Source organism: Triticum urartu, chromosome 7 (assembly GCF_003073215.2).
Source record: "Triticum urartu cultivar G1812 chromosome 7, Tu2.1, whole genome shotgun sequence".
Taxonomy (NCBI): domain Eukaryota; kingdom Viridiplantae; phylum Streptophyta; class Magnoliopsida; order Poales; family Poaceae; genus Triticum; species Triticum urartu.
In genome coordinates, this window is record NC_053028.1 from 457973175 (window position 1) to 458045263 (window position 72089).

Below are 72089 nucleotides of genomic sequence, written 5' to 3' on the forward strand. Positions count from 1 at the left end.
GAAAACTTTGGCACTATTTTCAAGAGTGTTCGATCACGGTGGCATCCGAAGTACCACTCAATGACATTATAAACAACAGGGATGCCACCAGCCGCATAGCTAAATGGGCCATTGAGCTCTTGCCATTTGAAACAACATACAAGCCGCACTGAGCTATTAAACCTCAGGTGTTGGCCGATTTCGTCGCTGAGTGGATGGAAGTCGATCTCCCTAAAGAGTACAGTTCATACTCCAACTGGATCATGTACTTCGACGGCTCTAAAATGCTAGCCGGACTGGGGGTTGTTGTCATCTTGAAATCCCCTATGGGGGACACGGTCTGCTATGTGCTGCAAATCATGTATACTGACTCCAATAATGCAGCTGAATATGAGGCACTGCTACATGGTCTCCGAATGGTTGTCTCCATGGGCATACAACGCCTAGAGGTGCGCGGTGATTCAAACCTTGCAATATCCTAGATAAATGGAGAGTTCGATGCAAAAGATCAAAAAATGGCGGTGTATCAAAACGCCATATTAAAAATATTAGCTCGATTCGAGGGGCTTGAGTTTCATCACATTGCTTGAGACAGTAACCAGGCAGCAGACATCCTTGCTCGAATGGGCGCCAAGCGCGACCCCATCCTGCCCAATACCTTTGTGGACAGGCTCTTCAAGCCATCCGTGGTGTGCAGGATGAGAGTGGAAACACTAGTCCGAACCTGACCATGCCCCCAGCAGCCGAACACAATACGGATATCATCAGGGGTTCGGTTACCGAAATAACACCCTCTGCCCATGAAATCCTGGCCGTTATTGCTCCATGGACCGAGCCCTTCCTGGCCTACCTTAATAGGCAGGCACTTCCTGATGATCAAAATGAGGCCTGTCGCATAGTTTGAAGTTCTAAAGCCTATAAAGTTCATGAAGGTGAACTGTACAAGAAAAGCACTACTGGAGTCCTTAGGTGCATCTCTGAAGAGGAAGAACGACAACTACTGGGTGAAATACATGCTGGTCTAGGCGGCCATCACGCCGCAACTCAGCCCCCCGTAAGCAAGGCCTTCTGGACAGGTTTCTTCTGGCCAAACCCTTGTGCAACGCTGCGTGGGATGCCAACTTTTCGCCAATCAAAATCGTATGCCTCCCACTGCCTTAAGAACAATCCCCATCACTTGGTCTTTCGCTGTCTGGGGGTGCTACCTCTTGAGCATGCGTTGGTTTTCCCTTGAAAAGGAAAGGGTGATGCAACAATGTGGCGTAAGTATTTCCCTCAGTTTTGAGAACCAAGGTATCAATCCAATAGGAGATAACGCACAAGTCACCTAGTACCTGCACAAACAATCAAGAACCTTGCAACCAACGTGATAAAGGGGTTGTCAATCCCTTCATGGTCACTCGCAAAAGTGAGATATAATAGAGATAGTAAAGTAAATATTTTTGGTATTTTTGTTGTATAGATTGGAAAGTAAAGATTGCAAAATAGTAAACGAGATGCGATGTAAATAAAAGAGATGCAATATAATAAGAAAGAGACCCGGGGGCCATAGGTTCACTAGTGGCTTCTCTCAAGATAGCATGTATTGCGTGAAGGAAATATGCCCTAGAGGCAATAATAAAGTTATTATTTATTTCCTTATATCATGATAAATGTTTATTATTCATGCTAGAATTGTATTAACCGGAAACTTAGTACATGTGTGAATACATAGACAAACAGAGTGTCACTAGTATGCCTCTACTTGACTAGCTCGTTGAATCAAAGATGGTTAAGTTTCCTAGCCATAGACATGAGTTATCATTTGATTAACGGGATCACATCATTAGAGAATGATGTGATTGACTTGACCCATTCCGTTAGCTTAGCACGATGATCATTTAGTTTGTTGCTATTGTTTTCTTCATAACTTATACATGTTCCTATGACTATGAGATTATGCAACTCCCGATTACCGGAGGAACACTTTGTGTGCTACCAAACGTCACAACGTAACTGGGTGATTATAAAGGTGCTCTACAAGTGTCTCCGATGGTACTTGTTGAGTTGGCATAGATCGAGATTAGGATTTGTCACTCTGATTGTCGGAGAGGTATCTCTGGGCCCTCTCGGTAATGCACATCACTATAAGCCTTGCAAGCAATGCAACTAATGAGTTAGTTGCTGGATAGTGCATTATGGAACGAGTAAAGAGACTTGCTGGTAACGAGATTGAACTAGGTATGAGGATACCAACGATCGAATCTCGGGCAAGTAACATACCGAGATAATCTAGTGCACAAAACTCACTAGCAATTGGTTCATCATAATTGGATCTCTTAAAAAGATTAGCAAGCAGATGAGGATCCATAGATCTTAGGTTCTCTGTTTAGCAATAAATAAACAATTATTCCAACCAAACGAGCAAACGAGCCAAGTAGGACACTAAAGCAAATGGAAAGGCGGACAGAAGAAGGGCGAATAAAACGGCAAGGGTGAAGTGGGGGAGAGGAAAACGAGAGGCAAATGGCAAATAATGTAATGCGAGGGATAAGAGTTTGTGATGGGTACTAGGTATGTCTTGACTTGTGCGTAGACTCCCCAGCAACGGCGCCAGAAATGACTCGTTGTCAGGAGTCAAATCTTGACTTGACTTGGCATGAATCTCCCCGGCAACGGCGCCAGAAATCCTTCTTGCTACCTCTTGAGCACTGTGTTGGTTTTCCCTTGAAGAGGAAAGGGATGCAGTAAAGTAGCGTAAGTATTTCCCTCAGTTTTTGAGAACCAAGGTATCAATCCATTAGGAGATCACGTTCAAGTCCCACGCACCTACACAAACAAATAAGAACCTCGCAACCAACGTGATAAAGGGGTTGTCAATCCCTTCACGGTCACTTACGAGAGTGAGATCTGATAGATATGATAAGATAATATTTTTGGTATTTTTATGATAAAGAGAAATAAAGATGCAAAGTAAAATAAACGGCAATAGAAATAACTAAGTATTGGAAGATTAATATGATGGAAGATAGACTCGAGGGCCATAGGTTTCACTAGTGGCTTCTCTCAAGAGCATAAGTATTACGGTGGGTAAACGAATTACTGTCGAGCAATTGATAGAATTGAGCATAGTTATGAGAATATCTAGGTATGATCATGTATATAGGCATCACGTCCATGAGAAGTAAACCGAAACAATTCTGCATCTACTACTATTACTCCACACGTCGCCCGCTATCCAGCATGCATCTAGAGTATTAAGTTCATAAGAACAGAGTAATGCTTTAAGGAAGATGACATGATGTAGAGGGATAAACTCATGCAATATGATATAAACCCCATCTTTTTATCCTCGATGGCAACAATACAATACGTGTCGTTTCCCTTTCTGTCACTGGGACCGAGCACCGCAAGATTGAACCCAAAGCTAAGCACTTCTCCCATTGCAAGAAAGATCAATCTAGTAGGCCAAAACAAACTGATAATTCGAAGAGACTTGCAAAGATAAACCAATCATACATAAAAGAATTCAGAGGAGATTCAAATATTGTTCATAGATAAACTTGATCATAAACCCACAATTCATCGGATCTCGACAAACACACCGCAAAATAAGATTACATAGAATAGATCTCCAAGAAGACCGAGGAGAACTTTATATTGAGATCCAAAGAGAGAGAAGAAGCCATCTAGCTAATAACTATGGACCCGAAGGTCTAAAGTAAACTACTCACACATCACGAGAGAGGCCATGGAGTTGATGTAGAGGCCCTCCGTGGTCAATGCCCCCTCTGGTGGAGCTCCGGAAAAGGCCCCGATATGGGATCTCTCGGGTACAGAAGGTTGCGGCAGTGGAATTAGGTTTTCGTGGTGCTCCTGGATGTTTGGGGGGTACGTGTATATATATAGGGGGGAAGAAGTACATTAGTGGAGCAACGAGGGGCCCATGAGGGTGGAGGGCGCGCCCCCTGCTTATATTAAAGTTGAAGAAAAGACTATCACTTATAATGTTGATCCTATTGTTCCTACTGCTTATATTAAGAAACCACCTTTTCCTGTTAGAATAAAGGATCATGCTAAAGCTTCAACTGTGGTTCGTAAGAGTAATACTAGAACACCTACACCCTCTGAGCAAATTAAAGTTGAACCTAGTATTGTTGTGGTTAATGATCTATTGGTCGATAATATTGATGGGCATGTTATTTACTTCTGTGATGAAGCTACTAGAATTGCTAGACCCGATACTAAAGATAAACATAGACCTATTGTTGGCATGCCTGTTGTTTCTGTTAAAATATGAGATCACTATTATCATGGCTTATGTGATATGGGAGCTAGTGCGAGTGCAATAACTCATACCTTATATAAATAAATTATGCATGATATTGCACCTACTGAGATAGAAGATATTGATGTTACTATTAAGCTTGCCAATAGAGATACTATTTCACCAGTTGGGGTTGTTAGAGATGTTGAAGTCTTGTGTGGGAAAGTTAAATATACTGCTGATTTTCTTGTTCTTGGTTCCCCACAAGATGAATTTTGTCCCATTATATTTGGTAGACCCTTCTTGAATACTGTTAATGCTAAGATAGAATGCAAAAAGGATATTGTTTTTGTTGGTTTAGGGGATATGTCTCATGATTTTAATTTTGCTAAATTTTGTAGACAACCCCATGATAAAGAATTGCCTAGCAGTAAAGATGAAATTATTGGTCTTGCTTCTATTGTCGTGCCTCCTAATGATCCTTTAGAACAATATTTGCTAGACCATGAAAATGATATGTTTATGAATGAAAGAAGGGAAATAGATGAAGTATTCTTTAAATAGGGACCTATTTTGAGACACAACTTGCCTTTTGAAATTCTAGGGGATCCTCCTCCACCCAAGGGTGATCCCGTATTTGAGCTTAAACCATTACCTGAAACTCTTAAATATGCTTAACTTGATGAAAAGAAGATATATCTGTCATTATTAGTGCTAACCTTTTAGAGCAGGAAGAAGAGAAATTATTGAAAACTCTGAAGAAGCACCATGTTGCTATTGGATATACTCTTGATGATCTTAAGGGCCTTAGTCCCACTCTATGCCAGCACAAAATAAAATTGGAGAAAGACGCTAAACCGGTTGTTGATCACCAATGACGGTTAAATCCTAAGATGAAAGAAGTGGTAAGAAATGAAATACTAAAGCTTCTGGAGGCAGGTATAATTTATCCTGTTGCCGATAGTCAGTGGGTAAGTCATGTCAATTGCCTCCCTAAGAAGGGAGGTATTACTGTTGTTCCTAATGATAAAGATGAATTGATCCCACAAAGAATTGTTACAGGTTATAGAATGGTAATTGATTTCCCAAATTAAATAAAGCTACTAGAAAGGATCATTACCCTTTACCTTTTATTGATCAAATGCTAGAAAGATTATCCAAACATACACATTTTTGCTTTCTAGATGGTTATTCTGGTTAAAGACCACTTTTACTTACCCTTTCGATACCTTTGCTTATAGACGTATGCCTTTTGGTTTATGTAATGCACCTACTACCTTTCAAAGATGTATGACTGCTATATTCTCTGACTTTTGTGAAAAGATTGTTGAGGTTTCCATGGATGATTTCGCCGTGTAAGGAACTTCTTTTGATGATTGCTTAAGCAACCTTGATCGAGTTTTGCAGAGATGTGAAGAAACTAATATTGTCTTGAATTAGGAGAAGTGCCACTTTATGGTCAATGAAGGTATTGTCTCGGGGCATAAAGTTTCTGAAAGAGGTATTGAAGTTGATAAAGCTAAAGTTGATGCTATTGAAAAGATGTCGTGTCCTAAGGACATTAAAGGTATAAGAAGTTTCCTTGGTCATGCCGGTTTTTATATGAGGTTCATTAAAGACTTCTCAAAAATTTCTAGGCATCTGACTAATATCTTACAAAAAGATGTTCCTTTTGTCTTTGATGATGATTGTGTAGAAGCGTTTGAAATACTTAAGAAAGCCTTGATTTCTGCACCTATTGTTCAGCCACCTAATTGGAATTTACCCTTTGAAATTATGAGTGATGCTAGTGATTATGCTGTAGGTGTTGTTCTAGGACAAAGAGTTAATAAGAAATTAAATGTTATCCAATATGCTAGTAAAACTCTAGACAGTGCCCAGAGAAATTATGCTACTACTGAAAAAGAATTTTTAGCAGTTGTATTTGCTTGTGATAAGTTCAGACCTTATATTGTTGATTCTAAAGTAACTATTCACACTAATCATGCTACTATTAAATACCTTATGGAAAAGAAAGATGCTAAACCTAGACTTATTAGATGGGTTCTCTTGCTACAAGAATTTGATTTACATATTATTAATAGAAAGGGAGTTGAGAACCCCGTTGCAGACAACTTGTCTAGGTTAGAAAATGTTCTTGATGACCCACTACCTATAGATGATAGCTTTCCTAATGAACAATTAGCTGTCATAAATGCTTCTCGTACTGCTCCATGGTATGTTGATTATGCTAATTATATTGTTGCTAAATTTATACCACCTAGTTTCACATACCAACAAAAGAAAAAGTTTTTCTATGATTTAAGACATTACTTCTGGGATGACCCACACCTTTATAAATAAGGAGTAGATGGTGTTATTAGACATTGTGTACCTGAGCATGAACAGGAACAAATCCTACGCAAGTTTCACTCCGGGGCTTATGGAGGACACCACACTGGAGATAGAACTGCACATAAGGTATTGCAATCCAGTTTTTATTGGCCTACTCTTTTCAAGGATGCTCGTAAGTTTGTCTTGTGATGAATGTCAAAGAATTGGTAATATTAGTAGACGTCAAGAAATGCCTATGACTTATTCACTTGTTATTGAACCATTTGATGTTTGGGGCTTTGATTATATGGGACCGTTTCCTTCCTCTAATGGGTATACACATATTTTAGTTGTTGTTGATTACGTTACTAAGTGGGTAGAAGCTATTCCAACTAGTAGTGCTGATCATAACACCTCTATTAAGATGCTTAAAGAAGTCATTTTTTCGAGGTTTGGAGTCCCTAGATACTTAATAACTCATGGTGGTTCACATTTTAGTCATGGTGCCTTTCGTAAAATGCTTGCTAAGTATGATGTTAATCATAGAATTGCATCTCCATACCACCCACAGTCTAGTGGTCAAGTAGAACTGGGTAATAGAGAGCTTAAATTAATTTTGCAAAAAGTTGTTAATAGGCCTAGAAAGAATAGGTCCAAGAAACTTGATGATGCATTATGGGCCTATAGAACCGCATATAAAAATCCTATGGGTATGTCTCCGTATAAAATGGTTTATGGAAAAGCGTGTCACTTACCTCTCGAACTAGAACATAAGGCATATTGGGCCATTAAAGAGCTCAATTATGATTTCAAACTTGCCGGTGAGAAGAGACTATTTGACATTAGCTCACTTAATGAGTGGAGAACCTAGGCCTATGAGAATGCCAAACTGTTTAAAGAAAAAGTTAAAAGATGGCATGACAAAAGGATACAAAAACGTGAGTTTAATGTAGGTGACTATGTTCTGTTATAAAACTCTCGTTTTAGATTTTTTGCGGGAAAACTTCTCTCTAAATGGGAAGGTCCTTACGTTATCGAGGAGGTCTATCGTTCCGGTGCCATAAAAATCAACAACTTCGAAGGCACAAATCCGAGGGTGGTGAACGGTCAAAGAATCAAACATTATATCTCAGGTAATCCCATAAATGTTGAAACCAATGTTATTGATACCGTAACCCCGAAGGAGTACATAACAGATACTTTCCAGAACGTTTCAGACTCCGAAAAGGAATAGGTATGTGGTACGACAAGTAAACCGACTCCAAAACAGTTCTAATCGCAATTTTTCTCCGTTTTTGAATATTTGAGAAAATAGGAAAATAAGAAGTAGTCCAGAAAGGACACAAAGCGTCCACGAGGGTGGAGGGCGCGCCCTACGCCCCTGGGCGCACCCCCTACCTCGTGGGCACCTCGTGTGCCCTTCGGACTCCGTTTTCTTGCACAAAACTTCTTTTGGTCGGTAAAAAATTCATTATATAATCTCCCGAAGGTTTTGACCATCGTACCACGCAAATATATCATGTTTTTGTTTTGAGCTATTTTCTACCAGAGTTTCAAGGCCAGGCATCATGTCGTCCCCCTCCTCCAACGACGCGGGCAACGATGCTTGGCTAATGAAGATAGAGATGAAGAGAGAAGAACTTGGGGAGATAAACAAGGGTGATAGGATCAAGAAGGCCGAGGAGGATCAAGCTCCGGCAGCAGAAGAAGAAGACATACTTCAACATCACTACAATCTTCTTACCCCTACTGAAATTGAAGATTTTAAGATGATTGAAATAGTTCGGGTGCAGAACAACTATCTAACTCGTGAAAATATTCTGTTGCAAGAGCATATCACCGCACTCAAGGGCATTATTCGTAAATTGGAGCACCTCCTACACTCGATGTTGGACGACAAGCCTACGTCATCAAAAACTCCATCATCACCACCTCCGAAGAAAGAGACATAAATACATGGGTATGGGAACTCCCCTTGGCAACTGCCAAGCTTGGGGGGAGTGCTCCGGTATCATATCACCATCACACTTCTATCTTTACCATTTTTCTTAGTTCGATCCTTTTGGTTATATCTTGATCTAGTAGAATAAAGTTTAGTATGATCTAGCTTTGAGTTTTGTGTTGATCCTTATCTATGTTGTCGACTCCGTGAGCTATATATAATAAATATTAGTTTTGAGTCAAGGGCTTGGTTATCTTGTTATGATCTTAAGAGAATAAAAGAAGAGAAAAAAAGAGGGAAAGAAAGAATAAAAAGAAATAAAGAGATCATATTGATCTTATGGAGAGTAATGACTTCACATATAAAGAGTATGATGAATAAAATTTGTTGATAGTTGACAAACAAAGTTTTGGTCATCGTTGCAATTAATATGAAGTGATAAAGAAAGAGAGGTTTTCACATATAAATATACTATCTTGGACATCTTTTATGATTGTGAGCACTCATTAAAATATGACATGCTAAAAAGTTAATGTTGGACAAGGAAGACAACGTAATGGGCTATGTTTGCTTATATTCGAAATAAATTATATTGTCATGGATCATCAAACATGTTGAGCTTGCCTTTCCCCCTCATGCTAACCAAATTCTTTGCACCAAGTAGAGATACTACTTGTGCTTCCAAATATCCTCAAACCCAGTTTTGCCATGAGAGTCCACCATATCTACCTATGGATTGAGTAAGATCCTTCAAGTAAGTTGTCATTGTTGCAAGCAATAAAAATTTCTCTCTAAATATGTATGATCTATTAGTGTGGAGAAAATAAGCTTTATACGAGCTTGTGATATGGAATAAATAAAAGCGACGGCTACATAATAAAGGTCCTTATCACAAGTGGCAATATAAAGTGATGTTCTTTTGCATTAAGATTCCGTACATCCAACCATAAAAGCACATGACAACCTCTGCTTCCCTCTGCGAAGGGCCTATCTTTTATTTTTGTCCTATATCTTATACAAGAGTCATGGTGATCTTCACCTTTCCTTTTTACATTTTGTCCTTTGGCAAGCACTGTGTGTTGGAAAGATCCTGATATATATATAGCTAATTAGATGTGGGTTTTCATAAACTATTATTGTTGACATTACCCTTGAGGTAAAGGGTTGGGAGGCAAAACAATAAGCCCCTATCTTTCTTTGTATCCGATTAAACCTTCATACCCATAAGTATTGCGTGAGTGTTAGCAATTGTGAAAGACTAAATGATAGTTGAGTATGTGGACTTGCTGAAAAGCTCTTATATCGACTCTTACTGATGTTATGATAAATTGCAATTGCTTCAATGACTGAGGTTATAGTTTGCTAGCTTTCAATGAAGTTTTTGATTCATACTTTACATTGTGAATAGATTGTTACTTTAGCATAAGAAATCATATGACAACATATATATATGTTGTTGTTCTAAGAATGATCATGATGCCCTCATGTCCGTATTTTATTTTATCGACACCTCTATCTCTAAACATGTGGACATATTTTTCGATATCGGCTTCCGCTTGAGGACAAGCGAGGTCTAAGCTTGGGGGAGTTGATACGTCCATTTTCATCATGCTTTTATATCGATATTTATTGCATTATGGGCTATTATTACACATTATGTCACAATACTTATGCCTTTTCTCTCTTATTTTACAAGGTTTACATGAAGAGGGAGAATGCCGGCAGCTGGAATTCTGGGCTGGAAAAGGAGCAAATATTAGAGACCTATTCTGCACAACTCCAAAAGTCCTGAAACTCCATGAAAGTCGGTTTTGGAATATATTGAAAATATTGGGCAAAGAAAGCACCAGAGGGGGGCCAACCACCGTCCACGGGGGTGGGGGCGAGCCCTACCCCCTGGGCACGCCCCCTACCTCGTGGGCCACTTGGCAGGCCCCCGATGCCCATCTTCTGGTATAAGGTGTTTTTTTCCCTGGAAACAATCAGAAGGAAGCTTTTGAGACGAAGCGCCGCTGTCTCGAGGCGGAACCAATCTAGGGCTCCGGCGGAGCTGTTCTGTCTGGGAAACATTACTCCGGGAGGGGGAAATCGTCACCATCAATCCTCTCATCGGGAGGGGGTCAATCTCCATCAACATCTTCACCAGCACCATCTCCTCTCAAACCCTAGTTCATCTTCTGTATCCGATCTTTGTCTCAAAACATCAGATTGGTACCTGTGGGTTGCTAGTAGTGTTGATTACTCCTTGTAGTTGATGCTAGTTGGTTTATTCGGTGGAAGATTATATGTTCAGATCCTTTATGCATATTAATACCCCTCTGATTATGAACATGAATATTATTTGTGAGTAGTTACGTTTGTTCCTGAGGACATGGGAGAAGTCTTGCTATAAGTAGTCATGTGAATTTGGCATTCGTTCGATATTTTGATGACATGTATGTTGTCTTTCCTCTAGTGGTGTTATGTGAACGTCAACTACATGACACTTCACCATTGTTTGGGCCTAGGGGAAGGCATTGGGAAGTAATAAGTAAATGATGGGTTGCTAGAGTGACAAAAGCTTAAACCCTAGTTTATGTGTTGCTTCGTTAGGGGCTGATTTGGATCCATATGTTTCATGCTATGGTTAGGTTTACCTTAATTCTTCTTTCGTACTTGCGGATGCTTGCGAGAGGGGTTAATCATAAGTGAGATGCTTGTCCAAGGAAGGGCAGTACCCAAGCACCGGTCCACCCACATATCAAATTATCAAAGTAATGAACGCGAATCATATGAGCATGATGAAAACTAGCTTGACGATAATTCCCATGTGTCCTCGGGAGCACTTTCCTTTATATAAGAGTTTGTCCAGGCTTGTCCTTTGCTAGAAAAAGGATTGGGCCACCTTGCTGCACCTTGTTTACTTTTGTTACTTGTTACCCGTTACGAATTACCTTATCACAAAACTATCTGTAACCGATAATTTCAGTGCTTGGAGAGAATACCTTACTGAAAACTGCTTGTCATTTCCTTCTGCTCCTCGTTGGGTTCGACACTCTTACTTATCGAAAGGACTACGATAGATCCCCTATACTTGTGGTTCATCACTACCTCTTGAGCATGCGTTGGTTTTCCCTTGAAGAGGAAAGGGTGATGCAACAAAGTAGCGTAAGTATTTCCCTTAGTTTTGAGAACCAAGGTATCAATCCAGTAGGCGACAACGCACAAGTCACCTAGTACCTGCACAAACAATCAAGAACCTTGCAACCAACGCAATAAAGGGGTTGTCAATCCCTTTACGGTCACTCGCAAAAGTGGGATCTAATAAAGATAGTAAAGTAAATATTTTTGGTATTTTTGTTTTATAGATTGGAAAGTAAAGATTGCAAAATACTAAACGAGATGCGATGTAAATAAAAAAGATGCAATATAATAAGAAAGAGACCCAGGGGCCATAGGTTTCACTAGTGGCTTCTCTCAAGATAGCATGTATTACGGTGGGTGAACAAATTACTGCCGAGCAATTGATAGAAAAGCGCATAGTTATGAGAATATCTAGGCATTGATCATGAATATAGGCATCATGTTCGTGTCAAGTAGATCGAAATGATTCTGCATCTACTACTATTACTCCACACATCGACCACTATCCAGCATGCATCTAGAGTATTAAGTTCATAAGAACAGAGTAACGCTTTAAGCAAGATGACATGATGTATAGGGATAAATTCAAACAATATGATATAAACCCCATCTTGTTATCCTCGATGGCAACAATACAATATGTGCCTTGCTGCCCCTACTGTCACTGGGAAAGGACACCGCAAGATTGAACCCAAAGCTAAGCACTTCTCCCATTGCAAGAAAGATCGATCTAGTAGGCCAAACTAAACCGATAATTCAAAGAGACTTGCAAAGATATCAAATCATGCATATAAGAATTAAGAGAAGAACCAAATAATATTCATATATAATCTTGTTCATAAACCCACAATTCATCGAATCTCGGCAAACACACCGCAAAAGAGTATTACATCGAATAGGTCTCCAAGAACATGGAGGAGAACTTTGTATTGAGAATCAAAGAGAGAGAAGAAGCCATCTAACTAATAACTATGGACCCGAAGGTCTGTGGTAAACTACTCACGCTTCATCGGGGAGGCTATGGTGTTTATGTAGAATCCCTCCGTGATTGATTCTCCCTCTGATAGATCTCCGGAAAAGGCCCCAAGATGGGATCTCACGGGTACAGAAGGTTGCGGCGGTGGAAAAGTGGTTTCGTGGCTCTCTGCGATCGATCTAGGGTATAAGAGTATATATAGGCAGAAGAAGTACATCGGTGGAGGTACGAGGGGCCCACGAGGGTGGGGGCGCGCCCTCCTGCCTCGTGGCCGCCTCGTGGCGTTCCAGACTTCAACTCCAAGTCATCTGGTTTGCTTTCGGTCCAAGAAAGATCATCGTGAAGGTTTCATTCCGTTTGGTATTCCTTTTCTGCGAAACTCTAAAATAGGAAAAAAAACTGGCACTGGGCCTCCGGTTAATAGGTTAGTCTCAAAAATAATATAAAAGAGCATATTAAAGCCCATTAAACATCCAAAACAGATAATATAATAGCATGGAACAATAAAAAATTATAGATACGTTGGAGACGTATCATGGGGCTAGATATGGTCGTACCCCTTAAAGAGTGAAGCCACAAGAAGAAATATTTACTGGTTATGGTGGATAAATTCAGTAAGTGGATAGAGGCCAAACCAGTAAAAACGGCTGAAGCAGGGCCAGTGATTGACTTTATATCTGGTGTGGTACATCATTGTGGTTTCCCGCACAGCATCATCACTGATAATGGCTCCAATTTCATAGCCGATGAGGTGAAAAGCTGGTGCGCCAACTTGGGCATTAAACTCAACTATGCATCCGTCTACCACCCTCAAACAAATGGTCAGGTTGAACGGGCTAATCGCCTAATAATGAGCGGCATCAAACCCAGACTAATGCGCTCCCTACAGGAGTCAGATAAGCACTGGGTTGAGGAACTTGATTCCGTACTCTCGGGGCCGTGGACTACACCTAATCGAATGATCGGATACAAACCTTTTTTCATGGTGTACAACGCAGAAGCTGACTTGCCCTGCGACATTAATCATGACTCGCCTCGAGTGTGCATGTACGAAGAGAGAGAAGTCGAGCTCGATCGGCAGCACAACCTAGACGGCCTTGAAGAGGAGCGTGACATTGCATGAGCCCGTTCCGCATTTTATCAACAACAGGCTAGGTGATACCAAAATAGAGAAGTGCGAGCCAAGACTTATAATGTCGGCGAACTCGTTTTCCGCCTCCCAGAGAAGAAGAAGAATGATAAGCTCAAACCAAAATGGTAGGGCCCCTTCATCATAGATGAAGTTCTCATGGGAGGATCCTATCACCTTCATAATGCATCGGATAATCGCCTTGAGCCAAATCCATGGAACGCTGCTCGGCTCTGACGATTCTACGAATAGTTCGGCCGCATCCTTTTTGTTTTTTCTAGTTTCCTTTTTTCTCCTCTTCTTTTTTAGTTTCTCCTTTTTATAATCCTAGGGTATGTTCGGATCTGCCGAACTGTTAGGGGTACACATCTTTAAATGTATACACCCCACGATGACTGGGGGGCTTCTTTTATGAAGCTTATTACTAAAAGCTTATGGCTTACATTGTCTATGTCGTTTGTTATATACACCTCTTGCCATTATTTGCACCTCTATGACTTAAGTTTTTGCCAAGATGGGTTTCCTCGCTCATGTGTTTATACCCTACGTTCCCAATTGTTCGGCTAGGGTGTAAAGGGAGCACCTCTGCGATTGCTACAACCGGGTAATCCGGACCTGTACCTCAGATAGGTGAAGCCGAAAGCTAGTGTTCTTAAGAGAATAATTGGTCGGCAAGAAACGAAAGATTGCTTACGTTTTTTATAATTCTCCTCAAAACAATATGAGATAAGGCTCCCTCGTAATTTGGATCAAAGCCTAGGCCTGCATAATTCAACATGCCAACCCAAGGAAAGGAACCCCTAACGGAACTATTTTCCTTGGAAGATGTTTCTTACGTTAAATAAGTAATATAACATAACTCCTCGAACAAATTTTTGTCTGTTCGAGCAATATGACTGGATTGCCTGGTTTCCGGACATAATGAATGTCTTTTACGTTCCAACATGGTATCCGGAAAAAAAACCACCTTCTTGGTTCGGAGGTTGAAGCCGAAGGCCTGCGATGACAAATTTTGCTATGTTCAGTTGGAGATACGTTCGATGATAACAGTACATTGATACATTGAATTTGACGCCTACTCTTTGTCTATACCATCTATAAGACTGTCTAAACTACAGTCTTCTTACGAATATTTCGCCGCTATCATCACTTGGTCATATACCAAGTTCATGGGAATCTCTTTTCCATCTGGCCCCTAAGGTCCTACTCGGGCCATATGATTAGTATCGAGTCCGGTGTAGCGCATTTTCACCATCGCCCATGCCTCTTGTGCACCTTCCCGGCATGCGGACGCCTTCCATAGCTCGAAACGGCGTCGGGCACCTTTGAACAGGTTTGCCAACCCCTCCATACTTTCTGGAGGGGCATCGGATGGCCATAGGGCCTTAGCCATACTTCTCATAGCTTTCTGGGCCCGCTCATGCACCACGGACAGCTCCTTAAGCATGTCGCCTCGAAATCTGGATACTTCCTCTTCAGGCCGACCGGTTAACAGACCTGCAACAAAAGAGTTGTGACAATCCGAATTATGGGATACTATGCATCCTTTGGATGGTTCAAAAGATCATACCGAATATGCCGCCTTTCAACTTCTTATTCTCTTTTTTGCACGACCGATACCTGAGCCTTTAAGCTCTTTATCTCTTCGGCCTTCTTATCCTTCTCCTCCTCAAGCTTGTTCTTCTGATCAGTGGTCATTGTGGCTTTTTTTCATCTCCGCAAGCTCTGTGGTGGCGGCATTCAGCTTTGTCTGATTTGTTTTCAGCTCCTGGGATAGTGCGTTGTTTCTCCCACTGAGAACCTGCAGGTCATAACGATCCTTAAATTGGTTGGCCTAACCGCTTCGAGTCTCGAGGGCTACTAGCATATATCTATTAAATTTTCACAAACTATTACCTGCATATCCTTTGAAAACAATTGAGTAACTCTAGCAAGTCCATCCCGGGCAGCTCAGATATATGCGTCCACAGAGCTGAGGGCGGTGATTTCTTGTTTAGTAAAAACTAGAGCGTGCATGGCCTCTTTTAGTCGACGGTGATTCATCACACTCTTCACCTCGGAGTTCATGATGGATACGTCATCCGAATCCTCACGAAGGGGCGGATCCGGCACTGTATCATCTCTCGTTGATGAGCCTGGAGCCGGGTTAGCTGATACTTGGCTAGCGGTGTGTTTGCCCACCGTTTGCCGTGTGCTCCTCCTAAAATAATATAGAGGAGAAATTTAGCGATATGATCTCATGCTTAGGCATATATCAAAGGACATACCTCTTTGAAGAAGGAGGGAGCTCGACAGCGCTCCCGCTTTCCTTTCATTTTGAACGATCGCCCTGCGTAAAGGCTGCCTTCTTAGAGGCCGCTCTCGCCGGAGTGCGGCTTGCTGAGCGCCGATCCTGTGAAGCACATATTCAGTGTGATGGATAAGGTGCAAGTAGGGGTTTCATTTTTGGGAAACTTTCCAAGTACTTACAATGGAGAAAGGGTAAAGGCGGGGGTAGTCGGTTGTAATAGCCACTTCTGAGCCGTCAAGGCTCGCTTGATAAAATACTCCATCATCAAACTCTATGTATATATCTGGATCCTCACAGAAGCTGGGGTCTTCATGGAGAGCATAATCCTCTGGCTGTGGGGAGGGGCAATTAATGTTCTCGACCACCTTCCTCCATGACTACTTTAAGACAACAAGAATAATTTGATTAGCATGCCTCAATAAATGAGGAAGAACAAGTGCTGGTAGTCAAAGACTTAACCATTCGATGGGGTTGTACATGGAAAAGCCTTCCCAACAAGTTAAATGGAGAAAAACTTCTTTCTCCCCCTTATAAAGATTGGCCAAGATTATGGCCAGTTCGGCAAGGGTATCCGGGCCCTTGCGTCTGTAACGAGATGTGTCGTCCTCTCCGTTGTAACACCATAAAGGAGTCACTCTGGACTGGAGAGGCTAAATACATCGCTTTATCATGATGGCCATGACTTCGATTATCGAGAGCTCGGAATGAGCAATTAATCTGACTTTGCTGACCAACCTCTTCACTTCCGCACTGTCTTCCTCCTTGGGACTCCGGGGGCGCCAATTAAGGCGTTTCTTCAAAGGAGCACTGGATAACTCGGGGAGACCACGCCGAACTGGGTCCGGAACGGGAACGTCCTCAATGTAAAACAATTCCGAAGACCATTCTTGGGATACCTCCTTGGGAGTTCTGATAGGGTAACCCGATCCGGCTATACGCCATACATCGGCGCTGCCCACTTCAAATATGGAACCTCCTCGATGGCGAGGAACGAGGCAAAAGAACTTTCTCCATAGTTAAAAATGAGTCTCGCAACCCAGAAATAGTTCACAGAGAGCGAATAAACCCAAGATGTAAAGAATAGAACCTGGAGTGAGATTGTGCAGCCGGATCCCGTAGAACTACAACAGCCCCTGAGAAAGGGGTGGATCGGGAATCCTAAGCCCGCATAAGAAATGAGACGAAGCACACCCTCTCCTCCTTGTTGGGGTTCGGGAAATTCTCTGCTAGCACATCATTGCCGACTAAGGCCAATCCCGCTCGCACAGAGACTAGATCTGCGAAAGGGATATCCCTGCGTCTGAAGTCGATTTAGCTGAAGGTGAGATACTGAACAACTTCGCCAGTCACCCTCTTGAGGGCCATGAGGGCACGAAGATGAGCTAGGAGCGCTGGCCATGTTCTGAAGTTCCTCCGTGGCTGGCTCTAAGGATTTCTACGCGATGTGGATGGCATTTGGGGATCTAACCTCTTTATATAGACGCCATTCTTGCATGGTGAAGGGTTTATTTGTAAAAGTTATTGTTGTGGACCATTCACATTCGCCCGACGCGCGGAGATCGAGGCGACGATATAAAGGAATCTTAAAAGGCAGAACATGAAGGTTAGGACCAAACTATCGTCAGTCCGAAATATGGTGAAGAATCCGCCTTGCAAAGCCGAAGACATAAGCCGGATACTACATCGTCATTGAAGGCAAGTTCGGGGGCTACTGAGGGAGTCCTGGATTAGGGGGGTCCTCGGGTATTCGGCCTATTCGATATGGGCCGGATTGATGGGCCGTGAAGACAGATTGGGAGGTTATCCCCCGTGTCTGGGCAGGACTCCTATATGCATGGACGGCAAGTTTTTGTGTCCGGATGTATTACTCCCTTCCTCTGCAAGGCATATGTGGATACGAGGAGGGCTCACTTAAGAACTAAACATGGTTATGAGTTTCTGGTTAAGCTGTACAATGCGGTCAATCACTCCCATTTAATTAGGAAGCTCTCTGCAAGGCATATGGATTTGAGGAGGGAATGCAAATAAGATTTGATATTCGTCATGAAGATTATGGTGATGATGATAATATCGACATCTGGGTGGATGTGGATATGCCTCCAGTTTTGCCTAGATGTGAGTTTGTCAAACTAATTTGTTAAATTTAGTAATTTATATTGTTAATTTAAAAATATTTGGTGTTCGTCGATACTAAACTTATTTATTTATAATTGTCAGCTTATTTATTATCTTCAAGAAATACTCAGAAGGTTGTAGACAGCGCATACTACAACTATGACTCCGAGCTTAATTGTGAGGAGAAAGGTTATCTTGTCTCATTCATAGAAGATGTTGAGGCCTTTAAAACCAATCACTCTATCAGCCCAAATTATACTAGATACGTGCCACTAGTCCATAAATTGCTTGATGGTAACTTCATTGCCAAAAACTTGGTAAGATTTTGTTAATGATGGTAACTTCATTGCATACATTATTCTTAAGTAAACTACATTGCTAACTATATATGTTACTATTACGTTTTTCAACAGAGGCTCCTGAAGGAGGTTGTGCCTGACATGCTGTTTACCGAAGGTGATATGCATATGGTTAGCTTACGACCAACTCCTTCGAAGGCTTACCATACTACATACTCGATTTCTCCAAATGATGGAAGGCTTAAAATCAAAGAATGCAGCAAAGTGATGAATGCGCACACGCAACTAATTGGAGACAAAATGAATGTGCGCAAGCCACAACTTGGAGATAGGTTTGTGTCCATTCTCCATTATGGAGATGGACCGGTTTATCTATTTTATGGTATTTTACCTAGGAGAGAGGAGTAGGTCCTAGGTATTAAGAACAATTAGTTAGTGTTGATTATATATGACTATGATGATGATGTGAAGTTTTTATATGTGCTACAATGTGTTAGAGTTGATGGTGATGCAGAGGAGGAGGAGTAATTATGAGTAGTATGATGATGAGGAGGAGTTGTTATTATAACTAGTGACCAAGTTGTTATATGATGTCTCATGGACGAAAATGATGATAATGAGGAGTTGTTATGTGACAATGATGTATTATGATGATAAGTTGTTAATGATATTATGATGATGATGATGAGTTATTATTTCATGGTCACTTTGGATCCATGCACTTGAGACTAATCCACGGTTCTTTCACCCAATGATGTAATAACTCATTATGATGTAAAAACAATCTCTAATTGCTACTGTATGAAAACTTGTATAATGGTGTATGAATACGACATAAAACAAAAAATAAATACATAATCATAGTCGTAGCACGGGTAGAGAGGTGCGCTGCTAGTAACTACCAGTAGCGCTTTCTACCAAAAGCGCTACTACTAAGTAGGTTTAATAGTAGTGCGGGCAAACCCACGCTACTGCTACTTTAGCTGTAGCGTTGTAGCAGTAGCGCGGTGCCCCACGCTATTGCTATACCTAAAACCGGCGCTACTGCTAGGTTTTTTCCTAGTAGTGTATGCTACTACGGCGGATGCATTAGCTATGGTGGAGTCGGATAATCTACAAGTTATTGATGCGTTTGGTCTCGACCAATGGTGGGATCCGGCGGCTCCTGTTTATGCTCATTGTGTTGATACTACAAGGGAGATTGAAATGGGTTTCAACACAACATTAGGGAAGCTAATGGCGTTGTGCATGCTATAGCTAGAGATTGCTTTAGCTCTACAGTAAACTGTATTCTGTTTAAGAGTCACGGAGGGGGGGAGATCCCCACCTGAATTTGATCTCATTCAAAGAAAATTTGTTTCACTTTATAAGGAAAACCTGAACAAGTTGGCCAAAAAACCGTACAAGTAACAGGTAAAAGAATATGACAAAAAAAGAAAATGGACGCTCAGGACAAGTCACGACCTAGCTAGTAGACCGAAGAACCATCACCATGTGAGACACAACTAGATGTGGGGTGCCATCAAGGGATCACAACACTAAAACTTTGCAGCAGCCTAACACACCATATCGACATGTGTACCGAACGCCATGACGCAACACATGAACATCACAATCAGGGAGTCCCATGGTTGAACACGAACCTTGAATAGGATCCATCACAGGAATTCCGAACAGTTAAAAAGATGGGGAGGCAGTTGATGAACCCCCTAGTTTTCTTTTCTCTAGTCTTGTGAGCGATGTTTCGATGTTAAGTAGTCAAAAGAGCATGCTACGAAGGCTTTCTCTAAATATTGTTTTTATTATTTTATGCTTGTTTAGGTACAAACAATGTGCTTCTTAATTAATGGACATGCAAAGCTCTCCGTTTGTTTTGAAAAGTTTAAACAACTTGAGCAAATCGACAAGAGGATCTTCTTGGACAAAACACAATGAAGTAGGTGAAAACAAACTAGTAAGGGCATTTTTAACTGATCTCCTTTAACCGGTTAGAGGAGTAAGAACCCAGGTTTACCCTTTTAACCGGGACCTAGCCGAACCCCAATAACCGGTAGTGGAGAATAATTTATCCTCGGCCGCTTATCTCTAGCCTATATTTACTCCACCGCTCGGCGGCGGCGTAAAAAAATCTCACTCCTCTCTTCGCCTCCTCTGCCTCTCCTCCTCCCCCATTCCCGCCGTCAACGACCTCTCCATCGTTCCCCGACACCCTCCTCCTCCCAATGGTCGGACTCCATGGCCGGCGCCGCCTCGCGAGCCGCGCGGTTTCAAGCGCATCCTCCTCAAGCCTCCACCGCCCTGCCGATGTGGCCCCCTTCCGCCGCATCTTCGACCTCCCCTACCCCTCTGCCACGGCAGCCGCATAGGAAGTACCTCGGTGTTCGCCGGCGGACATGGGGGACGTGGGTGGCGGAGATAACCGACCGCGAGACCCACACGAAGAAGTGGCTCGGGTACTTCCACACGGCGGAGCTCGCTGCCCTCAAATAAGACCGGCGGTAGGTCCAGTTCCATGGCGCGGCGGCGCGCCTCAACTTCCCTTGGACGACAGCGCCCGTCGAGCCCGTCTTGCCGCTGCCGAGGGTGGTGAATGCGGCAATGGCTTCGGAGGACCGGGAGGCGAGGGAGCTCATCACGGGAGGCCGTCAACGAGGCGTACATGGCGGACATTCGCCGCCAATACCCTGAGCTTGTGGAGGCGGAGCGGGCGATCTTCTAGAGCGCGTGGTTGATTGGGAGGTAATCATCATCTCCGACTACGAGGAGCACGACGGCGGCAATGGTAGCAAGGGCGAGGAGGAGTTCGACGTTGAAGAGTGGCGGCGCCTTTTCCCCGACTCCGGTGACGACGGCACAGGCCCGGACCCCATGAGCGGTGGAATGTCAAGGCAAGATGGTTTGACCTACAAGGATGATGATGATGATGGAGACTAGTTTAGTTTAATTTCATGTTTATTTTTAAGTTTATGTTTAAAACTCATGTCTGATGGGATGTCAAGGCAAGGCGGATGTTTAATGTGTTCAATTTCGGTTGTTTAAATGGACCGTAGTTTGTTTCTTACTCCGATAAATTAGGAGTTCAGTTAGGTCCGATCAAAATTTAGTGAAGTAAAAATCCTCCATCACCAAGCTTTGTTCGGTTGGATCCTCCGCTATTTTATAAGGAACTGGTTAGAGTTGTCCTAAGTTTAGTTAAAGCAACTTCCCGCGTACTCGAGTACATACGATTCTCGAACAAGCATTACGCGGTCGACTAGGCACGAAAAGATGAAAGAGGTCCAATATAAGCACCAACAGAATGTACTCGAATCTACCAAAGCATGCATGCGGTTAACCAGCTGGCCTAAATGTTAAACGTTCTTAGCACTCAATCAAGTGCCTAACCTAATACTGCTAGATACTTGATGCGTACGTTACGGAGCTAATTAGGCTGTCGTGGTAGCAACAGCAACAGCACGCACGGGCGCGTTAACTTGTTCGAGAGAAAACTCGATCGTCCGACGTACATTTCGTCGTGTTTCGTTGACGACGATTTCAATTCCTTTGAGGAACCCTGCCGGATTCTGCCAACTGCCAACCTCGCTTTCTATGCAATAGTCAAACACTTTCTCGGCTAGTGGCCGAGTAGGAGTAGCTGACGGGGCGAAGAAGCAGGCAGGAAACCAGCCCAGCTGGGGTTCCATTCCACCTACAGTCAACACGTCTATATGTGTAGCTGCGAGAGGAGTTCCGAAGCCACTAACTCGATCCCCATCCACCTTTCTTCTGGCATGGAATGCCAAGTCAAGTCCTAGTCTCTCAGCAACGCAGGTCATTTTGGGGTTTAAAAAAAAGCCTCAGACACATTACTTAATTTAACCGTTAGTGTTTTCACTAAACCAATCAATCCAAATGGTTTTTGTGGGTTCGTAGTCAAGGTTGGAGAAATCTAATTAAGTGACACGTATTTTCTAGTTGGCGTACGTACTGCTAGATAATGGATACTGAATGCACGGGAGAAACTACATGCGTGTACTCGCAAAAAAAAACTACGTACATGTGTGACTTAGGGCATCTTCAAAGCTAACCTCTAAACAGGACACCACATCCATCTGTAGACCAAGGGGACCAGTTCGCGTACACTAATGCAGAAGCCAGCCATCCAAACGTAACCTCATATATTTCAAAAGGATGTCAACAAACCTGATGAAATTCATGCAAAAATGACGGAATTTGGCAAAGTTCAGACATAAATTATAGAAAATAGCCCGCAACACTCAAAGTAATTATAGAAATAGCACAATTCATCCATGCAAATATCACTAGTACGACAATATTTCAAATTCAACAAGATAACCGGATGTTCAACAAGTTTTTGTAAATCATTCACTCAAAATTCAACAATCCTAGAGCCTGAACCGGCACATGTGGTCCCACAGAAACTGCCCTTTGAGTTTCATCCAGCAATATATGCGCGTGAATGGTCTGCCCTCAGTCATGTAGTATGTCATGGAAGCAAACTATACAACGTGTACATCAACATTGAATGAATAAATGAATTAACCAGCATGTAGAGTAATACTTCCTCTGTCTCAAAATAAGTGTTGCTGATTTTATACTAAATTAGTACAAATTTTATACTACATCAGTGACACTTATTTTAAGACGAAGGAAGTAGAAAGCAACACTTACGATTGGCTGATGCGCCCATGGCCACCTTGTCTCCGCTTGGTGAGTCGCACCGCAATACTTCATGACGAAGTTGCTGATGGTGTACCATCGATGCGTTAGCGACTTCACATTGCGTGCATGGACGGTGTGAATGTTGTAGGTCGTTAGGTTCTTTCGCTCATGGAACGAAGCATGCAAGCTTTGCCAAAAGATCGGGCCCTTGTTCATGCATACAAAGTCCTCAGAAACGTCCAACCACACCTCGCACAACAACTCATCCTTGTACATTGAGTACCCCTCCATCGTGCTTCTCTAGAAAACAATAAGAAGTTTTAAAAAAAGCTCAATGACATTTGATCGAACACCTGCCAGGCGCGGTGTCTACCATGGACGGCGCCGACAGGGATGCAAAGGGTATCTAGCCGCAGAGGGATTCCTGGATGGACATCGGTGTAGTCCAAGGCCGACAGTCTCGTGGGTGGGGTGTGCAGACGTCTGGGGATGCCTGGACGGCGACCAGAGAGGTACAACGGCGGAGACAGACTACAAGGGTGCGGATGAAAGAAGGGGGGAGCAATGGTGGACTTGGAAGAAGGGACCGGGAGGAGGATTTCAGTGGGCCTGGGGGCAGAGTCCTACGTGGTTGGTGTCTTGACTCTCGCAAAGCACCCCCCCCCCCCGAGTTTGACTCCAGTTTGCGGTAAAAAAGACATCCGGACCGACCCGTGAACGGATATAGGGCCGCGTTGGATGGCAAAACATGTCCGAACCGCGCGGTCCGAACGGATGTAGGTGGTTTAAGGGTCCCTGTTGAAGATGCCTTTACATGTGAAATATTATTTGGTTCCTGGGTGTATGTACACCCGATATAGGACAAAGTTAACAACTGAAAGAAGTCAAAAAAGTTCAGAAGTTTTTTTTAATAACTTGACTTTCTTTTGCAATAGTATGTAATGTTTTGCTAATAAAAAATCACTGTTGACTTCAAGGAAAAAATCAAATCTATTGGTACTGTTGACACTTTTTGTTGCCTTTTTTTGCCCTGAAATCAACGTTTTTTCTTTTCTTTTGTGGAACTTCTTTTACGAGTTCAATGAATGGTCCAGTTTATTTCAACAATATTTTCAGATTTTCTTGATTTTTATTTAATTACTAATTTTCTGGAACCGGATATTTTTTGTAGCACACGGTTAAAATTGAAATGTCCGGTGCCTGACAAAAAAAATCCTCTGAAAAAGGAATTAAGTATGTTTGTCGTGGAGTGAGCACTGACACTATCGTTGTTATCAACAAGCTAGGTCGCATATACACGCACGAGAAACATGTACAGTCCTACAGCAGCGAAATTAAATAAGTAAAATGCCAACGGCAAGAGTACTTTTTTTTAGTAGTAGTGCACAATGTCATCAGTTGCTACTTGTCGAGACCAACTTAAATAACCCATTTTTACTTCCAAAACAAGCCAATATCATCGATTGGGTTGTTAGTGCACTGCAATATAAGAGGAAACAACATGTGTCCATATATATTAGTAGCGTACTCATAGTGTCCCACTCCAAGGAATTACATAGCCATCCACAACAAGGATCTTTTTCCACTTGATATTTATAGTGGAGCATCCGGTCTAGCTAGATTTTGCCTAAGCTATACCACCCACCCAAGTTATTTGCACACTTCCAAACATTTAGTATTTCTTTTTCTTTTCTTTTTCTGTCTTCACATCACACAATCTTTAAAGTATTCATTTCACAATTACATTCTCTAGTTACATATTAGGAAAACCTCGGTAAACTTGGGAGTTACAAAAAGGAGATGAAAAACAAATACGAGTCCAAGGATTTTTGGGTCCTAGTGACTTCTCTTCCTAGGATCTAGACCATTGATGTCATGACGATTGAACCCGCTCCGTATATAGATATGAATTGGGCAGAAGTATCGGCTATTTGGGATCGATGCTTGGTAAGAGGATATATAGTTTCACCGCCAAGCTACAAAATTTAGAAAATATAAATCTAAATTCGAGAGCAAGTTTTGCGGTAACCATCTAAGTTTTAGGTATTTTACTGTTTATTATCTTCTCCAGACAACATACACCTAGGGGAGGTTGACTCGACCCCTGACGTCGGTCAAAACAAAGACGAGGGACAGCGAAGTAGCCACAGTATTGAGGTAGCCTACACTCGTGTAAGTGAATGTTGTCCTCGGCACATGCAAGTGGACCCCATGCACGTGCCGAGGATAGTGATCATCTTGGCATTGAAAGTCTCAACTCTGCCTTTGTTTATGTTCCCGTAATTAGGAGGTGTTTCAATTTTGTTATACACTACTAATTATATTTGTACATGACAAACATTCTGCTGGCGGTCAGTGGCGAAGATAGGCCTATTAACAACATCCTGCAATTTCATCTTACAAAGTACTGGAAATCGTGAGAGTTTATCGCTCAAGCTATGTCAGTCCCAGGCGTAACCCGCCACTAGCTCCACCACTGCCGACGGTCATGTGCAATAACAAAAAAGTGATCAAAGCATGCCATCTAGTGATACTACTACCTCCGTCCGGAATTACCTGACACTAAAATGGATGTATCTAGACGCACAGGTGAAAGGAGTATATTTTTTCCACAAGCCGGTCTTTATTTTTTATGAAATGCAGCAGCACTCTGACCGAGAGTCGTAACAGAAAAATGGAGGTGAAGAGCAGAAGAAGAGAGGAAGCATATGGCATGGTGGACTGCTCCACTTGATGACCCCCAACAAAACATAATTAGGCTGATTAGGAGTCAATTTTGGCAGCCATAAGGATGGACTAGACTAGCCAGGTAATCCCACCTCCTCCTCCTATAAAACCCCATCACCCCCTTGCCTTCTCTCCCACCAACACAGCACACAGCTCTTCCCTCTCCAAAGGCAGTCACACACAACAAGAAGCAGCTCCTCCTCTTCCACAGAGCCACGAACATCTCACTGCAAGAAAAGGAAAAATGGCGCCAACAATGGCCATCACCACCGCCACCCTGGTGCTCCTCGTCGCCTCCCTCCTCGCGCCCAGCGCCCTCGGCTCCCGCTCCGGCCCAACCTCGCACCACGGCCACGGCGGCCACGCCAAGCACTCCCCGCCGCCGTCGCCGCCGCCCGCGCCCGCCGCCCCGGTGGCTGCGGCGCTGGTCCGCACCACCTGCAACTCCACCGCCTACTACGACCTCTGCGTGGCCGCGCTCGCCGCGGACCCCTCCAGCACCACCGCCGACGTGCGCGGCCTCTCGGCCATCGCCGTCTCCGCGGCCGCCTCCAACGCGTCCGCCTCCGCGGCCGCGCTCGGCGCCAACGTGACCGCGCAGGGCGGCGCCGCCGTCGACGGCACCGTGCAGGCGCTGCTCCGGACCTGCTCCGCCAAGTACGGCGAGGCGCGGGACGCGCTGGCCGCCGCGAGGGGCTCCATCGCGCAGCAGGACTACGACTACGCCGCCGTCTACGTCGGCGCCGCCGCCGAGTACCCGCAGGTGTGCAAGGCGCTGTTCCGGCGCCAGAGGCCCGGGGCGTACCCGGCCGACCTCGCCGCCAGGGAGGAAGCGCTCAAGCAGCTCTGCTCCGTCTCGCTCGACATCATCTCCCTACTCAGCGCCACCAGCTGAAGGCTGAAGAAAGCTGCTACGAACCAATATACTATGACCGATGCCTACTGCGCACAAGCTATCTCGTAAATTAATTAAGGATGTAACCACAAGTACGTATAGTTGTAACTACTGTAGCGTACGTGTAATGACACGTGCAAAGTCTCCTTGCGTTTTTGCTACTATACTAAGTGCAGTGTACTCAGTTAACTACTACTAATAATATTGATGAGATATTTCTTGAATTCTGGTACTTGATCATGTTTATTTGGGGACTAATATAGTTCAAAAAGGTAAAAATAACAATATATATGGAGCAGGACTACGTGTTTATTTATTTTACTTTTCATAATAATTAGATCTTTGAACTTTTTCTAAAACCCATTCACCTACTTAGTTCAATTCACAGTATTTTATTGTGTGCAATGTTACCAACAAGTATCTATGTCTTCTCAGACAAAACTATCGGCTTGGTCCAATGATACTAGTGCAGATGTATGCCTAAATTGGGGTGATACCTCCGCCGATATGCTTGGCACGGTGGCGATTCAACGAGATTTGTTTATCTATAAGTTTTTGCGGATACTCTGGTGGTTGGATTTCTCGACGTTGTACAAGTTCAGATGCATGTTCGGCAAGAATTGTGTGTCGTATAGTCGTAGGTATTATGTTCCCTTTGTCCAGAGTACCCTATACCTGGTCATACCCAACATTCTACTAATCTAATACTATAAACACAATTTGAGTAAAAAAAACTTGTATCTATCTGCATATTGCCTATGTTTCAAAATATAGTGACCAATATTTTGTCCCATCAAGACAAGTCTTTAACCAATATTTACCCCGTTAATAAGTGGCTTGGATAGTACGAAATCAAAGTCATAATAAATACTTTCGGAAACAAATCTAGTGACATCAATTGCATGTCACATGAACAACATATTAACAAAGCAACTACTGATCCGGGAATTCACTTTGGCTCATAGGTGTACATGCACCCATTATCTAAATACACATTTTAAAAAGTTTAAATTTTTTAAGAAAGAAAAAGTCCCGCGTGTATATCCGGACATTATATGTGCGTGCACCAAGTTTTGATGAAAAATAACATTTTTTTTGTGGCTTGTGTAGAAAAGACAATTTTTGACGCTTGATTACAGCTATTCACGAGGCATTTTATAATCGTTTCTATACATGCCACAAAAATATCTTTTTCACTGAATTTTTGTGTGCCAACATAGGATGTCCGGATAATCGTGGGGCTTTTTTCTCGAATTTTTTTATATTTTGAAATGTATTTTTTGTACATATTTCATAATAGGTGTATCTACACCTAGGAGCCAAAACTCCAGTCTCCTACTGATCAAAATATTGTCTTATTGAAACAAAATATGCTCTACAGATACAAATGGAGTATTATAAAGAGTGAGGTTCGATCGATTGCAAATGTGAACTTGACGATGGTGCAAAACTGAAGTTGATGACATCTGTTGAATTCTAGTACTTGATTATGTTTATTTGGGAAGTCAAGTACTTCATGGAGGATAACTTTTTTTCAATTTTCATAATAGTTAGATATCTAAAGTTCCTAGAAATTTCACCTAAAATTATATCAATTAGTAATATGGATCAGAAGGAGTAACTTTTTTGTAAATCATCTTATATTTGTGAACAGGGGGAGTAGTATTTAGACCCTGCAATGTTAGAAAGATATATTTATCTATATACCTCCTACTTCCAAAATATAGGATGTCAAGACAAGTCTTTGTCTAACGTTTACATCATTAATAAGTGCTTACATGATATATAATCATAATCGTAAGAACTCATTTTGAGAACAAATCTAATGACATCCGTTTCATGTCATGTAACCGGTATATTGATAAAGCATTTGTTGGTTACAACATTGTATTTATAGATACAAAAAAATGTCTTCCAATTTTAAATGGCATGAGTATTATATATATTAAGGTTGGCCTACAACGGTGGCCGTTGTGGTGGTGAAATATTAAATTTCTGTAACTCGACATGGCTTGAAGGCATAAGACCAAGAGATACAGTGCCGGTAGCGGAGCCAGGATGAACGCACGTCATAGGCAAGCCCGTATAGCTAAACTAGCTATGGTATGCTACATAGCCATTTGTGCTACAGTCAACGAAGGATCTGTCCACCACACCCCAGCTTGGGGCCTGGCGCCGCCCCTTATAGTGTCAAATACATTAGTAGAAAAAGGGTCTGTTGTCTCGGTTTCTGAACCGGGACTAAAGGGACAGGGCATTAGTACCGACCCTTTAGTCCCGGTTCAATCCAGAACCAGGACAGATGGGACTCCACGTGGCCTGTGCGCGGAGCCCAGGTAGGAGGGCCTTTGGTCCCGGTTAATGGCACCAACCGAGACCAATAGGCATCCACACGTCAGCATTTCTGTGGCTGGGGTTTTTTTTTTTGAAGGGGGGGTTGGGGGGTTAATTTAAGTGTTTCATATATTGTGTTAGCTAGCTATAATTAATAGAGAGAAGTGTCTTCTCTTATGTCCGTGCTTGGTCGACGCTACGTACTATACATACGTATAGAGAGGACTAGACACGCTAGCTAGCTAGTAAGCAAACGAAGGAAACAGAAGATCGTCATGAACATATATGCATACAGAGAGAAGTGATATCGACCACCTCTCCTTCTCCGAGAGATTGGTCGAACAACAAGTTCTCGTATATCTATCCGACACTACCGGCTACATATATACAATAATTATCTCTTACAAATATAATCTTCTAACATACGGACTCATGGTCCACATTGTATTCTCCGTCTTCAGCGATCACGTGGTCAAGAAAGAATGCCGCCAATTCCTCTTGAATTACTCGCATGCGAGCTGGTGCTAGGAGTTTATCCCGCTTCCGAAACATCTAATTTGAAGAAGGGGGTCAATACATATATATATATATATACATATATATATATATATATGAATGAATGAAACTCAACACAAATGATGGTAATAAAATAAAATTGTGAATGTTGTTATTTACGCACTTCATATTGTTCGTCAGAGTAGCCCCGCTCACAGGTCGTGCGGCGGATGAATTCGCAAACGTAGTATCGACAGAAATCATTCCCTTGTTCCTGCCACAACCACTTTATAAGAAATAGAGGTCAATCAAACTAATAAGCAAGAATGCCAAATGGTATTGATGAAATTAGCGCTTGAATCAACAGGAGATGCGCGGAACATGCTACTATAGTACTTACTTTCGGGTGTCTAAATTGCAGCTTCTTCGGGAGTCCCGGAGCTTTTTTGGTGAATTTTTTCCAAACCCTGCCAGACAAAGAAAACAATTACTTGATATATCAGGAAATGAACAAAGTTGCTGATATGGTGGATAATGATCGATTTAACTTACTTCTCGATCATTTGAGTCATGTCCGCATAGTCCTGGGGATCTTTTCGTTTTGAGTCTAAGACGGTTACTAGTCCCTGCTCAAGCTTAATCTCTAGAAGAATATAGTGGAAACTGCACACGCATGCATAACTCATCAATTACATTGCTATAACCTTGACTAATATATAAGAAAAACCGAATACGCACAAGACAGTAACACTCACTTGAAGTTGTAAGGAAAGAGTATTATATCTTTGTTTTCATTTATTACCAACGATCGTAGCAAGTTGGCCTCCGTATCTGCGGCATGCAATTTAACCTGAGTTGCATCTATGATATTTGTGTTAATGAACCCAATATCATCGATTTGTCGTTTCTTCAATTCGACGATCTTCAATCTGCATAATATAGTGAGGATAATTATAAATACATGCAATGAAAGAGCTGAGCTATATAGAGAGACTTAATGACAGAAATAGTACTACTTACAGACAGTAGCAGGTGACCGTTGCTTTATCGAGGGCCAATTGTTTGAAAAACTAAAAGAACTCCTCAAATGGAACAGGCAACAGATCAATTCCAACGAGGTCATGCTCCTTTTTAACTCTCACATACAAAGTACTCCTCCCCCCAGACTCTCTGCAGATTTTCAAGTACCAATCATGCAATCTTCCCATCATCGTTGATAGAGATCTTTCATCTTTGACGAGAGGCTTCCCGTACTCGTATCTTTGTATCTGCACCTCCATGAAATCATAATGTACATCGTCGGGCAGGTAATCTCCAAGATTGCTATAACCGGGCACTATCCTCGGATCATTAGCGACGATGTCGCTAGGCACCTTGAGCGGGGGGCACGATTGCTTCGCTTGTTCGTCGAGCTGTGCAATTTGTTTCCCAGCTCGTCGTTCTTTCAGCATTTGATCACTGACAGTACTTCCCGACCGCTCCGCTTCAGCAAATTCCTTTCCAATAATGCGCTCATAGTTTCCTTTCGGCGGAGACTTGGGTGGTTTTGTCAGGGCAGCCAGAGTGCGCTTCGCTTTCACCGGATCTACCTTCTCCTCCGGAGGTGGATGTTTCTTTGCTTTCACCCCTTCAAAGAAATTCCTCACTTCTTCTCGCGCGATCTCGGCATTCTCCCCCGGGGTCCTCTCGTATGGTAACTTCTCTGGAGTCTTCAGAGAAGGACCGAATCTGTATGTCCTCCCGCCTCTGGCTGTACTGCTAGACGCCGGCAGAGCAGACGGAGCGGTTGTCTTCTTTACTTGCTTACGAGGCGGAGGAGAAGGACTACAACGCACCGGAGCAGCCGGAGCGGCGGCAGGTCTCTTCCGCCCTTGCTGACGAGGCGGAGAAGGAGGAGGCTGGCTGCTCGGGCGCGCCGGCGCATGCGGAGAAGGAGGCGGAGTGCCGCCACGCGCCGGAGAAGGAGCCGGCCGAGTGCCCTGATCGTCACTCGCCGGAGGAGGAGACGGTGGAGGAGGTGGAGTGCCCTGACTCGCCGGAGGAGGAGGAGGAGGCGGAGGCGTCCAGTTCGGAAGGTTGATGAGCTCCTTCCGCCATAGGCATGGAGTCTTCAGAGCAGAACCCAGCCGAGTCTCCCCTTCACCGGTAGGGTGGTCAAGCTGGAGGTCCTCAAATCCCTTCGTTATTTCATCCACCATCACCCTAGCATATCCTTCTGGAATCGGCCGGCAGTGAAAAGTTGCGCCGGGTTCAGTAGGAAAAACAGAGCCAACAGCCGCCTTGACCTTCATATTAATCCATTGCGTCATAAGGTGGCAATTTTGAGACTCCGTGATAGCATCCACGGGGTAGCTGGCAGGAGCCGTCAAGACATGATCCGGCTGAAGCAGCTCGGTGGAAGCCACGCTGCTTCTCCGCTGAGATGGCGGGGTAGCTTCGGGGGAAGCTTCGGCAGTTCGTTTGCTGCGATTTGCTTCTCATTCCTCTATCGCTTGTACCCTTGCTTGCAGCGCCTGCATTTGGGTCTACTGCACTTTTTTCCTCCTCTTCTGGCATTTGTAACCGCCTGCGTCCGGAAACCCAACCTTCCACGGAATGGAGCCTGGCGTGCCTCGTGTCCGTCCAGGGTGCTCAGGATTCCTGAGGGCCATTGTGAGCTCGTCGTTCTCTCTGTCTGGAACGAATGTCCCTTGCTGCGCTGCTTGGATATATTGTTGAAGCTTCTTGACTGGTATGTCCATTTGATCGTTCGTCCAAATGCACTTCCCTGATACAGGGTCCAAGGTTCTGCCAGCCCCGAAGAACCAAGTCCGGCAATGGTCTGGCCAGTTAATTGTCTCTGGTTCGATCCCTTTATCAGCCAGATCATTCTCAGTCTTGGCCCACTTAGGCCGGGCTACGAGGTAGCCACCTGACCCCGTGCGATGGTGATGCTTCTTCTTCGCAGCATTTTGCTTGTTTGTCGCCGACATCTTCTTACTCTTTTACGATGTCTTGTGGGCCACAAATGCGGGCCAGTGATCTCTGATCTTCTCATATCTGCCCTTGAATTCTAGTGTCTCTTTATTTTCGACAAACTTATTCAGCTCTTTCTTCCACCTCCTGAATAGTTATGCCATCCTCTTAAGAGCAAAAGACTTGATTAATTGCTCTTTAACTGGCTTCTCCGGATCATCCTCTTGCGGTAGGGTGAAATTTGACTTCAGCTCAGTCCAAAGATCATTTTTCTGCATATCATTGACATAAGACACCTCAGGGTCTTCTGTAGCCGGCTTTAACCATTGTTGGATGCTGATCGGGATCTTGTCCCTAACCAAAACCCCGCACTGAGCAACAAATGCGCTCTTTGTCCGGAGGGGTTCAATCGGTTGACCGTCGGGCGCGATTGCTATGATCTCAAACTTTTCATCCGAGCTCAACTTTTTCTTCGGGCCTCGTCTCTTTACCGAAGTTGTGCTCGATCCAGAGGGCTAGAAAAAAAGAATAAAGACTTAATTAATATGTGTACATACCAAAACAATGAATGCATCAATTAGCTAGTCAGCAGAAGCTTAACTAATATATATACCTGGCCGGACTCGGTTCGGTCACCGGAGACGTCATCACGGTCTCCTTCTTGCACCGGCATTGGGTCACCGGAGCCGTCCTCACGGTCTCCTTCTTGCACCGGCATTAGGTCACCGGAGCCATCATGATCATAGCCAGCTGCTTCCAGACCATCGGTGTCGTTGAGAAACAACGAGCAGACGGCATCACTTCCTCGTGCAATGATGTCCACCAACAACTCTTCTTGTACTTCGTCTCGGGCGGTGTCCATAGTTTCTACAAATATTTACAACATGGAAATTATTATTCAAACATGACAGATGGATATATTAGTGGCAAACATAGAACTAATATTAATTAGTGGCCTCGACGCTGCTTCTCTAGGGTTTGGGGTGGCCTCGACGCTGCTTCTCTAGGGTTTGGGGTGGCCTCGACGCTGCTTCTCTAGGGTTTGGGGTGGCCTCGACAACGCTTCAAGGATAAAAAAAGAAGAGGAAGAAGAAGAAGAAGAAGAAGAAAAGAAGAGAAGAAGAAATCTTTCTTCTCCTCTTTTTTTTTCTTCCTCTTTTTTATCGGAAACGAGGGTCGTCGAGAGTCGTCGAACGGTAGAGGAAACCCTAAATAGCAAGTATCGCGGGCTTCGACGCCCACGTCACTTGTGGGACGTGGATGTAGTGTCCGACACCGACGGCCACATGTATCTCACAACCACGATACTTGCTATTTAGGGTTTCCTCTGCCGCTCGGCGACCCTCGACGACCCTCGTTCCCGATAAAAAAAAGAGGAAGAAGAAGAAAAAAAGGAGAAGAAAGAATAGAGGAGATTCTTCTCCTCTATTCTTTCTTCTCCTTTTTTTCTTCCTCTTCTTTTTTTATCCTCTTCTTCCTCTCATGTTCGACGACCCTCGACCCCTCGGCGACCCTAGACCCCCTCTCGACCCTCGACCCCTCGGCGATAGTCGACCCCCTCTCGACCCTCGACCCCTCGGCGACCCTCGACGACCCTCGTTCCCGATAAAAAAAGAAGAGGAAGAAAAAAAGAGGAGAAGAAAGAATAAGGAGAAGAACTCCTCTATTCTTTCTTCTCCTCTTTTTTTTTCTTCTTCCTCTTCTTTTTTATCCTTTTCTTCCTCTCATGTTCGACGACCCCCTCTTGATCCCCTCTCGACCCTCATATATAAAACATTGTCTTCCTTCTTCTTCCTTCTATTCCTTCTTCCTAAATATATAAAACTTTTTTTAAAATGAAACTAACCTAAAATGTACTAAATCAGAGAACATATATAGATAAAACTTTTCTAATAAAAAAAATTTAACTTTTGCATATATGTATTTTTAAAACATCATTACAATTGAAAAAATACATACATATATACCTATATGAACATACATAAAAAAACATACAAAAATATACAAAAACATATATACCTATATGAACATACATACAAAAACATATATCTAAAAGATACATACATACATATATATGAAAATCTAAAAACATGTATAATTAAAAAAATGCACGGCGGTGGCGGGGGCGGCAGACGCGCGGTGCTCACAGAGGCGGCGACGCGTCGGGGCAGGGGACGACCGGTGAGGGCGCGGGCGAGGGCGCGGGCGACGGCGACGACGGGCGCGGGCGACGGCGACGACGGGCGCGGGCGACGGCCGGCGAGGGTGCGGGCGACGACGACGACGGGCGCGGGCGACGGCGACGGCGGGGGCGGCATGCGGCGTCGGGGCAGCCTGGCGGCGTCGTCGGGGGCAACTGGCGAGGGAAATCTGAAAATTTCACAAGTCCTGGTTATATACCAAAGGCATTGGTCACGGTTCCTGGCACAAACCGTGACCAATGCCCCCCTTTAGTCCCGGTTGGTGCCACCAACCGGGACCAAAGGCCTCTTTTCAGCAGCCCAAAGGGCGGGAAGCGGCGGCCTTTGGTCCCGGTTGGTAGCACCAACCAGGACTAAAGGGGGGCATTGGTCACAGTTTGTGCCCCCTTTAGTCCCGGTTGCTGGCATCAACCGGGACCAAAGGCCTTGTGCCCCGCGCCAAAACTTTAGTCCCACCTCGCTAGCTGAGAGAGCTCGAGAGTGGTTTATAAGCGCTACTGCGCCTTCCTTCTCGAGCTCCTCTCAAATGCAGGCTTTCGAGCCTAACCCTGTGCTGTGTGCCTGTGGGCCTACTGGGCCTCCTGCGGGCCTGAATCCTGGCCCATGGTAGGGTTTGTAGTCGTATTCAGGCCGTGGGGGCCCAGTAGGTGGCACTTTTTTTTCTTTGTTGCTTTATTTATTTTATTTTGTTTCTACTTACAACAAAATACTTATTGTTGCTATTTTTTCCAGTTTTTTTTTTGTTTTCTGCATTATTTATTTTGTTTTTTTGCTTTATATTTTAATTCTTTTTTGTTTTTAGTTTTAGAAAAATTATGAACTTTCTGTTAGTGTCATTAGTGTTCAAATTTGAAAACACTTTTTTAGTTTTTTTGTTTTCTTTGTTGCTTTATTTATTTTATTTTGTTTCTACTTACAACAAAATACTTATTGTTTCTATTTTTTCAGTTTTTTTGTTTTGTTTTCTGCATTATTTTTTTTGTTTTTTGCTTTATTTTTTTTATTCTTTTTGCTTTTAGTTTTAGAAAAATTATAAACTTTCTGTTAGTGCCATTAGTTTTCAAATTTGAAAACACTTTTTTAGTTTTTTTTGTTTTCTTTGTTGCTTTATTTATTTTATTTTGTTTCTATTTACAAAAAAAATACTTATTGTTGCTTTTTTTTTGTTTTCCAGATTTTTTGTTTTGTTTTCTACATTATTTATTTTCTTTTGTTTTTTCTTTTATTTTGTATTTCTTTTTGCTTTTAGGTCAGCAAAATTATAAACTTTTTGTTAGTGTCATTAGTTTTAGAAAAATTGTAAACTTTTTGTTAGTGCCATTAGTTTTCAAATTTGAATAGTTAAAATTTGAATTTTTTTAAATTTGTGTGAATCACAAGTTTGTGATTAACTTTACTAAAAAATGAACATAGATACACCTATAGAGAAAATTCGACCTAAATTCATAGTTTTCAAATGAACTCTGAAAAAGTTGGCATATCATACTCGTGTGTTACAAAGTTGGCATGGTATCATCATAATAGTTGCGGGAGAAAGTCTTCACTTTTTCTTCGCTTGTGTCATTTGCTTATTGCGCCCTAACCATGGATAATCTTCATCGTTTATCAGGATGCTTGGGTCAGCCTTGACATTGAAGGGAGGAATTCCATGAAACTTTTCATAATCTTCAGACATGTCTGTCTTGCCGTCCACTCCCAGAATGTCCCTTTTTCCTGAAAGAACTATGTGGCGCTTTGGCTCATCGTATGATGTATTCGCTTCCTTATCTTTTCTTTTTCTCGGTTTGGTAGACATGTCCTTCACATAGATAACCTGTGCCACATCATTGGCTAGGACGAACGGTTCGTCAGTGTACCCAAAACTTTTCAGATCCACTGTTGTCATTCCGTACTGTGGGTCTACCTGTACCCTGCCGCCTGACAGATTGACCCATTTGCACTTAAACAAAGGGACCTTAAAATCATGTCCGTAGTCAAGTTCTCATATGTCCACTATGTAACCATAATATGTGTCCTTTTCGCTCTCGGTTGCTGCATCAAAGCGGACACCGCTGTTTTGGTTGGTGCTCTTTTGATCTTGGACGATCGTGTAAAATGTATTCCCATTTATCTCGTATCCTTTGTAAGTCAATACAGTCAAAGATGGTCCCCCGGACAAGTACAACTCATCACAAACAGTGTTGTCACCTCTGAGACGTGTTTCCAACAAACTGTTGAAAGTCCTGATGTGTTCACATGTAATCCAGTCGTCGCACTGCTCCGGGTGTTTGGAGCGCAGACTGTTCTTGTGTTCATCGACATACGGGGTCACCAAGGTAGAGTTCTGTAGAACTATGTAGTGTGCTTGAGACCAAGAATATCCGTTCCTGCATATTATTGAGTCACTTCCAAGAGTGCCTTTTCCAGTCAGTCTCCCCTCATACCGCGATTTAGGGAGACCTATCTTCTTAAGGCCAGGAATGAAGTCAACACAAAACCCGATAACATCCTCTGTTTGATGGCCCATGGAGATGCTTCCTTCTGGCCTAGCGCGGTTACGGACATATTTCTTTAAGACTCCCATGAACCTCTCAAAGGGGAACATATTGTGTAGAAATACGGGCCCCGGGATGACAATCTCGTCGACTAGATGAACTAGGACGTGCGTCATGATATCGAAGAAGGATGGTGGGAACACCAGCTCGAAACTGACAAGTCATTGCACCACATCACTCCTTAGCCTTGGTACGATTTCTGGATCGATCACCTTCTAAGAGATTGCATTGAGGAATGCACATAGCTTCACAATGGCTAATCGGACGTTTTCCGGTAGAAGCCCCCTTAATGCAACCGGAAGCAGTTGCGTCATAATCACATGGCAGTCATGAGACTTTAGGTTCTGAAACTTTTTCTCTAGCATATTTATTATTCCCTTTATAATCGACGAGAAGCCAGTCGTGACCTTCATACTGAGCAGGCATTCAAAGAAGATTTCTTTCTCTTCTTTCGTAAGAGCGTAGCTGGTAGGACCTTTATACTGCTTCGGAAGCATGTCGTCTTTTTCGTGCAAACGTTGCAGGTCCTCCCGTGCCTCAGGTGTATCTTTTGTCTTCCCATACACGCCCAAGAAGCCTAGCAGGTTCACGCAAAGGTTCTTCGTCATGTGCATCACGTCGATTGAAGAGCGGACCTCTAGGTCTTTCCAGTAGGATAGGTCCTAAAATATAGATTTCTTCTTCCACATGGGTGCGTGTCCCTCAGCATCATTTGGAACAGCTAGTCCGCCGGGACCCTTTCCAAAGATTACGTGTAAATCATTGACCATAGCAAGTACGTGATCACCGGTACGCATGGCGGGCTTCTTCCGGTAATCTGCCTCGCCTTTGAAATGCTTGCCTTTCTTTCGACATTGATGGTTGGTCGGAAGAAATCGACGATGGCCCAGGTACACATTCTTCCTGCATTTGTCCAGGTACATACTTTCAATGTCATCTAAACAGTGCGTGCATGCGTGGTATCCTTTGTTTGTCTGTCTTGAAAGGTTACTAAGAGCGGGCCAATCGTTGATGGTCACGAACAACAAAGCCTTTAGGTTAAATTCCTCCTGTCTGTGCTCATCCCACGTACGTACACCGTTTCTATTCCACAGCTGTAAAAGTTCTTCAACTAATGGCCTTAGGTACACATCAATGTCGTTGCCGGGTTGCTTAGGGCCTTGGATGAGAACTGGCATCATAATGAACTTCCGCTTCATGCACATCCAAGGAGGAAGGTTATACATACATAGAGTCACGGGCCAGGTGCTGTGATTGCTGCTCTGCTCCCCGAAAGGATTAATGCCATCCGCGCTTAAAGCAAACCATACATTCCTTGGGTCCTTTGCAAACTCATCCCAGTACTTTCTCTCGATTTTTCTCCACTGCAACCCGTCAGCGGGTGCTCTCAACTTCCCATCTTTCTTTCGGTTCTCACTGTGCCATCGCATCAATTTGGCATGCTCTTCGTTTCTGAACAGACGTTTCAACCGTGGTATTATAGGAGCATACCACATCACCTTCGCAGGAACCCTCTTCCTGGGGGGCTCGTCGTCAACATCACCAGGGTCATCTCGTCTGATCTTATACCGCAATGCACCGCATACCGGGCATGCGTTCAGATCCTTGTATGCACCGCGGTAGAGGATGCAATCATTAGGGCATGCATGTATCTTCTCCACCTCCAATCCTAGAGGGCATACGACCTTCTTTGCTGCGTATGTACTGTCGGGCAATTCGTTATCCTTTGGAAGCTTCTTCTTCAATATTTTCAGTAGCTTCTCAAATCCTTTGTCAGCCACAGCATTCTCTGCCTTCCACTGCAGCAATTCCAGTACGGTACCGAGCTTTGTGTTGCCATCTTCTCAATTGGGGTACAACCCTTTTTTGTGATCCTCTAACATGCGATCGAACTTCAGCTTCTCCTTTTGACTTTCGCATTGCGTCCTTGCATCGACAATGACTCGGCGGAGATCATCATCATCGGGCACGTCGTCTGGTTCCTCTTGATCTTCAGCAGCTTCACCCGTTGCAGCATCATTGGGCACATCGTCTGGTTCCTCTTGATCTTCACCAGCTCCCCCCGTTGCAGCATCACCATATTCAGGGGGCACATAGTTGTCATCGTACTCTTCTTCTTCGTCGTCTTCCATCATAACCCCTATTTCTCCGTGCCTCGTCCAAACATTATAGTGTGGCATGAAACCCTTGTAAAGCAGGTGGGAGTGAAGGATTTTCCGGTTAGAGTAAGACCTCGTATTCCCACATTCAGTGCATGGACAACACATAAAACCATTCTGCTTGTTTGCCTCAGCCGCATCGAGAAACTCATGCACGCCCTTAATGTACTCGGAGGTGTGTTTGTCACCGTACATCCATTGCCGGTTCATCTGTGTGCATTATATATAAATTAAGTGTACAAATTAATAGAAGTTCATCATCACATTAAAACCAAAGTGCATACGTAGTTCTCATCTAACAACATATAGCTCTCCAGAGCATCTAATTAATTAAACCATACATTGAAACTATGTAAAACATTTCAATGCGAAAACAAATGCGATCATAATCGCAACCAAGGTAACAATTGATCCAACGGCATAATGATACCAAGCCTCGGTATGAATGACATATTTTCTAATCTTCAAGCGCATTGCATTCATCTTGATCTTGTGATCATCGACGACATCCGCAACATGCAACTCCAATATCATCTTCTCCTCCTCAATTTTTTTAATTTTTTCCTTCAACAAATTGTTTTCTTCTTCAACTAAATTTAACCTCTCGACAATAGGGTCGGTTGGCATCTCCGATTCACATAAATCCTACATAAATAAAATCTATGTCACGTTGGTCGGCATAATTTTCATAAACAATAAATGAACCAATAGTTATAAAGATAATATATATACCACATCCGAATCATAGACAGGACGAGGGCCGACGGGGGCGGATACCAAAACCATCGCACTATATAAGATGCAATAATAAAAGTAAGAAAATAATACAAGTATCTATGTAAACATACAAGTAAGAATATTTTTCCTTTCAGAAAGAAGATAAGAACAAGAGGCTCACCACGGTGGTGCCGGCGATGAGCTCGGCGCGGGTGATCGACGGCGGTGAAGACGGGGACGGGGCGTGACGGACTGCTAAATCTAGACAAATATTGAGGGAAATGGAGTTTGGAGGTCGAGCTTGGAGTGGAGAAAGCTTAAGTAGTGTGGCTCGGGCATTCCATCGAACACCTTGTGTGCATAGGAGGTGAGCTAGAGCAGCACCAAGCCCTCTCCCCCTCGGCCAGAAAAAACAGAGCAACTGGGGTGCTCTGCTCGCGAGCGAGGGGTATATATAGGCACCTCATTGGTCCCGGTTGGTGACATGAGCCGGGACTAAAGGGAGCCTTTGGTCCCGGTTCAAGTGTGACGCCCCCGATTCAATCGTACACTAATCATACATGCAAACATGTACGATCAAGATCAGGGACTCACGGAAAGATATCACAACACAACTCTACAAATAAAGTAAGTCATACAAGCATCATATTACAAGCCAGGGGCCTCGAGGGCTCGAATACAAGAGCTCGATCATAGACGAGTCAGCGGAAGCAACAATATCTGAGTACAGACATAAGTTAAACAAGTTTGCCTTAAGAAGGCTAGCACAAACTGGGATACAGATCGAAAGAGGTGCAGGCCTCCTGCCTGGGATCCTCCTAAACAACTCCTGGTCGTCGTCAGCGGGCAGCACGTAGTAGTAGGCACCTCCAGTGTAGTAGGAGTTGTCGTCGACGGTGGCGTCTGGCTCCTGGTCCAACATCTGGTTGCGACAACCAGAAGAAGGAAAGGGGGAAAAGGGGAGAAAGCAACCGTGAGTACTCATCCAAAGTACTCGCAAGCAAGGAGCTACACTACATATGCATGGGTATCAAATGGAAGTAAGGGTATCATATGTGGACTGAACTGCAGAATGCCGGAATAAGAGGGGGATAGCTAGTCCTCGAAGACTACGCTTCTGGCAGCCTCCGTCTTGCAGCATGTAGAAGAGAGTAGACTGAAGACCTCCAAGTAGCATCGTATAGCATAATCCTAACCGATGATCCTCCCCTCGTCGCCCTGTGAGAGAGCGATCACCGGTTGTATCTGGCACTTGGAAGGGTGTGTTTTATTAAGTATCCGGTTCTAGTTGTCATAAGGTCAAGGTACAACTCCAAGTCGTCCTGTTACCGAAGATCACGGCTATTCGAATAGATTAACTTCCCTGCAGGGGTGCACCACATACCCCAACACGCTCGATCCCATTTGGCCGGACACACTTTCCTGGGTCATGCCCGGCCTCGGAAGATCAACACGTCGCAGCCCCACCTAGACCAACAGAGAGGTCAGCACGCCGGTCTAAACCTAAGCGCCCAGGGGTCTGGGCCCATCGCCCTTAGCACACCTGCACGTTGCGTGGGCGGCCGGAAGCAGACCTAGCCTAGTGGCGTTCCAGTCCAATCCAGCGCGCGCCGCTCCGTCGCTGACGTCAAGAAGGCTTCGGCTGATACCACGACGCCGGGATACATAACTACTCCCGCGTAGATGGTTAGTGCGTATAGACCAAATGGCCAGACTCAGATCAAATACCCAGATCTCGTTAAGCGTGTTAAGTATCCGCGAACGCCGACCAGGGCCAGGCCCACCTCTCTCCTAGGTGGTCGGAACCTGCCCTGTCGCTCCGCCTCAAAGATCCACACAGAGGGCCGTTGGGACAAAGGTCCTTTCAGCCCCCAATCCGAATCACTCGCGGGTGCTCCACAAGCCGACCCGTCTTTAGTCACCACATGTATCATGTATAAAGCATATAGTATATACCCGTGATCAACTCCCGAGTGATCACGGCCCGATAGTATAGCAGGCAGACGGACAAGGATGTAGGCCACTGATGAATACTAGCATCCTATACTAAGCATTAGGATTGCAGGTAAAGGTAACAACAGTAGTAGCAAGGACAGGCTATGCATCAGTATAGGATTAACGGGAAGCAGTAACATGCTACACTACTCTAATGCAAGCAGTATAGAGAAGAGTAGGCGATATCTGGTGATCAAAGGGGGGGGGCTTGCCTGGTTGCTCTGGCAAGAGAGAGGGGTCGTCAACCGTAGTCGTACGGGTAGCAGCGGCGTCGGGTCTCGGTGGCTAGAGAGAGGAAGAGGGGGAAGAAACAATAAATATAATGCAAGCAATGCATGTGATGCATGACATGAACGTTACGACGTTAGAGGTGCCCTAACGCGGTAGTAGGTGATACGGTGAAGGGGGAACATCCGGGAAAGTATCCCCGGTGTTTCGCGTTTTCGGACGGTGAAACCGGAGGGGAAAGTTGCGAGTTCGATAGGTTAGGGATGTGTGGTGGACGAACGGCCTGCGTATCCGGTTTCGTCTCGTCGTTCTGAGCAACTTTCATGTACAAAGTTTTTCCATCCGAGCTACGGTTTATTTTATATTAATTTTAAAAGATTTAATTCATTTTTAGGATTTATTTAATTATTTAAATTCAACATTATCCAGAATAGTGTCTGCTGACGTCATCATGACGTCAGCATGACGTCAGCAGTCAACAGGGAGTTGACTGGTCAATCTGACGTGTGGGTCCCGCATGTCATACACTGTTTACTCTAATTAGGATCTAACTAATCTAATCACAGTTTAATTAACTCACAATACTTAATTAGGTTAACTAAACAAGATTAATTAAGTTAATTAATTCACTAATTAATTAATTAATTATTAATTATTTTTTAATTCCTTTTTTTTGCACTCTCTTTTTTTAACGTTCTGGGGCTGGGGCCCCCCATGTCAGTGGCCCCAGGGGGCCTTAGCGGGCGCCGGCGCTAGCGGGTAGCGGGTGTGGTGCCCGTGCCCGAGGCCGTAGCCTGCCCGGGCGATGGGGGGGAGCCGGGTACGGGCTCCGGTGGCCAAGGGCCGCGATGGCGCTGGCCGGAACAGGGCGGCAGGGCGGAGGCGGGACGGCGCGGCAGCAGGTGGGCGCTGTGGTGGCAGGGGAGCAGCAGCGGGGGGGGGGACGCGGCGCGGCGGCACAAGTGCAGCCGCACGCATCGGAAGGGGCCACGGGCGGCTAGCGGTGCGCGGGCTGGCACGGCCGCGGGAGGAGAAGAGGGCGGCCGGTGGGCGAGGCCACCGTGGTTGGCGGCGCGAGCAGAACCGAGACGCGGCGCCGGGCGCGTGCAGCCGCATGCGTGAGCGGGGAGGCGCGGTCGGGGAGGCTGCACGGGGGTCGCAGGGGAGCGCCCGGGCGACGGCGGCCATGGGCGTGGGCGGCTCGAGATGCGCATGGGCGCGGAGAGGCATGCGCGAGCTCGGGCGCGATGAGGAGGAACAGGGAGAGGGGGGGCGCGAGGCATGCTCACGGGGGGGGCGTAGGGTCGCGGCAGCGGCTCGAGGAGGAGTCGAAGTCGCGTCCGGCGGGGAGGAGGACGGGGACGGTTCGGCAACGGTGGCGGGGAGGCAGTCCAACGGGGAGGAGATGAGGAGGTCCGGTGGGGAGGTCGCGATGGTGATGAGGTGGCGGGGCTGCGCCGGAATGGCGTCAGGGGCACGGGGCCGGGCCCTTGAGCGAGGGCAGGCGGCGACGGTGGGGGTTGGCGGCGGCGACGGAAGGGGGGGCCCCTTCCGGTCCAGGAAAGGGGGAGGGGGTGAGGACGACGGCGAGCGACGGGCGGGGCGGCGCCGGTGATGCGTCGGGGAGGCGGCGATGGGTTCGGGCCCGATCCCGATTGGATCGGGGGGGGAGTGGGGGCGAGGGAGAGGGGGGGTGGGGGGGTGCGGGGTGGGAGGGTGGGGGGGGTAGGGGTGGCGGGTGGGCTGGCGGGCTGGCCGACCAGTTGGGCCAGTGGGCCGTGGGAGGGGGGTTCCCTCTTTTTTTTGTTAGCTTAGGTTTTAGTTTTTCTCTTTTGTATTTTCTCTTTTGTCTTATTTCATTTTAAAATATTCAGACACTTTATAAAAATGTGTGCACCCCACCATAACTAACCTTGTAATATTTGACAACCCCCGAACATTTTAGTTTGATTATTTTATTTTTTGAAAACTTTTATTACCATCATAATTTTGAATTGAATTTCGAAACCGTTTTGATTTAACCCGAGATTAAGTACAGTGACAGAGGTGACGTGGCATCATTAGTGAGGATTACTGTAGCTTAATTACCCGGGCGTCACAATTCTCCTCCACTACAAGAAATCTCGTCCCGAGATTTAGGAGGTAGAAGGAAAGAGTGCGGGGTATTCATCACGCAGACGATCCTCGCGTTCCCAGGTGGCTTCGTCTTCAGAGTGATTCGACCACTGGACTTTGAGGAACTTGATCGCCTTCTGACGTGTGCGGCGTTCAGCTTGGTCGAGAATGCGGACCGGATGCTCTTTATAAGAGAGGTCCTGTTGCAATTCGAGCACTTCATGATCCACCGCTCGGATTGGATCCTTGAAGCAACGGCGGAGTTGTGACACATGGAACACATCGTGAACCTGAGAAAGGTTCGGCGGAAGCTCCAGTTGATATGCCACCTTTCCACGCCTTTCGAGAATAGTGAAGGGACCGATATAGCGAGGAGCTAGCTTGCCCTTGATCCCGAAAGCGGTGAGCACCCTTCATTGGTGTAACTCGAAGATAAGCCTTTTCGCCAGGTTGATAGACCATGTCTTGGTGATGACGGTCATACTGACTTTTCTGACGTGACTGAGCAGTCTTGAGATTCTCGCGAATAATGCGAACTTGTTCTTCGGCCTGTTGGATAATATCCGGACCGAAGAGTGGACGTTCCCCAGTTTCTGACCAGTTCAGAGGGGTTCGACACTTTCGTCCATATAGCACTTCGAAGGGGGACATCTTCAGACTAGCTTGATAGCTATTATTATAAGAGAACTCGGCATATGGAAGAGATTCCTCCCATTTCTTGCCGAATGAGATTACACAAGCTCGAAGCATGTCTTCGAGAACTTGGTTGACACGTTCAACTTGCCCTTGCGACTGAGGATGGAACGCAGTACTGAACGACAGATGAGTCCCCATAGCTTCTTGGAAACTCGCCCAAAACCTTGAAGTGAATAAGCTGCCACGGTCTGAACTGATAACCAGTGGGATACCGTGAAGTGAAACAATTCTGGCCATGTAGAGAGTAGCAAGCTGACTAGCAGTGATTGTCTCTTTGACCGCCAGGAAATGGGCAACTTTGGAAAGCCGGTCAATGACGACAAGAATAGCATCATTACCTTTCTGCGATTTGGGAAATCCAGTGACGAAGTCCATTTCAACATGGTCCCATTTCCATTCAGGAATAGAGATAGGTTGCAGAGTTCCAGCAGGCCTTTGATGCTCTGCTTTGATTCGGCGACAAACGTCACACTCAGCAACATAACGAGCAATGTCCTGCTTCATATTAGACCACCAGAATCTTTGACGAATATCCTGGTACATCCTTTGTACTACCAGGATGGATGGACAGAGGCGTATCATGAGCTTCTTGCATAACCCTTTTAGTCTTATCCAGGTTTTTCTTCGAACATGGTACCACTAAGCGGCCTTTGAAATACAAGGCGCCATCGTCGGCGATCGTGAAGAATGAGGCTTTCCCCTTTTGAGGTCGCGCTTAATCTGAGGACTTCATCGTCACATTTCTGGTATCATTTGATGGTGTCCACAAGATCTGGTTCGCAACCAGGGTATTGAGAGAACCTTGGAAACACATGGAGGTTCCGTTTGGGAAACTTTCGGGAGGGGGAGCGAGTGATCCCGGGAACAATCATGGATGCAGCCTCTAAATTCTTCGGCAAGCGAGGGCTGAAACTTTGTGGACCTGGAGGTGGTTGCAGTAAGACTTGCGGCTTCAAGGCATCAGCCATTACATTAGCTTGCCGGGGGTATTATGATATATCCACTGTCAAAGTTGCAAAGTCTCCATCCTTTGCTGGCGTAGGTTCAATCTGGCTGAGTACAGATACTTCAGACTTTGATGGTCGGTGAAGATCTCGCAACGATTACCGAGAAGGTAATGTCGCCACTACTTCAGTGCATGAATGACAGCAGCAAGCTCGAGGTCGTGAACCGGGTAGTTTTCTTCGTGAGGGCGCAATTGACGAGAGGCATAAGCAATCACTCTGCGCTCCTGCATTAGGACACAGCCTAATCCTTGGCGGGAAGCGTCGCAGTAAATGACGAAGTCCTTCTTAGTATCAGGTGGTGCAAGCACGGGGGCAGAAGTCAACTTGTCTTTGAGCGCCTGGAAACTTTCCTGACACTTGTCTGTCCAGTCAAACTTGACACCCTTATGCAACAGATTAGTCAGGGGCCTGGCAATCTTGGAGAAGTTCTCGACGAATCGACGGCAGTAGCTGGCGAGACCGAGGAAACTTCGGACTTGCTTCACATTCTTCGGAGGAGTCCAATCGAGTATAGCCTGAACTCGTTCAGGGTTGACGGCAATACCATCCTTGGAGATGACATGCCCAAGATAGGTTACTTCGGGGAGCCAGAATTCACACTTGGAATACTTAGCATACAGTTGATGTTCTCGAAGCTTCTCTAGCACAAGACGCAGATGTCCAGCATGTTCTTCCTCGTTCTTGGAAAATACAAGGATATCGTCCAGATAAACCACGACGAACTTGTCGAGGTAATCCATGAATATATAATTCATCAGACGAGAGAAGGTGGCTGGAGCATTCGTTAAACCGAATGACATGACGGTGTACTCGTATGATCCATACCGAGTCACGAAGGCAGTTTTTGGGATGTCCTCTTCACGAACACGGATCTGGTGGTAACCCAACCTCAAGTCGAGTTTGGAGAACACTGATGAGCCAGCCAGTTGATCATAAAGATCATTGATCCGAGGAAGAGGATATTTATTCTGAATGGTAGCTTGGTTTATAGGACGGTAGTCTTGGACTAATCGGTTTGTCCCATCCTTTTTCTTAACAAAGAGAGAAGGTGCTCCCCAAGGAGAGCAACTAGGACGAATGAAACCTTTGACAAGAGATTTGTCGATTTCCTCCTTAAGCTCAATGAGTTCATGCGGCGGCATCTTATAGGGTCGTTTGGCTATAGGGGTGGTGCCGGGTTTCAAGTCGATGATGAATTCGACAGCTCTAGCAGGGGGAATCCCTGGAAGTTCTTCTGGGAAGACATCTTGGAATTCACGAACGACGGGAATGTTTTCAATGCCCTCGAGTGGTGCAGCGTTCAACGCATTCAAGGCATAAAGTCGTGCCTCGGCGTTCTGAACTAGATGAGCTCGATAAGCTATTATTTCATCAGAAGGGTGTAGCAAATGGACGACCTTAGTGGCGCAAACTATAGAAGCAGTATGCGCTTTTAACCAATTCATTCCCAGAATGAGATCAATGCTACAGGACTTCAGTACGATGGGAGAGACAAGGAATTCCAGCCCTTCGATTTCTACAGGGACGTCGTTGCAAATCATGGAGGTTCGACATTGGCCCGCAGGGGTGTGTACTAATAGTGAAGCATCCATGTTCTCACATTTAATGTCGTGCAAGCATGCAAAACCTTCTGACATGAATGAATGCGATGCACCTGTATCAAATAAAACGGATGCTGGTACTGAATTTACGAGGAGGGTACCCATCACAGTAGCAGGCTGGTCTTGAGCTTCGCTCAGATCAACGTGGTTGGCATGAACACGACCATAAGACTTGGCATTGTTGCTGCGGGGCTGGTTGCTTCCACGGCCAGTTGCTGGAAGGGCCAGTTGATTCGGATTCTGGTTGCATTCCCTAGCACGATGCCCTGGTTGTCCACACCTGAAGCACAATCCATTATTGGGAGTGGGAACAGGAGCTTGTGGTGGTGGAGCTGGGAGTCTTGGCCGCCTAGTCGGAGGAGTAGGCAGACGAGGTGCAGCATAGGTCTGCCTTGGGGTAGGTGCATCCGGCTGGTACAAGCTATTGGGAATCCATATCTTGCGCTTCTGCGAGGACGGGCCCGAAGATGAGCCCGTGTCACGGTTGCGCCTGTGAGAGCTCTGGTATTCCTGCAGACCAGTTTCGACATTGATGGCTTTGTTCACCAGAGTGGCGAAATCAGCAAAATCATGCACTAGAAGTGCGAGTTTGATGTCAGCTTGAAGGCCATCCCGGAACTTCTCCTGTCTGCGTGCATCAGTTGCAATGTCCTCTTCAGCATAGCGGGACAAGTCCAGAAACTCCCGCTGATAAGCTTCCACAGTTTTGTTGCCTTGGGTGAGGTTGCGGAACTCACGCTTCTTCCGGTCCATAACTCCCGGAGGAATGAAGCGAGCACGGAAGGCAGCTTGGAAGTCTGGCCAGGTGATGATTGTTCCAGCTGGCAGTGTACGCCTGTGGCTGTCCCACCATTGAGCTGCGGGACCTTTCAGGAAGAAGGAAGCAAAGGTGACATAGCTGGCAGGGGCTACATCAGCAGACTCCATCTCATAGGTGATGTCACGGAGCCAGTCATCAGCATCCAGAGGCTGGGTTGAGCTGCGGTACACTGTTGGGTTCAGGCGCATGAAATCCTGCAGAGTTACTGGGGTTGGCTGCTGGTTCATATTGGGGCGAGGGAACTGAGCCATCATATTCTCCATGAACTGGCGATTCATCTCAAGCTGTTGGATCATACCAGCCATGTACTCAGGCGGTGGTGGGGCGCTGCCACCACGACCACGACCACCTGGTCTAACCATCCTGCTAATATTTAACAGGGGTAGTTCAGCATTGAGGAATTGTAAAAACAAGAATCATTCAAGATGAAACATGCACAACGAAAGCAGCACGATAGATACCACATAGTAGTCGGCATATCTTACAAAAGAGATCATGCATAGAGTTCGTTACACAGTGTTCAGTACATAGACTAAGACATCAAAGGCGGCACGCAGGCTCGCGGCGAATGCATCTAACACTAATAAGCAAGTCTACGTCAGTCCCATGCGGTACTGCGGAGGTAGGTGTAGCCCGACAGCTGGCAGTGACGCGAAGGGAAGACCTCCACGCGAGTAGCCTGGGGTCCGCGGATACTCTGGTGCGGAACCCGACGCGCAGGTGGCAGGAGAGGGCCCAATGCAGGAGAGTAGCCTCCCACATCTGGCCAGCCGACGCCCTGGGGCATCACGGTCCGGGCAGGGTAGATCGTAGAACGCGACAGATTACCAGAGCGGACAGAGGGGTGCAACAGCGTCAGAGCACGATACAGGTGCTGACGGGTGGTGTACAACTCGTGGCGAAGAGCTCGGTTAGCTCTATCCAGCCCATCAGCATGCAGAACCAGGTTCTGATGGTAGAATGGCTCTCGGGTGACAGTGGAGTAGGCAGCAGTGTAGTATCCCTCCGCACCATCATCGGATGCGATAGCAATGTGCCTGAAGGGGGAGGTGTCCAACTCCTGATACTCGCCACGGAGACGTGTCAGAGCAGCATAAGCAGCATCGTGGACCGCCATATCGATAGTCACTCCAACACCATGAGCAGTGTGCAGCACGGTAGTGGAGTCATACTCCCGAGAGTAGAGGTGGACGATGGCACGGTACTGCTCCTGGTTGAAGTCCTGATACTCCTCATAGACGGTGTACTCAGGGTGCCAGCGATAACCCAGATAGGTCATCATCTCAGCTAGCACGGCAGGTGATCCTGAGGCACCAATGGCCGTCGTGTGGCGCACGACCTGCCTCGTGGGTTCCATCTGAAAACAAAGATGTTTTCACAGGAGTCAAATGACAATGTGGATAATGTTCAAGTACATTCCTAAAGAATAACTAGGGCTTATCCAACTTTGGGGTGAATGTCGTAACGGGATCCTAGTGTCAGAGTTAGTAAATTCGTTTAACCCGAGTAGAAGAGAGTTCAGAGTCCCAGAGTAAAGGTCGAGGAGTAAAAGATCCTAGTACCACCCGATGGCGACGTGGGCCCGTAAGGCACACAGCCAAGTTAGTAAAAGTTTTTACAATGTCTAGACTCGACTTCGGCCAAGGAGTGTGGAAGGGGGATTCCTACAGGCAGTCGGCTCTGATACCAACTTGTGACGCCCCCGATTTAATCGTACACTAATCATACACGCAAACGTGTACGATCAAGATCAGGGACTCACGGAAAGATATCACAACACAACTCTACAAATAAAATAAGTCATACAAGCATCATATTACAAGCCAGGGGCCTCGAGGGCTCGAATACAAGAGCTCGATCATAGACGAGTCAGCGGAAGCAACAACATCTGAGTACAGACATAAGTTAAACAAGGTTGCCTTAAGAAGGCTAGCACAAACGGGGATACAAATCGAAAGAGGCGCAGGCCTCCTGCCTGGGATCCTCCTAAACTACTCCTGGTCATCGTCAGCAGGCATCACGTAGTAGTAGGCACCTCCGGTGTAGTAGGGGTCGTCGTCGACGGTGGTGTCTGGCTCCTGGACTCCAGCATCTGGTTGCGACAACCAGAAAGGAAGGAAAAGGGGGAAAAAGGGGGAGAAAGCAACCGTGAGTACTCATCCAAAGTACTCGCAAGCAAGGAGCTACACTACCTATGCATGGGTATCAAATGGAGTAAGGGTATCATATGTGGACTGAACTGCAGAATGCCGGAATAAGAGGGGGATAGCTAGTCCTATCGAAGACTACGCTTCTGGCAGCCTCCGCCTTGCAGCATGTAGAAGAGAGTAGACTGAAGACCTCCAAGTAGCATCGTATAGCATAATCCTAACCGATGATCCTCCCCTCGTCGCCCTGTGAGAGAGCGACCACCGGTTGTATCTGGCACTTGGAAGGGTGTGTTTTATTAAGTATCCGGTTCTAGTTGTCATAAGGTCAAGATACAACTCCAAGTCGTCCTGTTACCGAAGATCACGGCTATTCGAATAGATTAACTTCCCTGCAGGGGTGCACCACATACCCCAACACGCTCGATCCCATTTGGCCGGACACACTTTCCTGGGTCATGCCCGGCCTCGGAAGATCAACACGTCGCAGCCCCACCTAGACCAACAGAGAGGTCAGCACGCCGGTCTAAACCTAAGCGCCCAGGGGTCTGGGCCCATCGCCCTTAGCACACATGCACGTTGCGTGGGCGGCCGGAAGCAGACCTAGCCTAGTGGCGTTCCAGTCCAATCCAGCGCGCGCCGCTCCGTCGCTGACGTCAAGAAGGCTTCGGCTGATACCACGACGCCGGGATACCCATAACTACTCCCGCGTAGATGGTTAGTGCGTATAGACCAAATGGCCAGACTCAGATCAAATACCCAGATCTCGTTAAGCGTGTTAAGTATCCGCGAACGCCGACCAGGGCCAGGCCCACCTCTCTCCTAGGTGGTCGGAACCTGCCCTGTCGCTCCGCCTCAAAGACCCACATAGAGGGCCGTTGGGACAAAGGTCCTTTCAGCCCCCAATCCGTGAATCACTCGCGGGTGCTCCACAAGCCGACCCGTCTTTAGTCACCACATGTATCATGTATAAAGCATATAGTATATACCCGTGATCAACTCCCGAGTGATCACGGCCCGATAGTATAGCATGGCAGACGGACAAGGATGTAGGGCCACTGATGAAAATACTAGCATCCTATACTAAGCATTAGGATTGCAGGTAAAGGTAACAACAGTAGTAGCAAGGACAGGCTATGCATCAGTATAGGATTAACGGGAAGCAGTAACATGCTACACTACTCTAATGCAAGCAGTATAGAGAAGAGTAGGCGATATCTGGTGATCAAAGGGGGGGGGCTTGCCTGGTTGCTCTGGCAAGAGAGAGGGGTCGTCAACACCGTAGTCGTACGGGGTAGCAGCGGCGTCGGTCTCGGTGTCTAGAGAGAGAAGAGGGGGAAGAAACAATAAATATAATGCAAGCATATGCATAGTGATGCATGACATGACAAGTTACGGCGTTAGAGGTGCCCTAACGCGGTAGTAGGTGATACCGGTGAAGGGGGATAACATCCGGGAAAGTATCCCCGGTGTTTCGCGTTTTCGGACCGGTGAACCGGAGGGGGAAAGTTGCGAGTTTGATAGGTTAGGGATGCGTGGCGGACGAACGGGCTGCGTATCCGAATTCGTCTCGTCGTTCTGAGCAACTTTCATGTACAAAGTTTTTCCATCCGAGCTACGGTTTATTTTATATTAATTTTAAAAGATTTAAATCATTTTTAGGATTTATTTATTTAATTTAATCAACATTATCCAGAATAGTGTCTGCTGACGTCATCATGACGTCAGCATGACGTCAGCAGTCAACAGGGAGTTGACTAGGTCAATCTGACGTGTGGGTCCCGCATGTCATACACTGTTTACTCTTAATTAGGATCTAACTAATCTAATCACAGTTTAATTAACTCACAATACTTAATTAGGTTAACTAAACAAGATTAATTAAGTTGATTAATTCACTAATTAATTAATTAATTATTAATTATTAATTTTTAATTCCTTTTTTTTTGCACTCTCTTTTTTTTTAACGTTCTGGGGCTGGGGCCCCCCATGTCAGTGGCCCCAGGGGGCCTTAGCGGGCGCCGGCGCTAGCGGGTAGCGGGTGTGGTGCCCGTGCCCGAGGCCGTAGCCTGCCCGGGCGATGGGGGGGAGCCGGGTACGGGCTCCGGTGGCCAAGGGCCGCGATGGCGCTGGCCGGAACAGGGCGGCAGGGCGGAGGCGGGACGGCGCGGCAGCAGGTGGGCGCTGTGGTGGCAGGGGAGCAGCAGCGGGGGGGGGGGGGGGGGGGGGGGGGGGGGGGGGGGGGGGGGGGGGGGGGGGGGGGGGGGGGGGGGGGGGGGGGGGGGGGGGACGCGGCGCGGCGGCACAAGTGCAGCCGCACGCATCGGAAGGGGCCGCGGGCGGCTAGCGGTGCGCGGGCTGGCACGGCCGCGGGAGGAGAAGAGGGCGGCCGGTGGGCGAGGCCACCGTGGTTGGCGGCGCGAGCAGAACCGAGACGCGGCGCCGGGCGCGTGCAGCCGCATGCGTGAGCGGGGAGGCGCGGTCGGGGAGGCTGCACGGGGGTCGCAGGGGAGCGCCCGGGCGACGGCGGCCATGGGCGTGGGCGGCTCGAGATGCGCACGGGCGCGGAGAGGCATGCGCGAGCTCGGGCGCGATGAGGAGGAACAAGGGAGAGAGGGGGGGCGCGAGGCATGCTCACGGGGGGGGCGTAGGGTCGCGGCAGCGGCTCGAGGAGGAGTCGAAGTCGCGTCCGGCGGGGAGGAGGACGGGGACGGTTCGGCAACGGTGGCGGGGAGGCAGTCCAACGGGGAGGAGATGAGGAGGTCCGGTGGGGAGGTCCGGCGATGGTGATGAGGTGGCGGGGCTGCGCCGGAATGGCGTCAGGGGCACGGGGCCGGGCCCTTGAGCGAGGGCAGGCGGCGACGGCGGGGGTTGGCGTGGCGGCGACGGAAGGAAGGGGGGGGGCCCTTCCGGTCCAGGAAAGGGGGAAGGGGTGAGGACGACGGCGAGCGACGGGCGGGGCGGCGCCGGTGATGCGTCGGGGAGGCGGCGATGGGTTCGGGCCCGATCCCGATTGGATCGGGGGGGAGTGGGGGCGAGAGGAGAGGTGGGGAGTGGGGGGTGAGTGGGGTGACGGGGTGGGGTTAGGGTTTCGGGGGTGTGGGTTATGGGGGGGGTGGCCGGGTGGGCCTGGCGGGCTGGCCGACCAGTTGGGCCAGTGGGCCGTGGGAGGGGGGGTTCCCTCTTTTTTTTTTGTTAGCTTAGGTTTTAGTTTTTCTCTTTTGTATTTTCTCTTTTGTTTTATTTCATTTTAAAATATTCAGACACTTTATAAAAGTGTGTGCACCCCACCATAACTAACCTTGTAATATTTGACAACCCCCGAACATTTTAGTTTGATTAATTTTTAATTAATTTTTTTTTAAAACTTTTATTACCATCATAATTTTGAATTGAATTTCGAAACCGTTTTGATTTAACCCGAGATTAAGTACAGTGACAGAGGTGACGTGGCATCATTAGTGAGGATTACTGTAGCTTAATTACCCGGGCGTCACATCAAGACACCAATCGGGACCAATGGTGGTGGGCCAGGAGCGAGGCCCATTGGTCCCGGTTCGTCCCACCAACCGGGACCAAAATGTCCAGATGAACCGGGACCAATGGCCCACGTGGCCCGGCCGGCCCCCTGGGCTCACGAACCGGGTCCAATGCCCCCATTGGTCCCGGTTCTGGACTGAACCGGGACTAATGGGCTGACCCGGCCTGGACCAAAGCCTTGTTTTCTACTAGTGATAGTTTCAAAATATTCAAGAAGAAGAATTGCATGGGTAACTAAATGTGTCATACAAGAAAACTGTGGTTTGGAAACCTTGGGAATTTCCAAAATACTTCCTCTATCCTAAATTTTAGTGCATATTACAATTTTTTTTAAATTCAGACTTTGTTTAGAGAAGAGGTTATCAACATCTAGAATACCAAATCAAATACCACTAGTTTCATGATGAAATATATTTTCCTATGATATATATTTGGTATTGTACATATAGTTAGTTTTCTCTATAAAGTGGAACATTTTTTGTAAAACTTGACTTTTGCGGAAATCAATTGATTGTGAATATGGATCATCTTGACTAACATAGATGACCTAATCAGAGGAAGCTAGCACCCGCTCTATACACATGTCGGTGCACTCTTTAGAATATGGAATTGCATTCAAATCAATGGCTACCATCCAAGCTCATTGGAAGGGGCTCAATCTTTCACTCAATGGTGGCCAGGCGCCATTAACAATAGGCCTATGCATAGACAGCAATCCTCCCTTGTCATGTTTGCCTTTCTGAAAATGTTTGTCCTCTGGAGAATTTGGAGTGAGGGGCTTGATGTAGCCTAGGACCCATTTCACTTTATTGGTGCCCTAACCCTTGTTATATGAAAAACAAAGCACCCCGCAAAAAAGGCCTATCAACTAATTGTCCATTGCACCGAATGGTATAAAGCTAGACGACACCCCGTGTGTAGCCGCAAACTGGAAATCTGTTTTCTGAATTGTCTAGAATACAAATTCCATTCTTATGATTTAGACTATGCTGGGAATTGTTGCATAAGCAAAAAAAACCTTGACATGAAAAGTTTGCATGTTAAAACTAAATGCAATATGATTACAACCCACTTAAAATGCACTGATGCATGTTGCATGATAGAGAGATTCTCAAGCCTAATTCGGAGGGATGCTAATTTTGACAATGTGGAAGCACGCATGCGCGAAAAAATAGCTATTTAATGACTTGCAGGTGGGGTTTGTCTATAAAAGATATATAGATATGAAAATTTTGAATGGTGGACAGGCTCCATGAAGGCCGATTTTTGAAAAATTCAAAATTCTAACTTTTATGTTTCAACAAAATCTGAAAAAAAATACACATATACCTAGAGGTATAATGTACATGTGTGTAAAATTTCATGACGAAATACGTTGAAATGGGAGCTGTGCAAAAAAACTATGGCTGTTGAACACATGTACTGTTCATTGCTCAAAGTCCATGATTTTGTCTTTTTGTACAGGTCGAGATTCAAAGTATTTCATCATGAAATTTTACACACATATACATTACATCCTTACATACATGTAAAGCTTTTACTAGAATTTTTTGAAACTGAAAAGTTTAAATTTGAATTTTTCAAAATTTCGGCCTCCATGAAGCTCGGTCACCAAAATGCCCTACTCATATAGATACACTTACCATTGCACTGGAAAAATACTGGCCATTACACTGAAGAAAAAAAAACTGGCCACTACACTGGGAATATGCACAGCAAGGCGAAAAGGTTGATTTTTTTGGCTAAAAGGTAAATAAATATGTGGTACCAGGTAATGATGGTTGGTAAAAATCATATAGCACATGGAAGATAAGACTGTTTGGACCAACGAGATGATGGATCTTTTCTGTTTGGACCATTTGGATTTTGGAGGAAAGGAAAGCAGGAGTGAGTGAAGTAACATGCTCATGCTCAATTTATCATGGAGTGGGGATAAAACTGAAAAGCAACAAAGCATGTTTGTCCCACGCTGTTTCCTTCTTTACTGGGTGCACCAAAATCAGGGGGTTTGAATTCATCGACTTGCTATTTCTGTATCTTTTTCTTTTCTCCTAATTACTGGTAATGGCCCTCATTTGTCTCTTCCAAGTTACTACCTCCTTTCCAAAATGCTTGAAGTTCTAGGTTTGTTATAAGTCTACTTTTTAAAGTTTAACCGAGTTTGTAGAAAAACATGCCAATATCTACAATACCAAACTAGCTTCATGAGATTCGTCATAACATGTTTTTCCATGATATATGTATTTGATGTTGTACTCCCTCCGTTTCATAATTCTTGCCGTTGTTTTTTATAGAACATAGAGAGTAGCTATTAAAAATTGATCAAATTTAAAGAGGTTTGCCTTAGGACAAAACTAGAACTTCAAGTATTTTGGAATGGAGGGAGTGCTATAGTTTTTGCATTTCCCTCTCAACTCAAATTTCCTGTTATCCACTACTACAAAAGTTTACTCTTTCCAATAGAGTGAGGAAAGGCCACAATACTGGCATGCTTGGATCTGATGGAGAACATAATCATGTTCATGAGACTCTTCTTATGTAACAAGATCTGACCTCCTTTTGCACCATATTCATCTTTACTTGTTAACCGCTACTAGAAATGTTTACCGTTTTCAGGAGAGGGTAAATGCTATAATAGTGGCATGCCTGCATCTGATGGGAGAACATAAGTTCCAACATAAGCATGTTCATGAGACTCTTCTCATGTAATAAGATCTGACCTCCTTTTGCATGAAAGGAGGTAGCCTATGTCGTTGCGAAAGCCAAAAGAAGGCTTGCTGGCCACCAAACAGTGCTCCGTAGATGCCACTAATCCACACTAAAGATGGAGCCTTTAATCACAGGCTAAAGATGAAGTTCCATAGGCCCAATGGAGCCTTTAATCACTATTCTGCTTTGCAAAGTAAAGGATCCAAAAGGTGCCTTTAATCACCTTGGGTATCTTTTACTAGTCAGTTTTGCCAGCACAGGTGCACAACTCATGAAAGAATCTGTAGATGCCGAAAGCTTTATCTCCAATGCTACTTGGGGATCTCTTTTGTTTGTCAGTTTTGCTAGCACAAGTGCAGAACTCATGATTCATGAAAGGATCGTTACAAATCAAAAGATTTATCCTGATGGAAGCCGTGCATGACCTGATGGGTCAGCAAACTAGTGATGGACAGTCAAGAAGGCAGCAGGAGGCCTTTGTTGATCATAAACAATAAAAGGTGGTAAAAGGTGCTGCTGCACTGATAAAAAAAGAAGAAGGTACGAGACTGCAAAACAAACATGCATATAAATATCAATGGGCACTCGAAGTTTGCACAATCCAACAACCTCAGGTGATGCCAAAAGGGATCACCCACAGTGTTCAACGCATACCAAACCGCACCAGGAGCAACTCATTGCATATTACATAAGTACAGAATTCTCTAACACTCGCAGTACCACAACACAACCGGGAGAACCAAACAGAGCTCAAAGTTGAATAGGCTTGACCTTAAAGTGGAGGTTGATAAGTGAAAACACGAAACATTTAAGATCCTGCAAACAAAAACATCCACAAACGTTAGGAGTAGTTTTCAGTTACAGGCATACAGTATTGTGAAAAAACAAAATACTAGTTATCATCAGAACAGTTTAAACTAATTAGTCCATTTGCCTCGGTGGGGTTAAGAGCAGCAGCTAATTATGTGGTTTTGTGCCCCTCTTTAAACTTTTTAACTATAATGCACGTGCCACTAACAGTTCCTTAATGTGCCTAGGAAATTATTAACACATGGTCGCTCATGACAGTTGTCCACTAAGCAAACCTAACAGAAGACTAAGGATGTAATGATAAATCTAGGCACAGAAGAGTCTGGATATTTTCATTACGTAGAAGAACCAATTTAAGAACAAACATGTTATCTTTTTCCACTAACACACCCCATCACATAGAAGGTTTTCAGTTTTTCAATATGGTATCATACTGTCAACTTGAGATGCAATTAATCACCTAATTCACTAAAAGATAGGTCCCCAAAAATAGTAACATAGAACATGCAACAAACAATAATTTTTCTCCTGTTATTTTTTTTTAGACAGAAGGCTTCTCGGCCCAACTTTATAGAGAAAGCAAATATACTGAAGTTACCAGTTTAGAAATGAAGCACAGAAAACAAAAGAAATTAGCATCATAGCTAGTAATTACAACCCATACTGGGTAACAGATAGGAAAGCGAGCTTTAGAGCAGGTAGCTAACGGCCAGAGGTGACCACCTAACCGACATCAGCCTCGAACAGTTCTTTTAACCATATTATGAACTCAGTCAAGTCTATTATAAGGCGTAAACCGTAAAGAACTTGCAAAATCTCTAAGGGACCCTGATGCATCCATCGATTATACTGATGTATAGCAATATCATGTTTTCTGTGTTTACATCTAGAATAGCCGATCTGCTTTGGAACTCTAAACTGATTGTGTTCAAACTTCAAAACGGCTACTGATATTAGTAACAACCCAAAACCTCCATCATTGTTTCACACTGTCCACACATAGTTTTCAAGATCTCAGGTAGTGAAAGCAGGAGATATATTACAAATGTGTTGATGTTGATTAACAGAGCAACCAAAAAGGCTAACAAAGATGCAGATTATTGACAGTTAATAAGAAACCATACCACGAAATATGCTCGGTAAAACAGCTAGCCCTTTAAGTTCTATAAGCAAACCACATCGTTTCAGATCTTTTAATTGCAAAATTTAAATCTAAATTAAACAACAAAGCAATTTCTATTATCTATCTGTGCTTCATATGTTTAACTGTTCCCAAAAAACCAATATGGTGACAGCCTCACGGAGGCACAACTGAAAGAGGATGGGAAGAATTGATATATCTTGGGTGCTAACGTAGACAAAAAAAGTATATGACCATCCACAGGAAGAGCTGACATTTCCTCAGTGCTAGTGTACACAGAGAAGTATATGGTCATCCAAAACCGAAATCGTTAACTGGCACTGTCACGGACTAGTGGGTTGTATGGCTATCCAGAAACAATATGATATTATGGAGGAACAGTCCACTCTTGTTTCCTTTCTTGTTCGTTTTCTTTTTTGTGTTTGCATATAATTCAGTTTTTTCTTCCTTACACCATATCCCTACAGGTACAGGTTGTGCGAGTGAAAGGTTCAGAATAAGAACAGATGTTGACCTCTTGAAGTCATGTTATATTTGCTGACCTTCTTTTGTTTTGAGTTTTTAGCTTGGTCGCTTGTAAACACTACATACCAAAAGGTGGATGTGATATGGTATATATTGTTTTGCTTCCTTTAGATGTCAGGTATGCTAGGTTCCTATGGGGTATAAAACATTAATCGATCATATTAGCATGTTTTGTAAGAAATTGGTTCTTTCTTGGTTAATAGAGGATGACGAAAAAGGCAACCTGACATCTTGTTAACCATTGACTCGTCATTTATCTCAAAAATCATGAAGACGTGACAATACCGCAATAACCATCTCACAGTCAGTAGATTACTTTGAGCTAATTAAGTTCCATTCTACTATTAAATCAGGTATATTACAAATGAGTTTAGCACAAGGAATACTCAGACTCAGTCACCCATGGGCAAAGCCATAAAAGGTCTAACCAGTTTGTACCAAGCATCAATACCCCTAGACAAACATTGAGTTTCTGCTACCACTAAGGACTCTAGATATGCGACCAAGTGAATAAGACTAATGTTCAGTTAAGCTATATTCCAATAGCAAAGCTCACACCTGACCTAAGCATAGAATCCACATTGCTGACATGGCGCAAATCATGTTAACGTTGATTGGGAAAGAATGTGAATGGATTACCTGGACGAGGTAGTAGAAGATGCGGAGGCCCTCCGGGTCCTTGCTGGTCTGGACGTCAACGAGGGAGCCGATCTTGGAGGTGGTGAAGGAGATGTGCTCGTTGCCCATGACAATCTCGAGCTCCTGCCTGCCGACGCGGTCGGGCTCCGGCCAGTTGCTGTCGTCCTCCTTCATTATCTGCCAATCCCAGCAGAGATTCAACCATCACCGTCGGCACAAAACCCTAACCCTAGGTCTCTGTTCGTGACTAGAAAAAGGAGGAACGCGGGGCACAAACCTCCGAGTCCTGGATGATCCTCCTCGCCTCGCGGAGCACGGAGGGGGAGACGAAGACCTCCTTGCGGATCATGGTGTCGTTCTTGTAGTTGGAGTTGTTGGCGTAGCGGAGCTTGCCGTTGGGGCGGAACTCGAACTCGAGGAACTCGTGCCCGAACTTGCCCTTGTGCCCCACGTAGTACCGCAGGTAGAACGCCGCCCCGCCTGCTTCCTCGCCGGCTCCGTTGCCCGCGCCGCCGACCGCCGCCATGGTTTTCTCTCTCTTCGTGGGGGCGGAGAGGTTGCAGCGCCGCTATGTTCGTGCTCGGCACTTCGTCTGAACCTTGGGACGTTTACTGGACCTCCCCTTTCTGTTTATTCTTTCTTCTTTGGGCCGCCGCCTTCAAATTTGGGCCCGTAGACGGCCTGCAAAAGGCGCGAGTTTGTCTAAAAAAAATTGCACCTCCTTTTTCATTACCCTTCAAACTTTTCGTCAAAAAAACAAATTACCCCTCGAACAAAAAACCAAAGAAAAAATAAACTCATCGCTTTCATTGCTCCTTTCCTTTGTTTTGTGACTCCGTTTGAGCCTATCACAGGCTGCACCTCACTTGCCCACACAGAAGTGCTCCAGATCTTGTCCAGGAGGCTGATGAGAAGGTATTTTTTTCTCTCCTATTTTTTTTCTGTCATATTTTTTCTCTCCTAGTTCTATGATTGCAAGTTAGAAAAAAGAAGTTCCAACTCTTTCACAAGAGATTTCACTGGCCAAGGTACCAATGGTGGGATCAAGCTGCGTCAATTTACCCCCTCAAAAGAAAAAAAAAGTTGCATCAATTTATGCTCGAAGCACGGAGATTACAATCGAAATTGGTAGAGTTGAATTCTTACATTAAAATTTTTTGCATCATTTTATGCTTGAAGCACGGAGATTGCAATCAAAATTGGTAGAGTTGAACTTTTACATTGTACTCCCTCTGTTTCAAATTACTCGTCGTAGAAATGAATGTATCTAGAGTACTAGTCATAAACGGCTGGCGCACCCCGTAAGCATTTTGGCAATCTTACTTTCGAACATTAGTCTGCAAAACATGATGGAGCAACATGGCCTCCAAATTGCAATCAAAGACGAGAGCTTGTTAATAGTGGACATGGCATTCATATCTTGGCATGACAGAAGGCAAAACCAATATATTGGGCATGAAAGTAAACAGAAAAAATCTTTTGATTCCCTCCCATAAACCAAGGATAAGGCTGTGCCCCTTTTTAATAAACCATAGCAAGATTATACTTACGCTTAACTTAATATTGATTAAGAGTAGCTAAGGATGGCTCAATATGGTAACATCATAACTGATTTGTAAACAAAAAATGGTAAGATTTTGACAATAGGACCGCTACTGAAAGGTACGGGCGTATGATGCATTGATAAGCTGCATTAAACTGAGACTACATTGTTCAGTTAGCTCAAAAACAAATCACAGTGAGAGCATATGCGCCTAGAACTGTGCTCAACAACCAATGGAGGGAGACCGAGGGGCTTCAACCCTAGCCGCCGGGTCACCACTCCTTCCTCTCCCTCCCCTTCGTCCCTCCCCCCTCCCCCCCCCTCCCTCCCCCGGTGCGGGCGACCGAGGGGCTCCAACCCTAGCCACCGGGTCATCGCTCCTTCCTCTCCCTTCCCTCCGTCGCCGCCGGTGGTCGGCGCCGGGCATAGCCTGTGCGGTGCGACGGCGGCGGCGGAGGCACTCCTCCCTCTCACGGGTCATAGGGTGACACGGGGCATCCTGGCTCGAGGATGTGACCCCGTTTCTAGACTGCGGCGGCGCCGATCTGGTTCATGACGGCCCAGATCTGGACTACGGCGGTGTGGCGGCCAGCCGGCGTCCTAACGGCGGCTGTGGTGGCAGTGTTGGCGACGGCGATGGTTGTGGCGCGGCGGCGTCGGAGGCGGCGCGGGCTACGGGCCCGGCGGCCTGCCTTGTTAGGGCGGCGGCAGCGGCGCGCCATCTGCCTTTGGATCGGCGGCGGCGGTGTGGAAGGCTTGGTGGTCACGTCAGCGGCACCTCCGGTTAGATCTGTTCTGACCGGTGCAGCCGGCGGTGGTGGTCATCTCTTCCGTTAGAGGTGGCCAGCCTGCGGCTGGGTGGTCGGATCTTGAGATTCGCCATCTAGTCCCGGCTACGAGTCGAGGAGACATAGTTGCCGGTGAAAACCGAGCCGTTGACGGACGATGGAGATGTTTTGCGCCATTACCTTGATGAAGGCATCGTCGTGTAACCGTTGTCAACCCACTCGTGCTACTTCGGGGGAAACCCTAGGATCTGGTCTTTCAGATCGGACGGTAGCGGTACTACGGTGCCGTTTCTCTCTTGGGAGCATCGTTTGTGGAGCAGCGCTGGAAGACAGAGGCAGGAGGTGGAGCGGCTTCGTCTTGCACGGAGCTTCGATGGAGCTGTCAAGTCATGCCTGACCGACAGGTGCTACGCTGAGTCATACCTGGTTGATAGGTGCTACTTACGACGGATCTTTCAGAGTCTTCGCGTCTGGACGGATGAGCGCAGGGCGGTGGCGCTGTTGGGCGCCATGGTGGCGTCGACGGATGTCTAGAATGGCAAGGATGATGCGGATCTCTCTTCTGAAGATGGGTCAGTGGTCCGATGATGATGGCGGCTTCTAAAACGTATGCATGTGGTGTGCGGTTTAGGTAGGCTGCACCGGCTACTGGTCCCGGTACATTATGTGGATGAATCGGCGACGCCACCGGTTTTAGATATGAGGAGTGAGAGCATTCCATATTATCAAGTTTATAGGTGTGAGTGGTGGCTTCGGATGAATTGATGTATGTTTTTATCAGACCTTTATAGAATAATTAATAAAGATGACTGCATGCATCGATTGATGCAGAGGCAACAGGTTTAACCTCCTTTTCTAAAAAAAATCAACCAATGAAGCAGACTACCTACACCTTTTTTGTGTGGAAATCCCACCCTTTTCCTTCAGAAAATACATACCCAAGGAAGAGAAGAATTTAATAGTTGGGTCCTATGTGATAGGACTCACCCATAAATATATCATTTGCCAATATGTGTCAGAGGTGCCTACAAAATAGTTGGTCAAAGCAATTCAAGAGTAGCGCGGAAACATACAGAGAGGTTGATGATTATAGACTGAAGTCCAGGAGCTGTAAGATTGTTCTTGAGAGATGCCTCTTGACTTGCGATCTCTGACGGACGGTGTCATCTCTTTGTTTGTTTCGAAGTTATAAGACAGAGTACATAGAGAGATCCTTGGAGATTCGATTGATACTAACAAATTTAGTGGGCAACGCAGTCGAACAAAGCAGCCCCATATATGTTTTGTCAAAGATTAAAATATTCACTGTTTATATACAACATCAAATGGTTAGAGCCTAACGGGCCGATCCAAATGGACGTCGATTTCGTCCGCTTTTTGTCCGTTTGGGTCGGCCAGACGGACATGGATGCCCGCTTCCGCATTTGGGTCGGCACCTGCGCCCAACGCTGGCCTGCGACCCATTTAGACGGCGCTAAAAAAATGAACACATGCATATTTAGAAAAAGAGAAACTACATTAATTAAACATTAAAGCCGGCCACGAAGGCCGGCGAGAGTCCACGCGTCCACATTTGCATTTAAAAAAATTAAAAACAACCTAAACTACGAGGCGGCGCGCTGCCCTAGGCGTCGTCGTCGTCCTCGGGGTCCGTGAGGTCGATGAGCGTCGGCGCCGGCCCGGCCCAGACGAACGCCGTGTTCCAGAGCGCTGCCATGTCGGGCTGTGCCGGCGCAGGCAGTGCCGGAGCGGGGGGGCTGTGCGGCCACCTGTGCAGCCGCGGCCTGGCGCGCCTCCTCCTCGGCCTCGCGCGCCTCCTCCTCGAGGTCGCGCTCGAGCATCCCCTCGTACTCGCCTTGCCGGCGCTCCTCTGCCAGCCGGCGCTGACGCCACATCTCGAGGTAGGCCTGCTCCTGCACCGGCGTCGCCCCCAGCCAGACCGTGGCGCGGACACACACTCGCGCACCACTTTATTCCAGGAGAAGCGTGCGATGGGCTCGGGCTCGGGCTCCGGCTGCGGCTGCGGCTCCGGCTTGATGGGGGACGGCGGGGCCACTGGCGGCACCATGCTGTCGCCCGCCGCGGAGAGGGCAAGGGCCTGCGCCATTGCCGCCTTGTAGCGGGCCTCCTCTTCCGCCTCCGCCACCTCCGTCGCCTCCGCTCTGCGCCGTTCGTCCTCTTCGCTCTCACGGTAGACGGCCGCAAGGGCCGCCTGGTCCTCCTCGCGGACGACCAGCGGCGTTGGCCTCCGGTCGACCTCGTGCACGCCCCGGCGCCTCGCCTCCTCGTGCTCGAAGGCGAACCACCTCGCCCAGTTGGGCGAGTCGGTTGCGTAGGCGGAGTCGCGGCGCTGCTCCGTCGTCAGCAACGCCCGGCGGCGCCGCACCTCCTCCGCGTGAGCACGAGCCGACCGCGGCGCCGCCGGCACTGGGATCCTATCTGGATCCAGATGCCAGTCGTGCGACAGCGTCACATCGGGATACGACAGCGGCTGGCGGTTCTGTCAGTGCCACTCCGTCTAGTGCACTGGCACGTTGACGCGCTGCCTCTGCCGGCGAGGCGCCGGCGGGGGTGGGAGAAACTCAGAGGGGAAAGGGGTGGCGGGGGACTTACCCTTGGCCTTGCTGCCGCTGGCGCCGGAGAAGAGGCCCATCGTCGCTGTGGTTGCGGTGGCTAGGGTTTTCCGGCGACGAGGGAGTAAGGGTGGGCAGATGGGGGCGACGAGTTTGGATGAGAACAGCCCTGCAGCACGGTCGGCTTAAAAAAGGACGAGCGCCGTCGCTGACGCGTGGGCCCGTCATTATAAATTAAGCTGACCGCGTGGGCAGCGGGTAGTTGGACGGCTGCCATGTGGGGACGCGGCGGACAGCGAGAAGGCGCGCGAAGCGTCCGTTCGGCGTCCGTGCCGACGCATTTGGTGCGCAAATTTGGACCGTAAATGCGTCAGCGTGGACGCGACGCAGACGTGATTTAGGTTTGGATCGGCGCGTTGGGCCGCCACTTTTGTCCGCGCCGATCCAAACGGACGCAGACAGACGAAATAGGTCGGTCCTTTAAAGTTGCTCTTAGCGATTTTTTATTATAGTGAGCTTGCATGTACAGTTGTGTGATGTAGAATACATCAGATAGTAATTAGTTTTTTTAGGGAACAGATAGTAATTAGTTGGTTTCACTACTTAGCTTGAATCCTATCATTAACATATCTCCTCTTAATACTATTTTGTCGGACGCACAAAAAGTCCGCTCTAGCCAGCCTCCTACTCTCGCCGCAGGCCACTTGTAAGTGCATCTAGTGCCACCCCTAGTTGGTTTTGGAGTATTGACGGCAAACCTAGTTGAGGGACTAATGTGTTTGTGAGAATTGCAGGAAAACACAGGTAGAAGTCCCTCATTGATTCGGTTTTGCTACCAGAGATGACCCCTAAAAATGTACGAAGACATTGAAGACAATGGTGGTTTATGAAGATATTCATATTGAAGACAATGATAGGAGAAGACTCCCTATGAAGTTTTTGGAACTCGAAGACCTAGATCCTTCGTAGTTTTATTTCATTCATGTTGTGTCATAGGAACCACCGTACTGTTAAGTGGGGTCAAAGAGAACCAGTCAGAATGACTGAAGTGATGCCTAATTCAAATCCTATGTCTTCGAGCGAAGACTTTGAGAGAAAATCTTGTCCAGAGTCAGACAAGTCAGCTTTACTTGTAGCCCAAGTAAAGTTGTCGTGTGAGTTCAAAATTCGACCGTTGGTACACGTGTCAGTTCCTTAGTGACCCAGGGTCATTTCGGACAGATCAGGTCGGGTTGCCAAGTGGCTATAAATAGTTCACCCCCACAACCATAAACGGTTGGCTGCTCAGATTTCAGTGCACGGCTTTTGTCGTTTAAGAGCAACCCACCTCGAAGCCTTTGAAAGAAAAATTCCCAGTGAGGAGAAAAGCCCTAACCACCCAGAGCCAGAGCAAATTGGGCATCACTTAAGTCTTCGTGTCTGTGTGATCTGAAGACTTATTACACTTGAGGACTGTGCATCCTCCAGACGGTTAGGCGTCGCGTTCAGAGCATCCAAGAGAAATTGTGGATTGCCAGTGAACGAAGTCTGTGAAGGTTTGGGAGCCTACCTTGAAGACTTACCTGAGTGATTGGGCGAGGTCTGTGTGACCTTAGCTCAAGGAGAAAACGGTGAGGACTGGGTGTCTTGGACTAAGTGTCCTTGACTGGGTGTCCGGGACTGTGTGTCCTTTGGTTTAAATACCTAGCCGCTCCAACCAGACGTACAGTTGTCACAGCAACTGGAACTGGTCAAACAAATCATTGTCTTCAACGCATCGCTGGTTTCATCTTCACTTCCTCTCACTTACAGTTATTCATTGTGAAGCCATTGCATGCTTGCTTTATCTTTTGTCTTCACAACATGAATGTATGATTTGTTTGGCTTCATAACTTCTTCCTACCTGATCCTTATTACACTGAAGCTTTTGTCACTGCGCTTTCACTTTATTGAATACTTGACCATGGCTTGCCTAGTGTAATCTAACTTCCGCTGTATAGTAATAGGCATAATCTTCACTGTTTGTCTTCATAACTCTCACTTTTGAAGACTTTCATAAAAATCGCCTATTCACCCCCCTCTAGTCGATATAACGCACTTTCACCACTCCGGCCCCGGCGACCACTACCCTAGCCGCGCCGTTGACCGCTCCGGTCGCGGCGGCCACCCGCTGCCCTTTCCATGGCCACGCCTTCCCCGTCTAGCGGCCGTCCCCGCGCGTTGCGGTGGCTGGAGTCCAGCCCCTCCTCCGCGGGCGCCAGCTCCTCCCGCCGTCCGCCGCACCCCTCCCGCGCGGCGCCCTGCCCCCTCCCCCGCTCTGCCTCCCCTCCTGCGGCGCCCTCTCCTCTTGCCGCGCTGGCCCATCATGCGCCAGTTGCGGGCCTGCGCTCCAAGGTGAGCCGGGTCGGCGGCACTGCTTCTCCCCCTGCGGAAGGCGGCTGGGAGTTGCCGCGTTCCAGCAAGCGACGGCTGGCCCGGCTTCGCCGTCGCCCCCGGCCCCGTCGTGCCGGTCCGCGGCTGCCGCCCTCTGGTGAATGTCCCAGGTGCTTGGATCCCGCCCCTGACCACCGTCCTTCCGAATGCCGCTGCGATGTTCGTTGCCGTCGGTGCCGCTTCTTCGGGCACATCACCCGGCAATGTGACCGCCCGCGCTCTCCCGCCTCTTCCTCTGGCGCCCCGCCGGCCAAGCGTCGTCGTGGCAACGTGGTTGCGTGCCCTGGGCCTGCGTCTTCCAGGTCCGGCTCCGCCACGCCGACGGCCTCCGGCGCCTCCACTCCCGCTGGATCTCCCCGCTCCTTGACGGCGGCCCCAACTGCCTCCGAGTCGCGGCCGCCTTCCGCGCCCTCTCCTCCCGCCCCAGCCACCTCGACGGCCTCCTCGGCCTCCCCCGCCTCGTCAATGACGGGCCACCCATCCCTGCGGCCTGTTGCTACGGTATGCTATCTGCCGTGTTCTCCGGCGCTAGCGGCCGCGGAGCTGGCCTTGGAGCAGCGTGCCCTCGTGGACACTGTGGCGGGCACGCGAACCGGCATCCTTGGCGCCAAGATTCTGGCTTTCCTCCGAGAGCGCTTTCAGCTGGCGGAGGGCGCGCTGTCCGTGCATCCGCGCGGCGACGGCGAGTTCCTCCTCCGATTCCGCTCCGTCGGTGACCGCGCGCGGTTTGCTGCTGGGAACGCTTGGGCTGGTCGTTTCCGCCTATTGATCCATCCTTGGAGCCGGCTGGCCGATGGTGAGCCGGTCACGGCGCGTTTCCTTGTCAACATTGACTTGATGGGCGTTCCCGACCATGCCTGGTGCCGTGAGTCTGCCGAGACGCTGCTCTCGCCATTCTGCGACATCATCGACCTGGCGCCGGAGACGGAGACCATGGTGGGCATGGCGGTCTTTCGCCTCTCCGCTTGGACCCTGAACCCCGACACCATCCCTCGCCTCTCCGAGCTGCTGTTGCCGGTGCCGGACGGTGCCCTGGTGAACGTCGACCCCAATATGGTGATGCACTTTGGGCACCCCCTCATGCGTTTCCGGTCTCCATCCATGTCTCCAGCACGGAGGACTACCGCCTCCCTGCGACGCCATCCCCGTCTCCGCCCCACGACGACGATGGTGTGTTCGGGCCCCCATCGCCGCCTGTTCCGCCACCTTACCCGCGGCGTCATGAGTTCCCTCCACGCTCCGACTGCCCCGGGGTCGCCCCAGCCGGCCGTGGTGCCACCGGCGGTTCCCGTCGCTCTCGCTCTCGCTCTCGCCGTCACGCCTCGCTGCCTGCTCGCGACTGGGCTGGCCTCCTCGGGCCCCACCCCTCTGCACTTTCTGGACGGGCGGGCCTGCCCGTGCTCAGCCGCATGATGTTCCCTCCCCTGCTGGTGTCGGTGCGTCGACGCGCGAGGACCAGTCGCTTGCCACCGCATTGGTGGTTTCCCCCTTGGTGGCCCCGCCCCAACGTTCACCCGTCCACTCCCCAGCGGCGGCCGAGCCATTCAAGGCGGCCCCCGAGAGCTCGTGCGAGCCCAGCGTTGGGTGCTTGCCTTCCTCGGATCACTCTGTGGTGGCCCCACCTCGGGGTCAGATGTCGCAGGGCACGCTGCTGTCGATCTTCCCACCCTATCCGCTGGCGCCCTGCAGCCCGTGCTGCTCCCTACTGCCCAGCAGCGGGTAGAGATTCCCCCGACGGCCTGCACCTCTCCTGTCGCGCCCCCACCTGCAACCCTTGCCACGGGTCCAGGGCCAGCCTTGGGTACCGCGGTCAACCATGGGTGCCCCACCGTCCCATCGCCTCGCGAGACGGGCCCCTCCAGCAATCCTGGGCAGGATTCCTCACTCGCTCCCTCTATGACACATGGCGGCCCGGAAGCAGTTCAGCCCATGTAGCTCGCTCCCCCGGCGACACCTGGCGACTCGCTGAAGGAAATATGCCCTAGAGGCAATAATAAAGTTATTATTTATTTCCTTATAATCATGATAAATGTTTATTATTCATGCTAGAATTGTATTAACTGGAAACATAATACATGTGTGAATACATAGACAAACAAAGTGTCACTAGTATGCCTCTACTTGACTAGCTCGTTAATCAAAGATGGTTATGTTTCCTGACCATGAACAATGAGTTGTTATTTGATTAACGAGGTCACATCATTAGTTGAATGATCTGATTGACATGACCCATTCCATTAGCTTAGCACCTGATTGTTTAGTATGTTGCTATTGCTTTCTTCATGACTTATACATGTTCCTATGACTATGAGATTATGCAACTCCCGTTTACCGGAGGAACACTTTGGGTGCTACCAAACGTCACAACGTAACTGGGTGATTATAAAGGAGCATTAAAGGTGTCTCCAAAGGTAGATGTTGGGTTGGCGTATTTCGAGATTAGGATTTGTCACTCCGATTGTCGGAGAGGTATCTCTGGGCCCTCTCGGTAATACACATCACATAAGCCTTGCAAGCATTACAACTAATATGTTAGGTGTGAGATGACGTATTACGGAACGAGTAAAGAGACTTGCCGGTAACGAGATTGAACTAGGTATTGGATACCGACGATCGAATCTCGGGCAAGTAACATACCGATGACAAAGGGAACAACGTATGTTGTTATGCGGTCTGACCGATAAAGATCTTCGTAGAATATGTAGGAGCCAATATGGGCATCCAGGTCCCGCTATTGGTTATTGACCGGAGACGTGTCTCGGTCATGTCTACATCGTTCTCGAACCCGTAGGGTCCGCACGCTTAAGGTTATGATGACAGTGATATTATGAGTTTATGCATTTTGATGTACCGAGGGTTGTTCGGAGTCCCGGATGTGATCACGGACATGACGAGGAGTCTCGAAATGGTCGAGACGTAAAGATTGATATATTGGAAGCCTATATTTGGATATCGGAAGTGTTCCGGGTGAAATCGGGATTTTACCGGAGTACTGGGAGGTTACCGGACCCCCCCGGGAATCATATGGGCCTTAGTGGGCCTTAGTGGAAAGGTGAAAGGGCTGCCCATAAGGGCTGCGCGCCTCCCCCCCTCCCCTAGTCCTATTAGGACTAGGAGAGGTGGCCGGCCACCCCTCTCCCTCTTTCCCCCTTGGGAATCCTAGTTGGAATAGGATTGGGGGGGAGTCCTACTCCCGGTAGGAGTAGGACTCCTCCTGCGCCCTCCTCCTGGCCGGTGCACCTCTCCCCCTTGGCTCCTTTATATACGGAGGCAGGGGGCACCTCTAGACACACAAGTTGATCCATGTGATCTATTCCTTAGCCGTGTGCGGTGCCCCCTGCCACCATATTCCTCGATAATACTGTAGCGGAGTTTAGGCGAAGCCCTGCTGCTGTAGTTCATCAAGATCGTCACCACGCCGTCGTGCTGACGGAACTCTTCCCCGACACTTTGCTGGATCGGAGTCCGGGGATCGTCATCGAGCTGAACGTGTGCTCGAACTCGGAGGTGCCGTAGTTTCGGTGCTTGATCGGTTGGATCGTGAAGACGTACGACTACTTCCTCTACGTCATGTCAGCGCTTCCGCAGTCGGTCTGCGTTGGGTACGTAGACAACACTCTCCCCTCTCGTTGCTATGCATCACATGATCTTGCGTGTGCGTAGGAAATTTTTTGAAATTACTACGTTCCCCAACACTCGCTAGCAGTCCAGCTCATGCAGCCCATGCATGATGCTGCCCACGTACCGGACGTAGCCCCTGCTACCCCAGCCGCCACGCTGTGTGCTATACAAGGCTACCTCCAATCCGTCCAACGGGACATGGCTCCTCTCGTCCACCCGACGCCCAGGCGTCGTCGTCGTGAGATCCCGCCCAATTTCACCCCCCGCAGAAGCGACCGCATCGCTAAGGCAGACCGGGGCCTTGACTCGGAGATGAAGGCCAAGAGGGTCCTCCTGCTGCGCCTGGGGCTGCTGAAGCAGGACGAACCAGTCGACGTCGTCGCTCTTGATCGCTACGCCAGGCTGTTTGAGGAGTCGCTCGCCCTGGATGTGATTCGTGCCTTCGCGGATTTCTATGGCTGGGACGTACCGCCTGTCGCTTGTGCCTCGGCCCCGCCCTCCTCGCCTACCGTCCTGGCGGCCTAGGCTCCTCCTCTTCCTTGCGCCCCCTCCGTGCCCGGTCACCTCCATATTTATGGATTGTAAACCTAAGATTCTATTTTGGAACGTGCGCGGCCTCAACTCCGGCGCCAAACGCACGGCCGTCCGTAGTGTTATCTCCTCGGATCTTCCGGCCATCGTCTGCCTTCAAGAGACCAAGCTCGACGTCGTCACCCCCATCCTGGTCTCAGAAACGCTCGGCCCCTCCTTCGACGCCTTCTACTCTCTGCCCGCGATTGGCTCAAGTGGTGGTATCCTTCTGGCTTGGCGCTCATCCGAGCTTGCCATCTCTAACCCGACCATCGGTGCGCACCACATTACCGCGGTGGTTTCTTCTCTCGCGGGCGGGCATCCTTTCTGGCTCACCGGGGTGTATGGGCCGCAAAGCGAGGCCGACAAGATGTCCTTTCTTCAGGACCTGCAGGACATGCGTGCCTCGAGTGTCGGCCCATGGATCCTTGGTGGTGACTTCAACTTGATTGCCGCGGCCGCGGACAATAACAACTCTCGCCTAAACCTGCGTCTCATCCGGCACTTCCGCCGTTTCA

At 46.9% G+C, this 72089-nt stretch overlaps 2 protein-coding genes across 2 annotated transcripts; one reads left to right on the plus strand and one right to left on the minus strand.

Annotated features, from left to right (window-relative positions):
- The first annotated feature begins 25923 nt into the window (after nt 1-25923).
- LOC125521608 (pectinesterase inhibitor 28-like) lies at nt 25924-26928 on the plus strand. The gene has a single exon (XM_048686666.1). The coding sequence runs from the start codon at nt 26046-26048 to the stop codon at nt 26694-26696; it is 651 nt and encodes a 216-aa protein (XP_048542623.1). The 5' UTR covers nt 25924-26045; the 3' UTR covers nt 26697-26928.
- A 30566-nt stretch (nt 26929-57494) lies between these two features.
- LOC125523203 (protein mago nashi homolog 2) lies at nt 57495-60674 on the minus strand. Its single transcript, XM_048688253.1, has 3 exons — nt 60342-60674; nt 60065-60241; nt 57495-57765 (listed from the first exon to the last, which is right to left on the minus strand). The coding sequence occupies exons 1-3, from the start codon at nt 60588-60590 to the stop codon at nt 57700-57702; spliced, it is 492 nt and encodes a 163-aa protein (XP_048544210.1). The 5' UTR covers nt 60591-60674; the 3' UTR covers nt 57495-57699.
- Between the last annotated feature and the right edge of the window lie 11415 nt (nt 60675-72089).

What these genes read in the sequence shown, in the direction of transcription:
- LOC125523203 (XM_048688253.1), bottom strand. Translation starts at nt 60,590, where the DNA reads ATGGCGGCGGTCGGCGGCGCGGGCAACGGAGCCGGCGAGGAAGCAGGC. An exon ending in GGATCATCCAGGACTCGGAG is followed by an intron (nt 60,242 to 60,341) that starts GTTTGTGCCCCG and finishes TGGGATTGGCAG; the next exon opens with ATAATGAAGGAGGACGACAG. An exon ending in TCTTCTACTACCTCGTCCAG is followed by an intron (nt 57,766 to 60,064) that starts GTAATCCATTCA and finishes TTTTGTTTGCAG; the next exon opens with GATCTTAAATGTTTCGTGTT.
- LOC125521608 (XM_048686666.1), top strand. Translation starts at nt 26,046, where the DNA reads ATGGCGCCAACAATGGCCATCACCACCGCCACCCTGGTGCTCCTCGTC.